The following is a 61,231-nucleotide window of genomic DNA, read 5'->3' as shown; positions in this document are numbered from 1 at the left end:
CATTAGGATGTAATCCCACATCCTCCCGTTCTCCCTCTGCTCCCGTTCCCAACCTGGCTGCTCTGGGTCGGGATTTACTCCATAAATCCTCCAAGAGATCCCTCCCCTGGCCATGGAAAAGGTGTTTTCTGCCTCAAAATCCTGCTAACAAATCCATCCATCCGGGGTTCACAAGTCCTTATGGATGTGGATTGGGGGGGTGACCATGGAAGGACACCGCTGGCACTGGGGATGGGGTGATGCAGGGATGGGGTGATGCAGGGATGGGGTGATGCAGGGATGGGGTGATGCAGGGATGGAGTGATGCAGGGATGGGGTGATGCAGGGATGGGGTGATGCAGGGATGGGATGATGCAGGGATGGGGTGATGCAGGGATGGGGTGATGCAGGGATGGGATGATGCAGGGATGGGGTGATGCAGGGATGGGGTGATGCAGGGATGGGATGATGCAGGGATGGGGTGATGCAGGGATGGGGTGATGCAGGGATGGGGTGATGCAAGGATGGGGTGATGCAGGGATGGATGATGCAGGGATGGGGTGATGCAGGGATGGGGTGATGCAGGGATGGGTGATGCACGGATGGGTGATGCAGGGATGACAAACAGGATGGATGATGCAGGGATGGGGTGATGCAGGGATGGGGTGATGCAGGGATGGCGTGATGCAGGGATGGGGTGATGCATGGATGGGGTGATGCAGGGATGGGGTGATGCAGGGATGGATGATGGAGGGACGGGGTGATGCATGGATGGGATGATGCAGGGATGGGGTGATGCAGGGATGGGGTGATGCAGGGATGGGGTGATCACGGATGGGGTGATGCACGGATGGGGTGATGCAGGGATGGGGTGATGCAGGGATGGGGTGATGCAGGGATGGGGTGATGCAGGGATGGGGTGATGCAAGGATGGGGTGATGCAGGGATGGGATGATGCAGGGATGGGGTGATGCAAGGATGGGGTGATGCAGGGATGGGATGATGCAGGGATGGGGTGATGCAGGGATGGGGTGATGCAGGGATGGGGTGATGCAGGGATGGGGTGATGCAGGGATGGGGTGATGCAGGATGGGGTGATGCAGGGATGGGGTGATGCAGGGATGGGGTGATGCAGGGATGGGGTGATGCATGGATGGGGTGATGCAGGGATGGGGTGATGCAGGGATGGGATGATGCAGGGATGGGGTGATGCAGGGATGGGATGATGGAGGGACGGGGTGATGCATGGATGGGATGATGCAGGGATGGGGTGATGCAGGGATGGGGTGATGCAGGGATGGGATGATGCATGGATGGGGTGATGCTGGGGATGGGGTGATGCAGGGATGGGGTGATGCAGGGATGGGGTGATGCAGGGATGGGGTGATGCAGGGATGGGGTGATGCATGGATGGGGTGATGCAGGGATGGGGTGATGCAGGGATGGGATGATGGAGGGACGGGGTGATGCATGGATGGGATGATGCAGGGATGGGGTGATGCAGGGATGGGGTGATGCAGGGATGGGGTGATGCACGGATGGGATGATGCAGGGATGCTGTGAGCTTTGTCCCAGTGCTGCCTCCTTATTGCTGGTCCCAATTGATCTGTGGGGCAGGATGTTCACCCCTACCCATGGAAGGGAGGTGGAACTGGGTGACCTTAAGGTCCTTTCCAACCCACCCCATTCCATCACCCTATGATGGATGTCCTGCATCCCTCCTGTTGGTACCCTGTGCCTGGGGGATGGAGCATCCTGCTGTCCCCAGCATCCCCATGTTCCTGGATGCTCAGCACACAGCGGGGTGCTCGGTGTCACCACCAGCTCTGGGGGTCACCCCCCTCCACCCCAAAACCACCATGGGGCACGTGGAGCTTTGGGAGCCTTGGCACTGAAACACTTCTGAGTGCTCTGAATGGGGGAGCACAGGAGGAGGAGGATGCTGGGGCTGCCCCATCCCTGCAGTGCTCAAGGGCAGGTTGGACACAGGGGCTTGGAGCAAGCTGCTCTATGGAAGGGGTCCCTGCCCTATGGAAACGGATCCGTTCCCGTTCCCGTTCCCGTTCCGGTCCCAGGCTGCTTTTGTCTGCAGCGAGGAGCGGACCGGGGCTGAGCCCTGGTGCTGCCCGGAGCCTCCATGGGGCTCAGCGGTGTCCCCAGCAGCCATGTACCCCGTATCGCTGCCATCAGTGCCCAAATCTGCCCCTTCCTGCCCCTTCCTGCTCCCTCCTGCCCCTTCGTGCCCCTTCCTGCCCGTTCCTGCCCCTTCCTGCCCCCTCCTGCCCCTTCCTGCCCCCTCCTGCCCCTTCCTGCCCCCTCCTGCCCCCTCCTGCCCCTTCCTGCCCCCTCCTGCCCCCTCCTGCCCCTTCCTGCCCCCTCCTGCCCGCTCCTGCCCCTTCCTGCCCCTTCCTGCCCCCTCCTGCCCCTTCCTGCCTGCTCCTGCCCCGTTCCTGCCCCTTCCTGCCCGCTCCTGCCCGCTCCTGCCCCCTCCTGACCCCTCCTGCCCCCTCCTGCCCCTTCCTGCCCCCTCCTGCCCCTTCCTGCCCCCTCCTGCCCCTTCCTGCCCCCTCCTGCCCCTCCTGCCCCCTCCTGCCCCTTCCCTGCCCCTTCCTGCCCCTCCCTGCCTGCCCCTTCCTGCCCGCCCTGCCCCCTCCTGCCCCTCCCGCCCCTCCTGCCCCTCTGCCTCCTGCCCGCTCCTGCCCCTTCCTGCCCCTTCCTGCCCCTTCCTGCCCCCTCCTGCCCTCTCCTGCCCCTTCCTGCCCCCTCCTGCCCCCTTCCTTCCCCTTCCTGCCCGCTCCTGCCCGCTCCTGCCCCTGTGCGATGCTGGAGCACCCCCACAGCTCCCGGTCCCGCTGCCCCCCCCCCAGTGATGCTCCCCCGGGCTGCAGGGGGGGGTTCAGCTCCCGGGGGTGCTGAGCACGGCCCTGCCCCAGGGGGCGGAGGAGCCGGAGGCGCTGCTCTGGGGATGGACCCGGGCTGGGACCGGCTCCGGGGGGGCACGGACCCTGCCCGGGGGGGGGGGTGCGCCATGGCCGGGACAGCCACTTCCGCTGTTCCGTCAGCTGCACACCGGGGGGGGACGGGGCACGGAGCCCTTCACTTGCTGCGGAAGCGCTCGCTCTGTGTCCCCTCAACCAATCACAGACCCCGGCCCCATTGCTCAGGACCCAAGGATAGCCCCCCCCTTGCTTTAACCCCCCCCATTGCTCAGCATCCCCCATTGCTCAGGACCCCCAGGATAGCCCCCCCTTGCTTTAACCCCCCCATTGCTCAGCATCCCGCATTGCTCAGGAGCCCCAGGATAGCCCCCCCTTGCTTTAACCCCCCCCATTGCTCAGCATCCCCCATTGCTCAGGACCCCCAGGATAGCCCCCCCTTGCTTTAACCCCCCCATTGCTCAGCATCCCCCATTGCTCAGGACCCCCAGGATAACCCCCCCTTGCTTTAACCCCCCCCATTGCTCAGCATCCCCCATTGCTCAGGACCCCCAGGATAGCCCCCCCTTGCTTTAACCCCCCCATTGCTCAGCATCCCGCATTGCTCAGGAGCCCCAGGATAGCCCCCCCTTGCTTTAACCCCCCCCATTGCTCAGCATCCCCCATTGCTCAGGACCCCCAGGATAGCCCCCCCTTGCTTTAACCCCCCCCATTGCTCAGCATCCCCCATTGCTCAGGAGCCCCAGGATAGCCCCCCCTTGCTCTCAACCCCCCATTGCTCAGCATCCCGCATTGCTCAGGAGCCCCAGGATAGCCCCCCCTTGCTTTAACCCCCCCCATTGCTCAGCATCCCCCATTGCTCAGGACCCCAGGATAGCCCCCCCTTGCTTTAACCCCCCCATTGCTCAGCATCCCCCATTGCTCAGGACCCAAGGATAACCCCCCCCTTGCTTTAACCCCCCCCATTGCTCAGCATCCCCCATTGCTCAGGACCCCCAGGATAGCCCCCCCTTGCTTTAACCCCCCCCATTGCTCAGCATCCCCCATTGCTGACACCCCCCCATTGCTCTAACCCCCACAGACCCCCATTGCTCAGCATCCCCCATTGCTCAGTATCCCCCCCATTGCTCAGTATCCCCCCCATTGCTCTAATCCCCACAGACACCCATTGCTCAGCATGCTTCATTGCTCAGGAGCCCCCCATTGCTCAGGACCCCCCCATTGCTCAGCATCCCCCATTGCTCAGTATCCCCCCCATTGCTCAGTATCCCCCATTGCTCAGGATCCCCACCATTGCTCTAATCCCCACAGACACCCATTGCTCAGCATCCTTCATTGCTCAGGAGCCCCCCATTGCTCAGCATCCCCCATTGCTCAGTATCCCCCCATTGCTCAGCATCCCCCGTTGCTCAGTATCCCCCCCATTGCTCAGTATCCCCCCCATTGCTCTAATCCCCACAGACACCCATTGCTCAGCATCCTTCATTGCTCAGGAGCCCCCCATTGCTCAGGACCCCCCCATTGCTCAGCATCCCCCATTGCTGACACCCCCCCATTGCTGACACCCCCCCCATTGCTCTAATCCCCACAGACCCCCATTGCTCAGGACCCCCCCATTGCTCAGCATCCCCCATTGCTGACACCCCCCCATTGCTCTAACCCCCACAGACCCCCATTGCTCAGGACCCCCCCATTGCTCAGCATCCCCCCCATTGCCCAGCAACCCCCATTGCTCAGGACCACCCCATTGCTCAGCATCCCCCATTGCTCAGGACCCCCAGGACCCCCCCATTGCTCAAACCCCCCCCATCGCAAAGCCCCCCCCATTGCTCCCCCCCCCCCCATCATTTCCCCCCCTTCCCCGAAGACGCCGTTGCCAGGCGACGCCCGACGCTCCCGGCATGCCCCGCGCGGCTGTTGCCATGGCAACGGGACGCGGCGAAGATGGCGGCGGCGGGGGTCCCGCAGCGCTGTACGCGTGGTTGGACTCGGTGCCGCTGTCCCGGCCCCGCAGGAACCTGGCCCGGGACTTCAGCGACGGCGGTGGGGGGGGAACGGGACCGGACGGGACCGGGCGGGGGAGCGGGGCACGGGGCACGGGGGGCCGGGTACGGGAGGGCCGCAGCCCCGCAGGCCCCGCAGGCCCCGGAGGCCCCGCAGGCCCCGGAGGCCCCGTAGGCCCCGTAGGCCCCGCAGGCCCCGTAGGCCCCGGAGGCCCCGCAGTGCTGAGCCCCGCCCGTGGCCCCGCAGTGCTGGCGGCAGAGCTGGTCCGGTTCTTCCTGCCCGGCCTGGTGCAGCTGCACAGCTACGTCCCCGCCTGCGCCACCCCGCAGAAGCTCGCCAACTGGGCACACCTCAACCGGTAACCGCAGGCCCGCACTGCCCCTGCCCCACAGGGACCCTGCCCCACAGCATCCCCCTGCCCCACAGGGACCCTGCCCCACAGTGGCCCTGCCCCATTGCACCTCTCCTGCCCCACAGTGACCCTGACCCACTGCACCTCCCCTGCCCCACAGCATCCCTCTGCCCCTCAGGGACCCTGCCCCACAGTGACCCTGCCCCGTTGCACCTCCCCTACCCCACTGGGACCATGCCCCACTGGGACCGTGCCCCACAGGGACTCTGCCCCACAGGGACCCTGCCCCACAGGGACCCTGCCCCACAGGGACTCTGCCCCATTGCACCTCCCCTGCCCCACAGGGACCCTGCCCCACAGCATCCCCCTGCCCCACAGGGACCCTGCCCCACACGGACCCTGCCCCACAGGGACCCTGCCCCATTGCACCTCCCCTGCCCCACAGGGACCCTGCCCCACTGCCCCACAGCATCCCTCTGCCCCTCAGGGACCCTGCCCCACAGGGACCCTGCCCCACAGCATCCCCCTGCCTCCCAGTGACCCCTGCCCCCCAGTGACCCCTGCTCCCCAGTGACCCCTGCCCCATTTCACATCCCCCCTGCCCCACAGCAACCTCAACCCCACAGCACCTCCCCTGCCCCACATTATCCCCCTGCCCCACAGTGTCCCTCTGTCCCCCACTGTGTCCCTGCCCCACAGCACCCTCAGTGCCCCACAGCACCCCCTGCCCCACAGCGCCCCCTGGTCCACAGCATCCCCTTACCCTCCCGTGTCCCTGTGTGCCTGAATGGAGCATCCACAACCTCCCTGGGCACCCATTCCAGTGCCTCACCACCCTCCCAGTAAAGAACCTCCTTATCTCCAATCTAAACATCCCCTGTTCCAGTCTGAACCCATCACCCCTTGCCCCCAATGAACCCTCCCTCCCCACCATCCCTACACCCCCTTCAGTGCTCTATGGGGCAGAGGCTGCCCCCTTCTCCTCCCGTTGTCCCCCTTGCAGGAAGGTGCTGAGCAAGCTCAACTGCTGCCTGCCTCCCGCAGCCCTGCTGCAGCTGGCGCAGGCCCGGCCGGGTGCAGCGGAGCGGCTCCTGCTGCTGCTGCGGAGCCGCATCCAGGAGAGGCTGCAGCAGGGCCGGGTGGGTGCGGGCTGCAATGGGACCTCAATGGGCCCCTTCCATAGAGCGGCTTCCATAGGGCCCCTGTGTCCAACGTGGCCTTTAATGGGGTAGCCCCATCCCCATGCCCCACTGCCCTCATAGGGAAGAGCATCCCCTCCTCACCCCATCCCTGCATCCCTTGTCCCCAGCCCCTCTCCACCTTCCCTCTGCTATAAAACCCCACATTGGCCATGGTCTGGTTTAGTCCTTAGCAAAGCTTTTGGCACATTCAAGCAGTTCAATTCCCCCTTAAAGCCTTTGATTAGGAAGGGTTATTCCTTCTTCCCTTTCATCATCGTATCCACAGGAGCATCCATCCCAATCTGATTGTCCCCATACATCCCACCCATGATTCCCCATGCCACCCCAATGATGACAAGGTTGCTCATTCCTATCTCCCTCACACCTCCAGGCCCTCGAGATGCTCTGAGCTCCCTATGGGATTCAGGCAGCCACAGCCCCTCCAACCCACCTGCACCCCCCCATCCCAGCCTCCCTGTCCCCCATATGCTCCCTTCCCATTGTCCACCCCACATCCATCCATGGGGTGACCCCTATCTCGTATCCAGGCCTTATGGATCTTTCCCTGCTCTCTCTATACAGGATCCGGGTGTCCCGGCAGCAGTGGGGGAGCGCAGCTACATGGAGACGGGTACAGCATCCCTGTATCCCATTGGGGCACACACCCCAATAGCGACCCTAGGAGGGGGTCAGCTCCTGCTCTAACTCCTCTGTGATCCAGGGCACCCCAAGGCAGGAGGAGGCAGCAGCCAGGAGTCTCCCAATGCTGCTGGGTAAGGGCAGGGATGCTCCATAGGGATGCTCCATAGGGATGCTCCATAGGGATGCTGGAGCGGTGCTGGGATGCCAGCAGCACCCATGGCCTATGCAGGTCCATGAGTGATGCTCGGGTGGGGGGGTCAATGGTTATCCCAGTGTTCCCATTCCCAATCCAGGGCTGTGAACCAGCACACAGAACAGGAGAAGGCGCTGCTCCTGGCACAGGAAACCATCCAGGTGAGTGCCCCATTCCTTATCCCAGCTCCCCTTTACCTCCCACCCATCCCATGCCACATTCCTTGGCTGCATCCCGCTCTGGAGGCACCCTTGGATGTGGGATGCATCAATCCATGATTCCCAAAGGATGCTCATCCTTTGTGCCCGGTGATGAGGGTGACACAGAACGGGTTCTGTGCCTAAAAGCGAGGTTTTTCCCATTGGAAAACATAGTTTAAGGTGTAAAATTCCCGGTGCTGGGAATGCTGGGCTTGGGGTTTAAGGTCCTTTGCAATAGGGACCCCAAATGCAACCCCACAAGATCCCTTCCTGCCTCAGCCTCCCCCTATGAATGGATGCTCTGGGATGAGGCTGCTCCCAGGCCCCCATCCCGGAGCTGCAGGCCCCGATCCCATTGGGAATGCCGCAGATCCTGCAGCTGAAGGTGCGCAGGTTGGAGGAGCTGCTGCGCCTCAAGGACGTGCGCATCGACGACCTGAGCCGCCTGCTGCGGGAGGCCCAGCGCCGCTGAGCCCCCTGCTTCCCAGTGCTTCCCAGTGCTCCCAGTGACACCATTCCAGTGGGAATGCGGTGACCAACTCAGCGCACGGCTCTGATTCATCCCATCCTTCTCACACCACTGATAATGGGAATTAAATATCCCTGTTGTTGTTTGGAGGCTGTGATAGGGTCCCGGGGGGGCATTTCCCAGTGGATCCGGTTGGGATCTGTGGGGTTTGGATGTCACTTGGCCCGATGCTGGGATTTAATCCCATTCCCGAAGCTGTTTGGTTCTGTTATCCTTAGGGAAATCCATGCCTGGGTTGTTCAGCCTAGGATAGGATGGGATGGGAACGTTGCTGGGAATGGGATTCCATTCCATTCCATTCCATTCCTCCCTGGTGACATTCCCAACCCTGGGGACATGGGCACATCCCATGGCATTCCCTGCTGTGCCCAGGGCACCTTTAGGGTCAATCCCACTTGGGTTTTCCCATATGAGGATGTGATGTATCCCATTCCAGGCTGAGCCATGTTCAAGGACACGCGTCATCACGTGTTATCACATGTTATCACGTGTTATCACATGTTATCCCGTGTTGTCCCGTGTTGTCCCCATCACTTTAAGCTCTCTGGCAGCTGTCGGCTCCGAAGGGAACGTTGTCCCCATGGGAACACGCTCCGGCTGCTTTTCCCAGCCTCGATTCCCCCGCAGCTGCCGGATCCCCGCATCCCTTGGGATCCGCGGCCCTTTCCCGTGCTCCGGTTCATGGGGAGACGTGATGGGAGCTGCAGGAGGTGGGAGGGGATTGGGATAGGAGGGGTTTGGATGGGATAGGACGGGTTTGAATGGGATAGGATGGGTTTGAGTGGGATGGGGTGGGATATGGGATGGGGTGGAATGAGCTGGGATGGGATGGGATGAGATGAGGTGGGATGGGGAGGGAATGAGGTGGGATGCAACAGGATGGGATGGGGTGAGATATTGGGTGGGATAAGATGGGGTGGGATGGGATGAGATTGGGATGGGATGAGATATGATGGGATGAGATGGGATGGGTTGGGATGGGATGAGATTGGGATGGGTTGGGATGGGATGAGATGGGATGGGATGAGATGGGATGGGGTGGGTTGGGAGGGGATGAGATGGGATGGGATGAGATAGGATGGGATGAGATGGGATGGGATGAGATGGGTTGGGATGGGATGAGATTGGGATGGGTTGGGATGGGATGGGATGGGATGGGATGGGATGAGATGGGATGGGATGAGATGGGATGGGATGAGATTTGATGGGATGAGATAGGATGGGATGGGATGCAATATGGGATGGGATACGGGATACAGGATATGCAGTGGGATGGGCTGGGCCATCCCTGCCCAGCTGCCCTGCCTGGGCCCCAGCTCGGTTCCCAGCACCCTCCAGTATCCCCCATGGGGCCAGGATGAGCCGAGGGCAGACAGGGGCAGGAGGGACCCGGCTCCTGCCGCTTCCACCTTCCCTTAAGGGCCCGAGGGCTTCGGCTCCAGCACCGGGGCTGCCCCCCTGCTGCCCCACACGGCCCCGAGCCCTCAGTGCCGCCTTTTGCCTGTTTTAACTTGAATTAACCCCAAACCGGGGGGTTCATCCTGGGAGGTTCCCACCCGTTCCCACCCCTTCGATGGCTCCGGCCTGTCGCGACACATCGTCTGGCCTGTCGCGACATGTCGTCGCGCTGCCGCGATCGGGGCCTGGACGGTAACAATGATCACGTGTTGCCATGGCAACCGCATCACTCGATAAAGGGGGTACCCCCAACTCACCCCTACCCTCGCTGCTCGCTACCCATTGGCTAAACCAGCCCTTGGCCACGCCCCTTAGCGACAGTTCCGCCCCTTGGCGACGACCCGGTGGGCGTGGTTTGGCGGGCTCCCCCGCCAAAGGTGTGAACGAATGGGAAAGCGCGGAGAGTGTGTCGGGGCCAATGGGAAGGGAGGGGGCGGGTCCCGGTAGTGGGAAGCGGGGAGCCGGGAGCGCGGCGGCGGCGGCGACCGGGACGCACCGGGCGGGGTGAGCCATGGAGGGGGGGAACGGGAACGGGAACGGGAACGGGAACGGGAACGGGAACGACCCCCGGGGCGGTGACACCGAGAAAGGGGGGTCCCGGTGCCGCGGTCCCGATGGGGCTCGCCCGGACGGGTCGTTACCCCATGGCCGTGAATGGGACCACCGGGGGGGGGCCCGGGATGCGGCACTGACCCCCGCAAGGGCAACGGGAGCCCGCGGGTGCGTTCGGGTGTTCCCGTTGGATCTCGGGTGTTCCCGGCGGGGTTTGAGCCTCAGCTTTGGGGTGCCTGGCCCCGAGGAGGCGGGGGGTGAGTCCCGGTGTCCGCCGGTCTCGAGGGGTGCCGGTGGGGACCCCCGTTATCGGCGTGGGGGGGGGGCACAGTCATTGGCCAGGCCGGAGAGAGCAGTGATTCCCATGGGAAACCCCAAGGAAAGGGATGGGACCGGGGGGGGTCCGTGATGGGGTCTGCGCTGTTCCCACTCGGTTCGGCTCCCGGAGCCTCCGTGCGGAGCGGGAATGGGGAAACTGAGGCACGGGGTGGGTTTGGGTGCGAATCCCCCTTTTCCAGGCTCTCCGGTCCCGGTCCCACCTCGGGCTCCTCCTGCTGCTCCTTGCCCATCCCTGCCCCTTCCCTCCCCAGCTCCCGCGATCCCAAAGGATGGCCCCGTCCTGCCCCTGCCTTTGAAGTGCGGAGCGAGCCCCATCGCTGCGGGGCCTCATGGCCACGGCCCGCAAGGGTGAGTCCCGCATCCCTGCCCCTTGTCTCCATATCCCTTCCCTGCCCTGGTCCGTGTCTGATGCTCTTCTTCCTGCTCCGTATCAGAGGCTACTGAATCCCAAGGGAATGCTGCCACCCTCTTCCCACCACACGCGAGCATCCCCCGAGGTGCTTATGGCAGGGGGGGTCCGTTGGGTACCACGAGCATCCCCCAAGGTGCTTATGGCAGGGGGGGTCTGTTGGGTACCACGAGCATCCCCCGAGGTGCTTATAGCAGGGGGGTCCGTTGGGTACCACGAGCATCCCCCAAGGTGCTTATGGCAGGGGGGGGTCCGTTGGGTACCACGAGCATCCCCCGAGGCGCTTATGGCGGGGGGGTCCCTTGGGTACCACGAGCATCCCCCAAGGTGCTTATGGCAGGGGGGGTCAGTTGGGTACCACGAGCATCCCCCAAGGTGCTTATGGCAGGGGGGTCCGTTGGACCACACATCCCCCGAGGCGTTATGGCGGGGGGGTCCTTGGGACCACGGCATCCCCCAGGTGCTATAACAGGGGGTCGTTGGCCAGCATCCCCAGTGCTATCAGGGGGGTCGTTGTACCACACTGGGGGGGTCGTGGAAGACATCCCCGAGGCGCTTATAACAGGGGGGGTCCATTGGGTACCACGAGCATCCCCTGAGGTGCTTATGGCAGCGGGGGTCCGTTGGGTACCACGAGCATCCCCCGAGGTGCTTATGGCAGGGGGGGTCCGTTGGGTACCACGAGCATCCCCTGAGGTGCTTATAACGGGGGGGGTCCGTTGGGTACCACGAGCATCCCCCAAGGCGCTTATGGCAGGGGGGGTCCGTTGGGTACCACGAGCATCCCCCAAGGTGCTTATGGCAGGGGGGTTCCGTTGGGTACCACGAGCATCCCCCGAGGTGCTTATAGCAGGGGGGGTCCGTTGGGTACCACGAGCATCCCCTGAGGTGCTTATCACGGGGGGGGTCCGTTGGGTACCACGAGCATCCCCCAAGGCGCTTATGGCAGGGGGGTCCATTGGGTACCACGAGCATCCCCCGAGGTGCTTATGGCAGGGGGGGTCCGTTGGGTACCACGAGCATCCCCCGAGGCGCTTATGGCAGGGGGGGTCCTTGGCACCAGCATCCCCCAGGTGCTTATGGCGGGGGGGTCCGTTGAAAACATACCACACACCCCCACACACCACAACACCCCCACACACCACCACACCCCACCACCCACCACACACCCCACACACACCACACACCCCCACACACCACCACAACCACACACACCACACACCCCCACACCCACACCCACACCCGCGTACCACGAGCATCCCCCGAGGCGCTTATAACGGGGGGGTCCGTTGGGTACCACGAGCATCCCCCGAGGTGCTTATAACAGGGGGGGTCCGTTGGGTACCACGAGCATCCCCTGAGGTGCTTATAACAGGGGGGGTCCGTTGGGTACCACGAGCATCCCCCGAGGCGCTTATAACGGGGGGGTCCCTTGGGTACCACGAGCATCCCCCGAGGTGCTTATAACAGGGGGGGTCCGTTGGGTACCACGAGCATCCTTCAGCCGCGGTCCCCCGCACAGCAGCGCTGCCATGGGATGTGATGGGTACCAGGTGCTCCCACTATCTCCCAGCTTAAAGGGCTCTGGATACTGGGAACGGGGAGACAGGACCCCAAAGTGCTCTGATCGAGGTGCCCCATGTGGCAGCCCCAAGACAAAGAGCGAAGAGGCTCTTTGTGATGCACAGTTCCAGCTCCTTTGTGTGCTCCGGCATCCCTGGCTGCATCCCATGGGATTCCCTCCTCATCCATCCTTCCCAGCGGGATGAGGGCCGGGCGAGTGCCCCATTGGTGGCGATGGGAAAGGCCATCAGGTTGCCTTGCACTGGGAATCTTGCTCCCAGTAGCATTGGGAAAGAGTCCCTGAGTGCTTCCCAGTTCTTCCCTGGGAACACTGGGACCTGAGGACTCTCATTCCCTGGTGGAACCCACTTCCAAGGCTTGTGATTCCTATTGGCACGTGTGATACAGGGGTCAGACCCCCCCAAAGCCATGGCTGCGGTGGTACCCATGGTTTCCAGGCAATCCCAGTTATCCCCTTGTGGTCACTGGGATGCGGGCACTGATCCGGTTCCCTATGGATCCCACTGCTGCCTTCCCAGGCTGGATTCCCTTGGGATACCCCATCCCGGGCACCCCTCCAAGCACTGTGTGACAGAGCCTCATGGTTGGGCTTTTCCCTGCCTTAATTCCTAGCAGGAATTAGGGTTTGGCTGCTCCCTGCCCTATGGGATCCATGGGCTCACCCTGGTCCCTCTGTGTCCCGTTCCCCATGGCCAGTATCCGGGTCTCCCAGTCTATCCCTGGGGATGGCTGCTCCCGGGTCATTAAATCCCAGCCATTCCCAGCACAAAGAGCCTGTTCTTTAGGGAGAAGGCAATCTGCTCCCAGCTGCTTCCAGATGGATGCTGGAGGCCGGATAAGGGGGGGCATTGGGATGTGCTGTGGGGCAGGATTTCCCTTGGGAGCTGATCCCATTGCAGGGGAGCCCATGGGGACCTCGCACAGGGATGATGCGGGTTTGGGTTTTCCCATGGGATTTGGTACCCTGGAGAGCCCTGGGGTGTGCGGGATCCCTTCCCTGGGGATGCTGCCCTTGTCCCGTCCATGTCCCCCTTCCTGTGTATGCGCTCATCCCAGTCCCCTGTGCTGACTGAGCAAATGGTGCTGGGCATGGGGGTTGATGGACCCCATGCTTCTGGGCATCGCTGGTCCAGATCCAGGATGTGGATGTGGAGCTGGGGACATGGGGATGGGGATGGAGCTGGGGATGTGGGGATGGAGGTGGAGCTGGGGACATAGGGATGTGGGGATGGGGACATGGGGATATGGGGATGGGACATGGGGATGTGGGGATGGGGATGGAGGTGAAGCTGTGGATATGGAGCTGGGGATGTGGGGATGGAGGTGGAACTGGGGACATAGGGATGTGGAGCTGGGGATGGAGGTGAAGCTGTGGATATGGAGATGGGGATGTGGGGATGGAGCTGGGGATGTGGGGATGGGGATGTGGGGATGGAGGTGGAACTGGGGACATGGGGGTGTGGAGCTGGGGATGGGGATGTGGGGATGGAGCTGGGGATGGGGATGTGGGGATGGAGGTGGGGATGTGGAGATGGGGATGTGGAGCTGGGGATGGAGCTGGGGATGGAGCTGGGGATGTGGGGATGGAGGTGGAACTGGGGACATAGGGATGTGGAGCTGGGGATGGAGGTGAAGCTGTGGATATGGAGCTGGGGATGTGGGGATGGAGCTGGGGATGTGGGGATGGGGATGTGGGGATGGAGGTGGAACTGGGGACATGGGGATGTGGAGCTGGGGATGGAGGTGAAGCCGTGGATATGGAGATGGGGATGTGGGGATGGAGCTGGGGACATGGGGATGTGGGCCTGGGGAGATGGGGATGTGGGGATGGAGGAGATGGGGATGTGGGGATGGAGGAGATGGGGATGTGGGGATGGAGGTGGAACTGGGGACATGGGGGTGTGGAGCTGGGGATGAAGCTGGAACTGGGGACATGGGGCTGTGGATAGAGCTGGGGATGGAGCTGGGGATGTGGGGATGGAGCTGGGGATGTGGGGATGGAGGTGGAACTGGGGACATGGGGGTGTGGATAGAGATGGGGCTGTGGGGCTGGAGCTGGGGCTGTGGGGATGGGGACATAGGGATGTGGATGTGGGGCTGTGGCTGTGGGGCTGTGGATGTGGGGCTGTGGATGTGGGGCTGTGGATGTGGGGCTGTGGATGTGGGGCTGTGGATGTGGGGCTGGGGCTGTGGGGCTGGAGCTGGGGCTGTGGAGCTGTCACTGCTGCCATGGGCGCTGCTGGGGCTCCGTGCCCTCAGGGGTGACCCCGTCCTCCTCTCCCCCCCCCCCCCACGCAGGCAGCAAGGCCAAGGGGGGCTCCGTGCGCTTCGCCCCCGCGCAGCCCCCCGAGGGCTCCCACGGCCACGTCCGCTTCGAGGAGCAGCTCCACGACTCCGCCGTGACCGTGACGCAGGAGGGGGATGGGAGCTTCCTGGTGAAGGTGGGGGGGGGGCGCTCCCAGCTCCGCCTCCATCCCCTTTCCAGTCTGGGAACGGCCCCGGCCCCGTTGCAGCGCTGGGAACGGCCCCGTTATCCCCCTGGTTTAGGCAGGGAGAGCCGGGAGCATCCCGATCCATCCCTGCAGGCGGCTGTTCAGCGCTCCCAGTGCTCCCAGTTAACTCCCAGTTTGCTGCTTTCCCAGCAATGGGGCAGGTTTGGGGGGGTCCCCATCACTGATGGGGCAAACTGGGGGGGCTCCTGGTCCTGCTGCACTCAGGGGGGGATGCGGCACCATCGCCTGTGCCCTGGTGTGGGGACAGGGCTGAGCTGTGGGTGCTTCCATGCCACGGATGGGGAGCATGGGCCCAGGGCTGGGGGCTCCATCCCTCAGGTCCTCATCCCTCATCTCCTCCATCCCTCATCTCCTCATCCCTCATCTCCTCCATCCCTCATCTCCTCATCTCCTCATCTCCTCATCCCTCATCTCCTCATCCCTCATCTCCTCATCCCTCATCTCCTCATCCCTCATCTCCTCATCCCTCATCTCCTCATCCCTCATCTCCTCCATCCCTCATCTCCTCATCCCTCATCTCCTCCATCCCTCATCTCCTCCATCCCTCATCTCCTCCATCCCTCATCTCCTCCATCCCTCATCTCCTCATCCCTCATCTCCTCATCCCTCATCTCCTCCATCCCTCATCTCCTCATCCCTCATCTCCTCATCCCTCATCTCCTCCATCCCTCATCTCCTCCATCCCTCATCTCCTCCATCCCTCATCTCCATCCCTCATCTCCTCCATCCCTCATCTCCTCCATCCCTCATCTCCTCCATCCCTCATCTCCTCACCCCTCATCTCCTCACCCCTCATCTCCTCCATCCCTCATCTCCTCCATCCCTCATCTCCTCATCCCTCATCTCCTCATCCCTCATCTCCTCCATCCCTCATCTCCTCATCCCTCATCTCCTCATCCCTCATCTCCTCATCCCTCATCTCCTCCATCCCTCATCTCCTCATCCCTCATCTCCTCATCCCTCATCTCCTCCATCCCTCATCTCCTCCATCCCTCATCTCCTCATCCCTCATCTCCTCATCCCTCATCTCCTCATCCCTCATCTCCTCCATCCCTCATCTCCTCATCCCTCATCTCCTCCATCCCTCATCTCCATCCCTCATCTCCTCATCCCTCATCTCCTCCATCCCTCATCTCCTCCATCCCTCATCTCTGCATCCCTCATCTCCTCCATCCCTCATCTCCTCATCCCTCATCTCCTCCATCCCTCATCTCCTCCATCCCTCATCTCCTCATCCCTCATCTCCTCCATCCCTCATCTCCTCATCCCTCATCTCCTCCATCCCTCATCTCCTCATCCCTCATCTCCTCATCCCTCATCTCCTCCATCCCTCATCTCCTCATCCCTCATCTCCTCCATCCCTCATCTCCTCATCCCTCATCTCCTCCATCCCTCATCTCCTCATCCCTCATCTCCTCCATCCCTCATCTCCTCATCCCTCATCTCCTCATCCCTCATCTCCTCATCCCTCATCTCCTCCATCCCTCATCTCCTCCATCCCTCATCTCCTCCATCCCTCATCTCCTCCATCCCTCATCTCCTCATCCCTCATCTCCTCCATCCCTCATCTCCTCCATCCCTCATCTCCTCATCCCTCATCTCCTCATCCCTCATCTCCTCCATCCCTCATCTCCTCATCCCTCATCTCCTCCATCCCTCATCTCCTCATCCCTCATCTCCTCCATCCCTCCTCTCCTCATCCCTCATCTCCTCCATCCCTCATCTCCTCCATCCCTCATCTCCTCATCCCTCATCTCCTCATCCCTCATCTCCTCCATCCCTCATCTCCTCATCCCTCATCTCCTCCATCCCTCATCTCCTCATCCCTCATCTCCTCCATCCCTCATCTCCTCCATCCCTCATCTCCTCCATCCCTCATCTCCTCCATCCCTCATCTCCTCCATCCCTCATCTCCTCCATCCCTCAGCTCCTCCATCCCTCATCTCCTCATCCCTCATCTCCTCCATCCCTCATCTCCTCCATCCCTCATCTCCTCATCCCTCATCTCCTCCATCCCTCATCTCCTCATCCCTCATCTCCTCATCCCTCATCTCCTCCATCCCTCATCTCCTCCATCCCTCATCTCCTCCATCCCTCATCTCCTCATCCCATCTCCTCCATCCCTCATCTCCTCCATCCCTCATCTCCTCCATCCCTCATCTCCTCCATCCCTCATCTCCTCCATCCCTCATCTCCTCCATCCCTCATCTCCTCCATCCCTCATCTCCTCATCCCTCATCTCCTCCATCCCTCATCTCCTCCATCCCTCATCTCCTCATCCCTCATCTCTGCATCCCTCATCTCCTCATCCCTCATCTCCTCATCCCTCATCTCCTCCATCCCTCATCTCCTCCATCCCTCATCTCCTCATCCCTCATCTCCTCATCCCCTCATCTCCTCATCCCTCATCTCCTCATCCCTCATCTCCTCATCCCTCATCTCTCATCCCTCATCTCCTCATCCCTCATCTCCTCATCCCTCATCTCCTCATCCCTCATCTCCTCCATCCCTCATCTCCTCATCCCTCATCTCCTCCATCCCTCATCTCCTCCATCCCTCATCTCCTCATCCCTCATCTCTGCATCCCTCATCTCCTCATCCCTCATCTCGTCATCCCTCATCTCCTCTCCATCCCTCATCTCCTCATCCCTCATCTCCTCATCCCTCATCTCCTCCATCCCTCATCTCCACATCCCTCATCTCCTCCATCCCTCATCTCCTCCATCCCTCATCTCCACATCCCTGAGCTCCTCACCCACTGCAAGCTGGAGCAGAGGGAATGGGGCCGGAGCACCACGGGGCCTTGTGCCAATGGCTGTGATGGGCACCTGGAGCCGCTTCACCACATCCATCCCTGGCAGTGCCCAGGGCCAGGCTGGAGCATCCTGGTCCAGCAGAATCTGTCCCTACCCCTGGAACAGGATCTAATCCCCCTTCAACCCAACCCATTCCATGACTCCATCCCCTGCATCCCACCCTCTGCCTGTGGAGCTCCCCCAGCTCTGAGTCAGCGCCTGCTCTCGGGTGGGTGATGGGATGGATCCCTCCCTCGATCCCGCACGGAATTGCTTAGCAATCACCAGCCTGTGGGTGGGATGCTCTTGTTTTCCCCCTGTGCCGTGTACCGGCACGTGCTGGGAATGGTGGTGGTGATGGTGGTGGGGGGGGGCTGCAGCTCTTCCCTATGGATAGGTTCTGGGATGCACCCCCCCATCGTGTTCCCTATGGGGGATTTGGTGCAGTGGGTACCCCTCATCCTCATCCCAGCCCTGCCATAGGGTGGGTTTGCATCCGGAGCGCTGTGCTCCTTCATCCCAACCATGGCTTTGTATGGAGCTGGATGGGGCTCAGAGGGATGACAGGGGGGGAGCATCCTGCCTTGGGGAGACCAGGAGCAGCGGTGGAGCTCATGGATGATGCGCTGTTATCCCAGTTAGCCATGGAACACCCCCCCCACTGCATCCCATGGATGCGGGAATGGGATCAGGCATCACAGGACCTCTTCCCATGGGAAACCCAGCCCGGCCCCATTGCGTGGCCCCCATTCCAGGTGGGATTCCTGAAGATCCTGCACAAATACGAGATCACCTTCGTGCTGCCATCGCTGTGGGGCACGGGGGGGGAGCTGTGCCCCGTGCCCCTGCCCAGCCTCAACCTGCGCCTCACCGGCATCACCGCCCTGCCTGAAGGTAAAGCCTGGACCAGTCCCTTGGAGAGGGGTTTGGGATGAGGGATGCAGGGACAGGGCAATGGGAATGGCTTGAAGCTACCCAGGGGGTGATGGATGGGATACAGGGAATGGGGGGGGGATTGAATGGAGGAGATGTGGCTGCCCCATCCCTGCAGTGCTCAAGGGCAGGTTGGACACAGGGGGTTGGAGCATGGAAGGGGTTGGAGCTGGATGGATTGAAGCTCCCTTCATCCCAACCCATTCCATGGCTCCATCTCCATGGGTGAGGGACCCCCCCAGAGCACTTCCCAGTCCCAGCCTCATCCTATCCCGGCTGCTTTAACCCCAATCCTCATTGTTCCCATTGCACATCCCAGGATGCTCCCTCCCATCCCTGTGTGCTTCAGGAGCGGCTTTTGTGGCATCCAAGCACAGAAGAGCATGGATACAGGGGCAGGTTTAGCTCCTTTGCCTGCACCAAGGGGCTGCTGCAGGAGCCAGGGCTCACCTCTGGCATCATGGAATGGGTTGGGATGAAGGGACCTTAAAGCTCATCCAGCCCCAAGGACCCCTTCCATTGGAGCAGCTTGCTCCAAGCCCCTATATCCAACCTGTTCCTCTGCATCCTCCTTCCTCCCCATCCTTCCTCATTCCCATCCCATCCCATCCCCTGCATCCCCACGTCTCCCCATTACTCATCACCTGCAGCTGGGAGCCTGGAAGCTCTTTTATCCCCGATAGGCATCAATCACCTGCGCCTTGTTGTGGGGTCGGATCCCTTTGGGATGTGGGAGGGCACCAGCGGATGTGGGTTGGTGACGCAGAGCCCACGGGCTCTGGGGATGGGGATGAGGATGGGGTTTGATCCAGGAGGCCCCAGCCTGGCTCTGGGTTGGGGTCCCCTCATCATCAGCGTTCCCATAGGAGCAGGGATGTGCCATGGAGGCACCCGAGCATCCCCCTGGGCTCTGTGGCTGGGAACACCTCAGCTGGTCCCATGCCAACCGCTCCCATTGATGCATCCCATGGGAGCTGCTTCCCGCATCCCTGGCCCCATCCCAGCCCTTACAGCTCCCTTTGGAGCTTCCCACCTTGGAGCCAGGGATGCTGCAGGGAAAGGAGCCCATTGGGAGCCAGGAGCAGCTCCAGTTTGATGTGGTCCCCCCATGGTGCCTGTCCTCAGTGTCCTGGTGATGGGGACAAAGGGGTTTTGGAGGTGCCATTGGGGGATGCTCAGTGGTACCCTCAGCCTGGCACTGGGAAGAGCAGCATCCCCAACACCCCCCCTGCATCTCTGTGATGCTTCAGCCCATGTCAGCATCCTTGTGCCTGCCTCATGGGTGGGGAAACTGAGGCACGGGGATGGGGATGGGGATGGAGCCGGGCATGGAAAGGGATGCAGGGAAGATGCAGGCAGCTCTGAGGCCCTTGCTTGTGCCCCAGGTTACAGCATCAAGTGCGAGTACACAGCGCACAAGGAGGGGGTCCTGAAGGAGGAGATGGTCCTGGCCAGCGCAGCCGGTGATGGAGCCACCATCAGGGTCGTGGTCCAAGCCCGTGTCATGGGTAAGGGGCTGATGGGGTTGGGTTTGGGGTGGGGATTCCTCCCTGGAGCAGCTGGGAGCAGGGATTGCTCATAGGCTTGGCCAGAGCCCTGCTGCCTTGTGCTGGGCTGGGGAGCCAGGGATGCTCCCTGCATCCCATGAGCCTGCCCCATGCTCCATCCTTCCCAACCCAGTTCAGCCCCCACAGCCACTTCCCACTGGAGGAACTGCTTAAACTGGATGGTTTCACCCCAAAATCCCCATCCCTGGGGGAATTCACCCCCAGAATCCCCATCCCAAGGGCTGAGGCTGTGGAGTCTCCCTGGTGAAGGGGGACAGGGAGCAGGGCTGCAGAGGGTGGCTTGGGGGCATCCCTTGTGCCCCCCCATCCCCACTGGTGTCACCCCCCCATCCATCCACAGCTCTCATTAGGCAGCAGAGTCATTAATGATTATCCTTTCCCCCCCTCTTTGCTGCCTGATGCTTGGTTGATCAGAGCCACGTTTCACAGCTCTGCCCCCCCTGCATTGGGTGACACCGTGGCTGCTTCCACCAGCATCTTCAGTGGGGCTGGGTTTGGGGTCCCCATGCTGGGTAGGGCTGAGGGGTTCACTCATTGTGTCCCCAGCACCTTGTTGCACACCGGGGCTGAGCATCATTGCCATGCAGCTGCAGTGTGCAGCATCCCTGCATCCCTATCCCCTTGGGTACCAGCATCCCCTTGGGTATCAGCATCCCCTTGGGTACCAGCATCCCCTTGGGTATCAGCATCCCCTTGGGTACCAGCATCCCCTTGGGTACCAGCATCCCCTTGGGTACCAGCATCTCTTGGGTACCAGCATCCCCTTGGGTACCAGCATCCCCTTCTGTACCAGCATCTCTTGGGTACCAGCATCCCCTTGGGTATCAGCATCCGCTTGGCTACCAGGATCTCCTTGGGTACCAGCATCCCCATGGGTACCAGCATCCCTGCATCCCCATCCCCTTGGGTACCAGCATTCCCTTGGGTATCAGCATCCCCTTGTGTACCAGCATCCCCTTGGATATCAGCATCCGCTTGGCTAGCAGCATCTCCTTGGGTACCAGCATCCCCATAGGTACTAGCATCCCCTTGGATATTAGCATCCCCTTGTGTACAAGCATCCCCTTGGGTATCAGGATCCCCTTGTGTACCAGCATCTCTTGGCTACCAGCATCCCCTTGGCTACCAGCGTCCCCTTGGGTACCAGTATTCTGGGGTATCAGCATCCCCTTGGATATCAGCATCCCCTTGTGTACAAGCATCCCGTTGGGTACCAGCATCCCCTTGTGTACCAGCATCTCTTGGCTACCAGCATCCCCTTGGGTACCAGCATCCCTTGGGTACCAGCATCCCTTGTATAGTGATGGTGGGAGGGGGAACAACCACCTATGGGCCTCAAACCACCCCCAGAGGGTGAAGCACTCCCCATAGGCCAGCATGGGGGTGCTGTGGCTGTCCCCCAGCTGTGTCCCTGTGCCCTCCCTCCCACAGACCGGCACCATGGCACCCCAATGCTGCTGGATGGGGTGCGCTGCATCGGCGCGGAGCTGGAGTACGACTCGGAGCAGAGCGACTGGCACGGCTTCGACTAGACCCTGCTTCCCTTGCCATAAGGATGGAGCCCATAGGGAATCAGGGACAAATCCCACCCCAAACCCCCCCTGTGTCAATGGGGTCACCGGGAGCTGGGGGTGAAGGGACCCGCTCGCTGCCTCTGCCTCTCTTGCTGCTTTCCCCCCGCTTGCACCCCAGGAAAGGGGCGTTTGGGGGTGCTGGAGCCCCTCAGGGTGAGGCTTTGCCTCTTGGGGTGCGGAGCAGAGCTGGAGCAGGGCAGGGTCCGGCAGTGGAAGGGGTCAGGTCCCCAGGGGTGCCCTGGGATGGAGCCTGTCCGGGTCCTCGTGTTGCAGCCATCGCCTTGGTCTTAGTCCTGTTCCCCTTTCCCTTCCAGTTCCCTTTCCCCTCCAGTTCCCCTTTCCCCTCCAGTTCCCTTTCCCCTCCAGTCCCCTTTCCCCTCCAGTTCCCCTTTCCCCTCCAGTTCCGTTTCCCCTCCAGTTCCCTTTCACCTCCAGTTCCCTTTCCCCTCCAGTTCCCTTTCCCCTCCAGTTCCCCTTTCCCCTCCATTCCTTTCCCCTCCAGTTCCCTTTCCCCTCCAGTTCCCTTTCCCCTCCAGTTCCCTCACCTCCAGTTCCCTTTCACCTCCAGTTCCCTTCCCTCCAGTTTCCCCTCCAGTTCCCTTTCCCTCCATTCCCTCAGTTCCCCTTCCCTCCAGTTCCCTTTCCCTTCCAGTTCCCCTTTCCCCTCCAGTTCCCTTTCCCCTCCAGTTCCCTTTCCCCTCCAGTTCCCTTTCCCCTCCAGTTCCCCTTTCCCCTCCAGTTCCCTTTCCCCTCCAGTTCCCCTTTCCCCTCCAGTTCCCCCTTTCCCCTCCAGTTCCCCTTTCCCCTCCAGTTCCCTTTCCCCTCCAGTTCCCCTTTCCCCTCCAGTTCCCTTTCCCCTCCAGTTCCCTTTCCCCTCCAGTTCCCCTTTCCCCTCCAGTTCCCCTTTCCCCTCCAGTTCCCTTTCCCCTCCAGTTCCCCTTTCCCCTCCAGTTCCCCTTTCCCCTCCAGTTCCCTTTCCCCTCCAGTTCCCTTTCCCCTCCAGTTCCCCTTTCCCCTCCAGTTCCCTTTCCCCTCCAGTTCCCTTTCCCCTCCAGTTCCCTTTCCCCTCCAGTTCCCCTTTCCCCTCCAGTTCCCTTTCCCTTCCATTTCCCTTTCCCCTCCAGTTCCCTTTCCCCTCCAGTTCCCCTTTCCCCTCCAGTTCCCCTTTCCCCTCCAGTTCCCTTCCCCTCCAGTTCCCCTTTCCCCTCCAGTTCCCTTTCCCCTCCAGTTCCCCTTTCCCCTCCAGTTCCCTTTCCCCTCCCGTTCCCTTTCCCCTCCAGTTCCCCTTTCCCCTTCAGTTCCCTTTCACCTCCAGTTCCCTTTCCCCTTCAGTTCCCTTTCACCTCCAGTTCCCCTTTCCCCTCCAGTTCCCTTTCCCCTCCAGTTCCCTTTCCCCTCCAGTTCCCCTTTCCCCGCCAGTTCCCTTTCCCCTCCAGTTCCCCTTTCCCCTCCAGTTCCCTTTCCCCCTCCAGTTCCCCTTTCCCCTCCAGTTCCCTTTCCCCTCCAGTTCCCCTTTCCCCTCTAGTTCCCCTTTCCCCTCCAGTTCCCCTTCCCCTCCAGTTCCCTTTCCCCTCCAGTTCCCTTTCCCCTCCAGTTCCCTTTCCCCCTCCATTCCCTTTCCCCCCTCCAGTTCCCTTTTCCCCCTCCAGTTTCCTTTCCCCTCCAGTTCCCCTTTCCCCTCCAGTTCCCTTTCCCCTCCAGTTCCCCTTTCCCCTCCACTTTCCCCTCCAGTTCCCTTTCCCCTCCAGTTCCCCTTTCCCCTCCAGTTCCCTTTCCCCTCCACTTTCCCTTTCCCCCTCCAGTTTCCCTTTTCCCTTCCATTTCCAGTTCCCTTTCCCCCATTTCCATGTTTCCCCCCAGTAAGCCCCATGGTACCCGGACCAGGAGCAGTGGCTCAGTTCTGACAGCAACAGGAGGCTTCATGTGCCTATATATATAGATATAAATATATAGAGATATATATATACATATACATGGATGTGGGGGGGTTAAGTACAAACCTATAGGGTAAAGAATAAACTGGAGCTTGGGGGCGGGGGGGCTGGAGCCCACTTCACCCCATTGAACACCCTGGGAGCGCTGGGGCTGGTGCTGCAACCCCATTAAACGCTATGGAGGACACTGGTGGAGGATGACAAGGGGCACCCCCTAAGGGTACAAGGGGCTGCAGGATCCCTGTGTGGGGATGGGGATGGGGATGGGGATGGGGATGGGATGGGGATGGGGATGGGATGGGATGGGAATGGGATGGGGATGGGATGGGGATGGGATGGGGATGGGGTTGGGATGGGGATGGGATGGGGATGGGGTTGGGATGGGATGGGAATGGGATGGGGATGGGATGGGGATGGGATTGGGATGGGGATGGGATGGGGATGGGGATGGGATGGGGATGGTTCCAGGTGGTTCTGGATGGGATGAGGGACTTTGTGCCCGTGGTCCATTTCCTAACAGTCAAATCCCAACCCATTGCTATGGGAGGTGCCAGCACTGGCTCCAAGGGGAGCAGCTTTGGGGTGTCCCTGCACCCATGGGTGTCCCATGGGGTGTCTCGGAGCACCCATAAGTGCCCTGAAGTACCTGGGGGGGTCCCCAGCACACAAATGGGGGTCTCAAAACACGAATGAGCATCCCCAAAGCATCCGTGGGTGTCCCAAAATAGGAATGGGTGTCCTAAAACAGGAATGGGTGTCCTAAAACAAGGGGCTGTCCAGAGCACCCATGGGTGTCCCAGAGCACTCATGGGGTGTCCCAAAGAACCAGTGGGTGTCCCAAAGGACCTGTGGGATGTCCCAGAGCACTAATGGGTGTCCCAAAGGACCAATGGGGTGTCCTAAAGGACCAATGGGGTGTCCCAAAGGACCAATGGGGTGTCCCAAAGGACCAATGGGGTGTCTGAAATGACCAATGGGGTGCCTCAAAGGACCCATGGAGTGTCCCAAAGAACCAATGGGGTGTCCCAAAGCACCCATGGGTGTCCCAAACGACCAATGGTGTGCCTCAAATGACCAATGGGGTGTCCCAAACGACCAATGGTGTGCCTCAGAGGACCAATGGGGTGTCCCAAACGACCAATGGGGTGCCTCAGAGAGCCAATGGGGTGTCCCAAATGACCAATGGTGTGCCTCAAAGGACCAATGGGGTGTCCCAAACAACCAATGGGGTGTCCCAAAGCACCCATGGGTGTCCCAAATGACCAATGGTGTGCCTCAAAGGACCCATGGGGTGTCCCAAAGGACCAATGGGGTGTCTCAAAGAACCAATGGGGTGTCCCAAACGACCAATGGGGTGCCTCAAAGAACCAATGGGGTGTCCCAAACGACCAATGGTGTGCCTCAAAGAACCAATGGGGTGACCCAAACGACCAATGGGGTGCCTCAAAGAACCAATGGGGTGCCTCAAAGAACCAATGGGGTGTCCCAAACGACCAATGGTGTGCCTCAAATGAGCAATGGGGTGCCTCAAAGGACCCATGGAGTGTCCCAAAGAACCAATGGGGTGTCCCAAAGCACCCATGGGTGTCCCAAACGACCAATGGGGTGTCCCAAACGACCAATGGGGTGTCCCAAACGACCAATGGTGTGCCTCAAAGCACCCATGGGTGCCCCAAAGCACCCACGGGTGCCACCAGTGCTCAGTTGGAGAGGAAGTCAATGGTGGCCCGCACGCTCTTGGCGGTGCTGATGTCCATGGCGGTCACCTTGATCTCGGTGTCTCCAAACTGCATGGAGGCTCGGATCTCCCTACGGGCACCAGCACCACCACCATGACCCAGTTCATCCAGCTCCAGGCTGACGGTGCCGCACTTGCGCACACCGGGGTCGGTGATGTAGAGCGCGTCATCGGAGGCGCTGCAGTAGACGTTGATGATGGTCCTGCGTTGACCGGGCCGTGCCGGGCAGTAACTGCGCTGCACCACTTCACCCAGTGCCACCGACTGGTCCACGGCCACGAAGCGCTCAAAGACATCGGTGCACCAAGCTCGGCCGCCCTTTACCAACAGCTTCTCCCGTGGGTGCTTGCCCTCAATGAACTTATTGAGGACCCCAACGCCGTAGGAAAGGGGTGAGCGGCGAACGCGCACGATGGTGGGGTCGAGGCCGAAGAGCACGGCGCCCTTGAGGATGGTGAGCCCCACGTCCTGTGGTACCAGGACCCGTAACGCCGAGCCCAGTGCCGACTGCACCGCGCTCTGTAGCATGGGTGACTCGGCGAAGCCCCCCACCAGGAATAGGAACTTGATGCCTTGGACCTCGGGTTTCTTGAGGAGGTTGTCTGGGGAGGGACAAGGGGAGAGTGGGGGGGGTTATGGGGGGGAATGGGGTGGGAAAGACCTTGAAGGTCATCGAGTTCAAACATTAAGGTCAAGTCTGACCATTGAAATCAAGCCCGACCATTGAGATCAAGTCCAACCACTGAGATCAACCCCAACCATTGACATCAAATCCAACCACTGAGATCAAATCCAACCGTTGAGATCAAGTCCAACCATTGAGATCAAGTCCAACCATTGAGATCAAGTCCAACCATTTAGGCCAAGTCCAACCCTTGAGATCAAGTCCAACCATTTAGGCCAAGTCCAACCATTAAGATCAAGTCCAACCATTGAGATCAAGCCCAACCACTGAGGTCAAGTCCAACCATTGAGATCAAGTCCAACCATTGAGATCAAGTCAGCCATTGAGATCAAGTCCAACCATTGAGATCAAGCCCAACCACTGAGATCAAGGCCAACCATTGAGATCAAGTCAGCCATTGAGATCAAGTCCACCCATTAAGATCAAGCCCAACCATTGGGATCAAGCCCAACCACTGAGGTCAAGTCCAACCATTAAGATCAAGTCCAACCATTGAGGTCAAGTCCAACCACTGAGATCAAGTCCAACCACTGAGATCAAGTCCAACCATTGAGATCAAGTCAGCCATTGAAATCAAGTCCAACCATTGAAATCAAGTCCAACCACTGAGGTCAAGTCCAACCACTGAGGTCAAGTCCAACCATTGAGATCAAGTCCAACCATTGAGATCAAGCCCAACCACTGAGATCAAGGCCAACCATTGAGATCAAGTCAGCCATTGAGATCAAGTCCACCCATTAAGATCAAGCCCAACCATTGGGATCAAGCCCAACCACTGAGGTCAAGTCCAACCATTGAGATCAAGTCCAACCATTGAGATCAAGTCAGCCATTGAAATCAAGTCCAACCATTGAAATCAAGTCCAACCACTGAGGTCAAGTCCAACCACTGAGGTCAAGTCCAACCATTGAGATCAAGTCCAACCATTGAGATCAAGCCCAACCACTGAGATCAAGGCCAACCATTGAGATCAAGTCAGCCATTGAGATCAAGTCCACCCATTAAGATCAAGCCCAACCATTGGGATCAAGCCCAACCACTGAGGTCAAGTCCAACCATTGAGATCAAGTCCAACCATTGAGATCAAGTCAGCCATTGAAATCAAGTCCAACCATTGAAATCAAGTCCAACCACTGAGGTCAAGTCCAACCACTGAGGTCAAGTCCAACCATTGAGATCAAGTCCAACCATTGAGATCAATTCAGCCATTGAGATCAAGTCCAACCATTGAGATCAAGTCCAACCATTAAATTAAGTCCAACCACTGAGATCACCAAGTCCAACCATTGAGATCAAGCCCAACCATTGAGGTCAAGTCCAACCACTGAGATCAAGCCCAACCATTGAGATCAAGTCCAACCATTAAGGTCAAGCCCAACCATTGAGATCAAGCCCAACCATTGAGATCAAGCCCAACCATTGAGATCAAGTCCAACCATTGAGATCAAGTCCAACCACTGAGATTACCAAGTCCAACCATTGAGGTCAAGTCCAATCACTGAGGTCAAGTCCAACCATTGATTTCAAGTCCAACCATTGAGATCAAGCCCAACCGTTGAGATCAAGCCCAGCCGTTGAGATCAACCCCAACCATTGAGATCAAGTCCAACCATTGAGATGAAGTCCAACCATTGAGGTCATCAAGTCCAACCATTAAATTAAGTCCAACCATTGAAGTCAAGTCCAACCACTGAGGTCACCAAGTCCAACCTCTGAGATCATCAAGTCCAACCATTAAATTAAGTCCAACCATTGAGATCACCAAGTCCAACCATTGTGACCAAGCCCAACCACTGAGATCAAGTCCAACCATTGAGGTCAAGTCCAACCATTGAGGTCAAGTCCAACCATTGAGGTCATCAAGTCCAACCTCTGAGATCAACTCCAACCATTGAGATCAAGTCCAATCATTAAGGTCAAGTCCAATCATTAAGGTCAAGTCCAACCATTTGAGATCAAGCCCAACCATTGAGATCAACTCCAACCGTTAAGATCAAGTCCAACCATTGAGATCATCAAGTCCAACCGTTAAATTAAGTCCAACCACTGAGGTCACCAAGTCCAACCTCTGAGATCAAGTCCAACCATTTAGATCATCAAGTCCAACCATTGAGATCAAATCCAACCATTGAGATCATCAACTCCAGCTATTAAGATCATGTCCACCCATTAAGATCAAGTCCAACCATTGAGATCAGCAAGCCCAACCTTTGCCCCTACCTCAGTGATGGTGGGAGGGTGTCAGGATCCCAGGGCACAAGGGGCCCCCCTTTGCAATGCCTGCTCCCACCCCTCAACCCACCCAGTGTGAGGAGGCCCTGCCCATGGCCACTGCATCAGCAGCAGGTACAAGAAGATGCCCAACAAGAAGAGCCCCATCCCTGGCAGTGCCCAAGGCCAGGTTGGACACAGGGGTTGGAGCAAGCTGCTCCAGTGGAAGGGGTTGGGGTTGGAGCTGGAGGAGCTTTGAGGTCCCTTGAACCCAAACCATGCTGTGATTCCATGAGTGTTCCTTCCCAACCCATCCCATTCCCTGCTTCCATGGAGCCCTACCGATGTGTTTGATGATCTGGCTGATGGTGGGCTGGAAGAGCTCGCTCATGGCCTCCGGGGACATCCGCAGCATCCCTTGGGACGACCACTTCACAAAGTTAACACTGGGGAAGGAGAGAACCATAGAACCATGGAATGGTTCGGGTTGGAAAGGAGCTTGGGATCATCCAGTTCCATGGGCAGGGACACCTCACACTAACCCATGGCACCCAAGGCTCTGTCCAACCTGGCCTTGAACACTGCCAGGGATGGAGCATTCACAACCTCTCTGGGCACCCATTCCAGTGCCTCAGCACCCTCATAGTGAAGAATTCCCTCCTTAGATCCAATCTAAACTCCCCCTGTTCCAGTTTGACCCCATTACCCCTTGTCCTATCACTGCAGTCCCTAATGAAGAGTCCATCCCCAGCATCCCTATTGCCCCCTTCACACACTAGAACCTGCTCTAAGACCCAGCGCTGCCCTCCCCAAAGCCTCCCCCATCCCATCAGCAGAGCCCCCCACTTCAGACCACCCCAAACCCCATTCCCCGCACCCCAGCCCCTCACTTGCTCCTCCTCAGCGCCGCCTCCACGTTGTGCCCGCGGTGCTTGCGGTAGAAGTCGATGAAGGAGAAGGGCAGGGAGACGTTGAGGGCGGTGGCGCGGGCCGGGGCCGCCGCTCGCTTCCGCGCCTCGAAGGCGATGCCGAGGTCCACCCAGGCCGCCGGGCGCTTGGCCTTGAAGGTGGAGATGAAATCCGGCCCGAAGATGTGGCACAGGAGCTGCTCGAAGGCCAGGTCCACCCCCACGGCTCCATAGGGACCCCCTGCGGAGACAGAGGGGTGCATGGGGCACGGTACCCGTGGGAAACGCGTCCCCGTGTGCCCCATCCCCATTCCCCCATCCCCATGATCCCCATCCCCATTCCCCCATCCCCATTCCTCCATCCCCATTACTCCATCCCCATTACTCCATCCCCATGATCTCCATCCTCACTACTCCATCCCCATATCTCCCATCCCCATATCCCCCATCCCCATATGCCCCATCCCCATACCCCCATCCCCATGTCCTCCATCCCAAGTCCCACATCCCCATTACTCCATCCCCATGTCCCCCATCCCCATTACTCCATCCCCATTACTCCATCCCCATATCTCCCATCCCCATATCCCCCATCCCCATGTCCTCCATCCCAAGTCCCCCATCCCCATTACTCCATCCCCATGTCCTCCATCCCCATTACTCCATCCCCATGTCCCCCATCCCCATATCCCCCATCCCCATTCCCCCATCCCCATATCCCCCATCCCCATTCCCCCATCCCCATATCCCCCATCCCCATATCCCCCATCCCCATTACTCCATCCCCATATCCCCCATCCCCATATCCCCCATCCCAGCATCACCCGGTGCTGCCCCAGTTGCCACATGTGGACACCGGTGGGTCCATGGCCCCAGGTTGGGTGCTCTGGGCCTCAGCTCCTGCCCTCATCCTCCCCTGCAGCACCCCCTGTCCCACCAGCACCCCTGTCCCACCCTGTCCCCCTCCTACCCAGCACTCCTGTCCCTGCCTGCCCCATCCCAGCATCCCTGTCCCACCTGAACCCCCACATCCCAACACCCATCCCATTGTCACCCCAGCCCAGCATCCCTGTCCCACCTTGTACCCCCATAACCCAACACCCATCCCATTGTCACTCCCATCCCAGCATCCCTGTCCCACCTTGTCCCCCATCCAGCATCCCTGTCTCACCTTGTACCCCATATCCCAATACCCATCCCATTGTCACCCCATCCCAGCATCCCTGTCCCACCTTGTACCCCATCCAGCATCCCTGTCCCACCTTGTACCCCATATCCCAACACCCATCCCATTGTCACTCCCATCCCAGCATCCCTGTCCCACCTTGTCCCCCATCCAGCATCCCTGTCCCACCTTGTACCCCATATCCCAACACCCATCCCATTGTCACCCCATCCCAGCATCCCTGTCCCACCTTGTACCCCATATCCCAACACCCATCCCATTGTCACCCCCATCCCAGCATCCCTGTCCCACCTTGTACCCCATATCCCAACCCTCATCCCATTGTCACTCCCATCCCAGCATCCCTGTCCCACCTTGTACCCCCATAACCCAACACCCATCCCACTGTCACCCCCATCCCAACATCCTTGTCCTACTTTGTATCCCCATCCCAGCATCCCTGTCCCACCTGAACCCCCCATCCAACACCCCTGTCCTGCCTTGTACCCCATAACCCAACACCCATCCCATTGTCACCCCCACCCCAGCATCCTTGTCCCACCTTGTACCCCATATCCCAACACCCATCCCATTGTCACCCCCATCCCAGCATCCCTGTCCCATGTTGTACCCCATATCCCAACACCCATCCCATTGTCACCCCCATCCTAGCATCCCTGTCCCACCTTTTACCCCATATCCCACCCCCCATCCCATTGTCACCCCCATCCCATCATCCCTCTCCCTTGTCCCTGCATCCAGCATCCGTCCCCCCTCCCTGCCCTTCTCCTCTCTGTCACCAGGTGGCGCCACGACCCCACCGCTGCCACCGAGGGGACCCCCCCCCCACCCAAGCCCCTTATGATGGGGTCCCCCCTTTTGGGGTGTCCCCCTCACCCGAGGCTTTGTAGAGCTCCTTCAGCGTCCCCTGGGGCTTCTCGATCTGATGCACGGTGAGGTCCACGGTGCCCCCCCCGCAGTCAGCCACGATGTACCTGTCACCTATGGGCAGTGCCAGGGGCTGAGGGGGGGGGGTCCTGGGTGCCCCCCATCCCATAGCCCATCACCCTGCATCAGGCCTGATCCCCCTGGGATACCCACCCCATGGTCCTGGGTGCCGCCCATCCCATAGCCCATCACCGTGCATCAGGCCTGATCCCCCTGGTGTACCCACCCCATGGTTCTGGGTGCCCCCCACCCCATAGCCCATCACCCTGCATCAGGCCTGATCCCCCTGGGGTACCCACCCCATTGTCCTGGGTGCCCCCCACCCCATAGCCCATCACCCTGCATCAGGCCTGGTCCCCTGGGGTACCCACCCCATGGTCCTGGGTGCCCCCCACCCCATAGCCCATCACCCTGCATCAGGCCTGATCCCCCTGGGATACCCACCCCATGGTCCTGGGTGCCCCCCACCCCATAGCCCATCACCCTGCATCAGGCCTGATCCCCCTGGGATACCCACCCCATGGTCCTGGGTGCCCCCCATCCCATAGCCCATCACCCTGCATCAGGCCTGATCCCCCTGGGATACCCACCCCATGGTCCTGGGTGCCCCCCATCCCATAGCCCATCACCCTGCATCAGGCCTGATCCCAAGGGATACCCACCCCATGGTCCTGGGTGCCCCCCACCCCATAGCCCATCACCCTGCATCAGGCCTGGTCCCCTGGGGTACATCCCACTGCTCCCAGCACATGGAATGGGTGTCCCAATGGATCCAATGTGGATTTGGGAGGGGGAAATAGGGATGCTGCATCTTAGCATCAACCCGATGATGATGTGGTGGCAACAGAGCTCAACAGCATCACCCCCATGCAGGAAATCCCACCCCTATTCCCATCCCAGTGTGATCCCAGTTGTGCCCTTCCATGGACCCCATCCCCTTTCCTACCTGCCTGCATCTCCGACCAGAGCTCCCCCATTCCCGATTCCACCAGGAACGTGCGGCTGTGGCGGGATCGCCGGAGCTGTTCCCGAGCTGTGGAATGGGACAGCAGCATCAGGAGTGAAGGGGAGCATGACTGGGAATGCCATGGTGGGATGCACTGGGAGCACTGGTTATCCGCTTCCTCCCAATCCCAACGTAGCACAGCCATGCGGCTGCTCTTCCCATTATCCCACAGGATCCTATGGGACCCCACCTCAATGCCCTTTTCCCTCTTCCCGGGTGGAGTTTCCTCTGTTCCCCCCCATCACCAAAGCACCCGGAAGGGCAGGAACTCTTTGGGAAGGTGGGGTTATCCCGGCCTGTTTTCACCATACTGGGATGCAGATGCAGCACCAGTATCCATCACCCTCTGCACCGGGATGCAGCTCCATCCATCCATCGGGATGCAGCTCCATCAATCAGGATGCAGCTCCATCCATCGGGATGCAGCTCCATCCATCCATTGGGATGCAGCTCCATCCATCTGGATGCAGCTCCATCCATCCGGATGCAGCTCCATCCATCCATTGGGATGCAGCTCCATCCATCTGGATGCAGCTCCATCCATCCGGATGCAGCTCCATCCATCGGGATGCAGCTCCATCCATCGGGATGCAGCTCCATCCATTGGGATGCAGCTCCATCCATCGGGATGCAGCTCCATCCATCCATTGGGATGCAGCTCCATCCATCTGGATGCAGCTCCATCCATCCGGATGCAGCTCCATCCATCCATTGGGATGCAGCTCCATCCATCTGGATGCAGCTCCATCCATCCGGATGCAGCTCCATCCATCGGGATGCAGCTCCATCCATCGGGATGCAGCTCCATCCATTGGGATGCAGCTCCATCCATCCATCGGGATGCAGCTCCATCCATCCGGATGCAGCTCCATCCATCGGGATGCAGCTCCATCCATCCATCCGGATGCAGCTCCATCCATCGGGATGCAGCTCCATGCATCCGGATGCAGCTCCATCCATCCGGATGCAGCTCCATCCATCGGGATGCAGCTCCATCCATCCATCCGGATGCAGCTCCATGCATCCATCCGGATGCATCTCCATCCATTGGGATGCAGCTCCATCCATCCGGATGCAGCTCCATCCATCAGGATGCAGCTCCATGCATCCGGATGCGGTCCCAGCCAAGACAAAGGCAGGAGCCACCGGATGATCCCAGCTCTGGACCACACATGGGGTGCGGGGGGAGCATTCCCAGAGGGGATCCTCTCCCCATCCCAATGTTATGGCATCAACCAGGATGGGATTGGGATCCCAAGGCCTCGGCCCCTATTGAGGGCCAAGAGGAGCTGCTGGGATTGAGGAATGCAGCGCGATTCCAGCTGAGGCAGCAGAAATGGGAATGCCGGGAAAGGGAAAGGGGATCAAGGGGAGGTTGGGCTGATAACAGGGGATAAACCCATAGGGGGTGCACGGCTTGGATGGGCTTGGAAAGGGGGGAAAGTGGGGAGCAGAGTCCATGGGCTCTCGTTTGCCCCCTTGGCACTCATCCCTGCCTCAGTTTCCCCATGGGTTGGTGATGATGGGGATCCCTGTGGTGCTCCCCAGCTCTTCCCAGTCCCTGCACTGAGGCTTTTCCTTGGATCAGCCCCATAGGGAAAGGGGATGGGGGAATGGAAAAGGGTCCGGAGCCGGGATGGAGCCATCGCTGCTTCCCCCACTGTGGCTCTGCTCCATCCCTGATGCCAAGTCCATAACTCAGACAAGGTCCTTGCCATGGGAGCTCACTGGGATGCTCATCCCTGTGGGAATGCCCCCACTGGAATAGCAGGACCCATCCCTTGTGCTATGGGACCATCGGGATCAGTGCATTCCCACTGTGCTCATGCAGGGACCCCGCTGTCCGCAGCCCCATTGCACCCCTGGACCTGGGGATGCGCTGCAGTACCCGAGCCCTTCTCCCGCTGTCCCAGTGCCGCTCACCCTGCCGGAAGCTGGAGTCAATGGGATGCTCCGGAGCCAGCCCCGTGCCCCCCCCCTTGCAGCTCAGGTCGATCAATTGATGGAGCCGGAGCTTCCTGCAGTAAATGGAGGCGGCCTCGGGTTCCAGTGCGATCAGGAGCTGCTCCGGGCTCTCCGGGGACACCAGCCCGGCCTGGAGGGGTAACGGGATGTGGGGATGGAGACGGGCACATCCCATCACTGAGCATCCCATCCCTGAGCATCCCATCCCTGAGCATCCCATCCCTGAGCATCCATCCCTGAGCATCCAATCCCTGCGCATCCCATCCCTGAGCATCCCATCCCTGAGCATCCCATCACTGAGCATCCCATCCCTGAGCACCCATCCCTGAGCATCCCATCCCTGAGCACCCATCCCTGAGCATCCCATCCCTGAGCATCCCATCCCTGAGCATCCCATCCCTGAGCATCCCATCCCTGAGCATCCCATCCCTGAGCATCCCATCCCTGAGCACCCATCCCTGAGCATCCCATCCCTGAGCATCCATCCCTGAAGCATCCCATCACTGAGCATCCCATCACTGAGCATCCCATCCCTGGCATCCCATCCCTGAGCACCCATCCCTGAGCATCCATCCCTGAGCATCCCATCCCTGCGCATCCCATCCCTGAGCATCCCATCCCTGAGCATCCCATCCCTGATCATCCCATCCCTGAGCATCCCATCCCTGAGCATCCCATCATTGAGCATCCCATCCCTGAGCATCCCATCCCTGCGCATCCCATCCCTGAGCATCCCATCCCTGAGCACCCATCCCTGAGCATCCCATCCCTGAGCATCCCATCCCTGAGCATCCCATCCCTGAGCATCCCATCCCTGAGCATCCCATCCCTGAGCATCCATCCCTGAGCATCCCATCCCTGCGCATCCCATCCCTGAGCACCCATCCCTGAGCATCCCATCCCTGCGCATCCCATCCCTGAGCATCCCATCCCTGCGCATCCCATCCCTGAGCATCCCATCCCTGAGCATCCCATCCCTGAGCATCCCATCCCTGAGCATCCCATCCCTGAGCATCCCATCCCTGAGCATCCCATCCCTGAGCATCCCATCCCTGCGCATCCCATCCCTGAGCATCCCATCCCTGCGCATCCCATCCCTGAGCACCATCCCTAGCACCCATCCCTGCATCCCATCCCTGAGCATCCCATCCCTGAGCATCCCATCCTGCCCATCCCTGAGCATCCCATCCCTGAGCATCCCATCCCTGAGCATCCCATCCCTGAGCATCCCATCCCTGAGCATCCCATCACTGAGCATCCCATCCCTGAGCATCCCATCCCTGAGCATCCCATCCCTGCGCATCCCATCCCTGAGCATCCCATCCCTGCGCATCCCATCCCTGCTCATCCCATCCCTGAGCATCCCATCCCTGAGCACCCATCCCTGAGCATCCCATCCCTGAGCATCCCATCACTGAGCATCCCATCACTGAGCATCCATCCCTGAGCATCCCATCCCTGCGCATCCCATCACTGAGCATCCCATCCCTGCGCATCCCATCCCTGCTCATCCCATCCCTGAGCATCCCATCCCTGAGCACCCATCCCTGAGCATCCCATCCCTGAGCATCCCATCACTGAGCATCCCATCACTGAGCATCCATCCCTGAGCATCCCATCCCTGCGCATCCCATCACTGAGCATCCCATCCCTGCGCATCCCATCCCTGCTCATCCCATCCCTGAGCATCCCATCCCTGAGCACCCATCCCTGAGCATCCCATCCCTGAGCATCCCATCACTGAGCATCCCATCACTGAGCATCCATCCCTGAGCATCCCATCCCTGCGCATCCCATCACTGAGCATCCCATCCCTGCGCATCCCATCCCTGCTCATCCCATCCCTGAGCATCCCATCCCTGAGCACCCATCCCTGAGCATCCCATCCCTGAGCATCCCATCACTGAGCATCCCATCACTGAGCATCCATCCCTGAGCATCCCATCCCTGCGCATCCCATCACTGAGCATCCCATCCCTGCGCATCCCATCCCTGCTCATCCCATCCCTGAGCATCCCATCCCTGAGCACCCATCCCTGAGCATCCCATCCCTGAGCATCCCATCCCTGAGCATCCCATCACTGAGCATCCCATCCCTGAGCATCCCATCCCTGAGCATCCCATCCCTGAGCATCCCATCCCTGCGCATCCCATCCCTGCGCATCCCATCCCTGAGCATCCCATCCCTGAGCATCCCATCCCTGAGCATCCCATCCCTGAGCATCCCATCCCTGAGCACCCATCCCTGCGCATCCCATCCCTGAGCATCCCATCCCTGAGCATCCCATCCCTGAGCACCCATCCCTGAGCATCCCATCCCTGAGCATCCCATCCCTGAGCACCCATCCCTGAGCATCCCATCCCTGAGCATCCCATCCCTGCGCATCCCATCCCTGCGCATCCCATCCCTGAGCATCCCATCCCTGAGCATCCCATCCCTGCGCATCCCATCCCTGCGCATCCCATCCCTGAGCATCCCATCCCTGAGCACCCATCCCTGAGCATCCCATCCCTGAGCATCCCATCCCTGAGCACCCATCCCTGAGCATCCCATCCCTGAGCATCCCATCCCTGCGCATCCCATCCCTGCGCATCCCATCCCTGAGCATCCCATCCCTGAGCACCCATCCCTGCACATCCCATCCCTGAGCATCCCATCCCTGAGCATCCCATCCCTGAGTACCCATCCCTGAGCATCCCATCCCTGAGCATCCCATCCCTGAGCACCCATCCCTGCCCATCACATCCCTGCCCATCCCATCCCTCTTCACCCCATCCCATCCCATCCCATCCCATCCCATCCCACCCTCACCCTGTAGGCCGCCTCCCTCATGAACTGCTTGGCCGGCTGCTTCCATATGGCCGGCACGGTGAGGACCCAGCGGATCGCATCCCGCTCCGGCAGCGCCGGGCACTGCTCCTTCAGCTCCTGGTGGGTGGGAAGCAAGGGATGGAGCCTCATGGACGGGAGGTGGGGAGCAGCGCCCTGGGGCAGTGGTACCCATGGGGTACCATTGAGCAGCGATGGGGCCATGGCCCCTACCTGCACCGCGTGCTCCTTGAAGAACCGGAGCGCGTGGGCAAACACCTCCAGTGCCTGCATCTTCTTCCCATTGACGGCCTCCAGCTCCGTGCTCATGGTGAGGTCCTATGGGGAGGGCAGTGACAGCAAATGGGGTGTCCAGGGCTCCCAGAGCAACTGGGGCTGCCCCATCCCTGCAGTGCTCAAGGCCAGGTTGGACACAGGGGCTTGGATGCTCCAGTGGAAGGGGTCCCTGCCTGTGGCAGGGGTTGGAGATGGAGGAGCTTCAAGGTCCCTTTACCCCGGTGTCCATGGGGTCTCCTCACCCCTCAGAGCATCCCCGTCTCCCCTCTGTTGGGTTAAAGCCATTCCCCGTGTCCTGTGCCCAGTCCCTGATGGAATCCCCCATCCCATCATCCCTCATCCCATCGTCCTCCATCCCCCATCCCTCCATTCCCCATCCCACCATCCCATCATCCCCCATCCCTCCATCCCATCATCCCTAATCCCACCATCCCTCATCCCATCATCCCTCATCTCATCATCCCATCATCCCATCACCCTCTATCCCATCGTCCCTCACCCCATCACCCCCCATCCCACCATCCCTCCCTTTCCCTTGCAGCCGCCGGCAAGAGGAGCCCACCATGGCGATGCTCCTGGAGCCCGGGATGCAGAACCTGCGCTTGGGTAAGGCTGGGCCCCAAGAGCTGGTGGGGGGCCCTGTCCCCATCACCCCCCATTGCCCCTGTGACACCGGGGGCCCTCTCCCTTCTCCCCCCCACCGCAGTCCCCATCCCATGGGGAGCCCCCAGTGCTGCTCCCGCACGGGGGTAACCAGAACCGTCTGCATTGAGGAACCCTGACCCTGCCAGCGCCAGCCTGAGCATGGAGGGGATGGCAGGAACGGGCTCCATGGGGGACCCCCAAATCACTGTTAGCCCAGAGCCCACCCCTTGGTGCTGGCTCTGGACCCATGGAAGGATGCTCCGATACGGATGGGTCTCCGGAGCCTCACGCTGCAAGCCTTCCACCCAACCCATTCCATGCTCCATGCTCCAAGCTCCATTCTCCATGCTCCATTCTCCATGCTCCATTCTCCATGCCCCAAGCTCCATGCCCCATGCTCTATTCTCCATGCCCCATTCTCCATGCCCCATGCTCCATTCTCCATTCTCCATTCTCCATTCTCCATGCCCCGTTCTCCATGCCCCGTTCTCCATGCCCCATTCTCCATTCTCCATTCTCCATGTCCCATTCCCCATTCTCCATTCTCCATTCTCCATTCCCCATTCTCCATTCTCCATGCCCCATTCTCCATGCCCCATTCTCCATTCTCCATTCTCCATGCCCCATTCCCCATTCTCCATTCTCCATGCCCCATTCTCCATGCCCCATTCTCCATTCTCCATTCTCCATGCCCCATTCTCCATGCCCCATTCTCCATGCCCCATTCTCCATTCTCCATTCCCCATGCCCCATTTTCCATGCCCCATTCTCCATGCTCCATTCTCCATGCTCCATGCCCCATTCTCCATGTCCCATTCTCCATGCTCCATGCCCCATTCTCCATTCTCCATTCTCCATGCCCCATTCCCCATGCCCCATTCTCCATGTCCCATTCCCCATTCTCCATTCCCCATTCTCCATTCTCCATTCCCCATGCCCCATTTTCCATGCCCCATTCTCCATGCTCCATTCTCCATGCTCCATGCCCCATTCTCCATGTCCCATTCTCCATGCTCCATGCCCCATTCTCCATTCTCCATTCTCCATGCCCCATTCCCCATGCCCCATTCTCCATGTCCCATTCCCCATTCTCCATTCCCCATTCTCCATTCTCCATTCCCCATGCCCCATTTTCCATGCCCCATTCTCCATGCTCCATTCTCCATGCTCCAAGCTCCATGCCCCATGCCCCATGCCCCATGCACCATTCTCCATGCTCCATTCTCCATGCCCCAAGCTCCATGCCTCATGCTCTATTCTCCATGCCCCATTCTCCATGCTCCATGCCCCATTCTCCATGTCCCATTCTCCATGCTCCAAGCTCCATGCTCCATGCCCCATTCTCCATGCTCCATTCTCCATGCTCCATGTCCCATTCCCCATTCTCCATGCCCCATTCCCTATTCTCCATGCCCCATTCCCCATTCCCCATTCCCCATGCTCCATTCTCCATGCTCCATGTCCCATTCTCCATTCTCCATGCCCCATTCTCCGTGCCCCATTCTCCATGCCCCATTCCCCATTCCCCATACCCCATGGCTTACACTGGTGCTGTGGATCTTCATCTTGAACTTCTCAAAGTAGAGCCACTCGCGGGCCTCCTCAGGGTCCAGGTCATGGTAATAGTCCCTGGCCGTGTACCCGAAGCTATGGAAGGCGCCGTCGGGGGTCAGCAGGAGGCAGGTCGGGGTCTTCTGGTTGGCCACCCCCGGGTCCCCTCCTTCCCATTTCCTGCAAATGGGAACCTGTGAGGCTCAGGGCTGGGAACGGCCCCGGTCCCGCTCTGTTCATCCAATGGCACCGGAGTAAGAGCCCTGCTGAGGCCGTGCATGGAGGTTGTGATGCTCCCTTGGGGCTCCTCTGCACCCACCCCGCTCCCTGATGAGGAGACCCCCATGGATGAAGCAGGGAGCATCCCTTGGGCTCCCTCCATCCCACAGCGGGGTCCCGCTACCCGGTCCCGGCTCCATCCCTGCCTCCCAGTGAGGCCACCTCCATCCATGAGCCCACACTGTGCCCTTATGGCCAAGAGGGCCAATGGCATCCTGGGGTGGATTAGAACGGGGTGGTTAGTAGGTCGAGAGAGGTCCTCCTTCCCCTCTACTCTGCCCTGGTGAGACCCCATATGGAATACTGGGTCCAGTTTAAGGACAGGGACCTGCTGGAGAGAGTCCAGCGCAGGGCAACTGGGATGATGAAGGGAGTGGAGCATCTCCCTTATGAGGAGAGACTGAGGGAGCTGGGGCTCTATGGAGAAGAGGAGATTGAGGGGTGACCTTATTAGTGTATATCAATATATAAAGGGGGAGCATCACGAGGATGGAGCCAGGCTCTTCTCAGTGGCAAACAATGATAGGACAAGGGGCAATGGGTACAAACTGGAACACAAGAGGTTCCACTTCAACTCCTTCCCAGTGATGGTGACAGACACTGGACCAGGCTGCCCAGGGAGGTTGTGGGGTCTCCTTCTATGGAGCCATTCAAACCCCATTCCTGTGTAACCTTATCTGGGTGTTCCTGCTCTGCAGCGGGATTGGTCCCTTCCAGTCTCTAACATACTGGGATACTGGGATCCCCAGCGGGCTCTGGGTGCTCCTCACCTCATCATGTGGATGGCCTCGGGGTCGCTGGAGAAGCTGAAGGCGTACCCGCTCGATGTGGTCCCAAAGTCGATGGCCACCACCACGGCGAAGGATGCGGGTTGCTGGGAGCGAGCCTCGCTCCTCTGGAACACAAGGGGAGCCCTAAGGGATGGGATCTACCCCAAGGGCAGGCACCCAAACAGGGATGGATGCTGCCCGAAACCTGGGAAGGGGTTAACCCCCCCCTGGACCAAAGCAGGGGATGCTCTGATGCCAACAGCATGGGGCAATTCCTCTTGCACAGCTCTGGATCATGGAGCAATGGCTCCATGGGGATGCTGTGATTGATCCTAAAGCTCCATGGGATGCGGGATTTGGATGGGGCTTGGAGGCAGCAGGCTCCATGGGGATGCTGTGATTGATCCTAAAGCTCTGTGGGATACGGGATTTGGATGGGGCTTGGAGGCAGCAGGCTCCATGGGGATGCTGTGATTGATCCTAAAGCTCCGTGGGATGCGGGATTTGGATGGGGCTTGGAGGCAGCAGGCTCCATGGGGATGCTGTGATTGATCCTAAAGCTCCATGGGATGCGGGATTTGGATGGGGCTTGGAGGCAGCAGGCTCCATGGGGATGCTGTGGTTGATCCTAAAGCTCTGTGGGATACGGGATTTGGATGGGGCTTGGAGGCAGCAGGCTCCATGGGGATGCTGTGGTTGATCCTAAAGCTCTGTGGGATACGGGATTTGGATGGGGCTTGGAGGCAGCAGGCTCCATGGGGATGCTGTGATTGATCCTAAAGCTCCATGGGATACGGGGTTTGGATGGGGCTTGGAGGCAGCAGGCTCCATGGGGATGCTGTGATTGTTCCTAAAGCTCCATGGGATGCGGGATTTGGATGGGGTTTGGAGCAAGGTACCCTAATGGAAGGGATCCCTGCCCATAGCAGGGCTTGGAGCTGGAGCTTTAAGGTCCCATCAACCCAACCCATTCCATGATTCCATGACTGCATTTCCAGCTGCTCCCAATCTCTATTCAAGAAGCCCCATCCCACCCCATGGATCCCCCAACCCAACCCCTTCCTGCCCCAAACGCCTCTGTGGGGTCGGTTCTTTCTCCTGCTTCCTTCATGTGATGCTTTCCTGCTCCCCATCCCTTGCCTCCCATCTGGTGCTGATGGATGGAGGCACCAAGGGGACCGTGGAGTCACGGTGATCCCCGTATCCATGCCGGAGGCTCCCGAGCGTGCGGGATGGACACGGGAAGCTAAAAGCCCTCATTAACTTTTAACACATCCCGCTCAGGAGGCAGTGGGGCGTGAGGAGAGCGGCAGGAACACGGGTGAGGAGCTTGTCTTGGACACGGCCATGCTCAGGAGCTGGCTCTGGTATGGTCCCTGCCTCCATTCCCCCTATGGGATGTCCATGGGAGCGAGCTGAGGATGGAGCCTCCCAATGGCTTCAACTGATAACGGATGCTGCTGCTCCTCCGGCCCCATTGCTGCCACCTCCATCCCATCAATCCCATGCCTAAAGGATGCCCTGGGGTCAGCCTGACCCATCCTTGGGGATGGAAACCGGGATGGGGGGTGACCACTGATGAGGGGAAGACCCAAACGGGGGGCAATGCGATGAGAACAGACCCAAGGACCCCCCCCTCTGCTCCTTACCGGTGACTGGGAGGGCGTCAATGGGGCGATGCTGCAGCTATCGTGGGGTGTCCCCGGGGAGCCAGGGGGGGACGGAGTGGGGCAGCGCTCGCCATTGGCACCTGTGGGCACAGAGGGATAGGGATGGGGATGGAGCAGGACCTGGATCCTCCTTGAGACCCTTCCCTTAGGGGATGGCAGCGCACGGCATCCCCTCGCTGCGATGGAGACATCCCGATGGGTCAATGGTCCCAATGGGATCCATACAGGGCAGGTGTGGGGATGATGGGGTTCAACCAGGTGTAAGGATGGAGCTAACCAGGGCTGGTTAAACAGCAAATGAGGAGGCCTTGGAGGTGTCAGGAGGTGCAGGAACCAGTTACACTTGGTGATAGCACTGGGGAGCTCATGGGCATCCCTCTTGCTGCCTATGGGGGGGGATAAGGGCTCCGGGAATGGGGATCTCCTCCTCTTCTGTGACTTGGGGACATCAGCGCTTGCCCAATGGGAAGATGCAGTGCTCAAGGCCAGGTTGGACACAGGGGTTTGGATGCTCCAGTGGAAAAGGTCCCCATAGCAGGGGTTGGGACTGGAGGAGCTTTAACCTCCCTTCATCCCACCCCATTCCATGGGTCAGGGTGGCCTGGTTGTGGTTTCGGTTGGGGGGTTCCATGCATCGCTGTGGGTGGGATCTGGTGATGAGGAATGGGCTCAACGTCCCCTCCATCACCACAGAGGAAGCAGCACAGGGAGCCAAGGCCCTGCCAGCCCCATTGCCCCCCAGTGTCTCTGTGGATGGAGATGCTTCCCCTGCTGACGGGGGATGGATCCTGCCCCATGCCTTGGAATGGGACCAGGGGAGGGAGCAGTGGGGCTGATTCCTTGGAGCTGGCAATGGAAGTGGGGCCTGGAAGCCCATAATGGGGCTGCAGCAGTGAGGGACACGGGGGCCTCCTCCCATCAAGGGGCTCATTCAGCTTAGCAAGGGCTGCGATGGATAACAGCTTGGATCCAATGGGAATGGGGGCAAAACTTGGGATGAGAGGTGCTGGGGGGGGGGGCACTGACCCCCAACCACCTCCATGCCTCCTCCGTGACCCCACCAGCTCCAGGCCCTTGGTTATTCCCAGTTATTCCCAGTTATTCCCAGTGTGCCGGCCCCATTGAGCCGCCTCCGCTCCTCCTCCCACATGGTTCCAATTAGCAGAGGGGGATTAATCACCATGGACGGGCTCCAGATGCTCCAAGAGGGGGGCCCCCTTTCCCAGTGGTTATGGATACCCCTGTGGGGTCCAGGCAGTGGTACAGGGGCATCCCCATGGTTACCATGGAGCCGTTTTGGGCTCGTGTCCCAGCTGGGATGCTCTGTGTTGGGATGCGGGCGATAGGAGCAGGGATAAGCAGGACTCTGGGGAGGTTTGGGGCTCCATCCTTCCTCATGGAAGCATAAAGCTCCAGCTCCCCTTTGCCAGTGGGTGTCCGGGTGAATCCCCCCCAGCTCCCAATGCAACCACTTTGCACTAAAGGAGCATCCCTATTTAGCTCCTTAAATCCCTCTGGCAGCACCAGAGCCCCAGAGCCTGCACTGGGGATGCTCTGGGAGCAGGAGCCATGGGGCTGGGACTGGACTCAATGCCCCCATCCTGGTGCTGGGGTCCCAGCTCACCCCAGTGCTTCCTCCCCTTGCCCAGCATCACTTGGCCCATCCCAGTGCCAGGATCCTGCTTTGTCCCATGCCCCCCCCTTGGCTCCCTCCTGCTCCCCACCAGGATGCGCCTCCGGTCCCTCCATGTTCCATAAGTGCCTTTTGCTGTATCCGTGTCCGTGCCATGAATATTTGATCCCTGACAAAGAGGGGTGTCCCTGGGGATGTCTCTATGTGCCAGCAGCAAGGGGAGGCCGGACCCCCCCTTTGTGTGTGGGGGGGGAAAGCATCACCCAGGTCAGGCAGGCTTGGAGTGCAGGGCTATGGAAACCCATCCGTATCAGAGCATCCTTCCATGGGTCCGGAGCCAGCACCAAGGGGTGGGCTCTGGGCTAACAGTGATTTGGGGGTCCCCCATGGAGCCCGTTCCTGCCATCCCCTCCATGCTCAGGCTGGCGCTGGCAGGGTCAGGGTTCCTCAATGCAGATGGTTCTGGTTACCCCCGTGCGGGAGCAGCACTGGGGGCTCCCCATGGGATGGGGACTGCGGTGGGGGGGGAGAAGGGAGAGGGCCCCGGGTGTCACAGGGGCAATGGGGGGTGATGGGGACAGGGCTCCCCCCCACCAGCTCTTGGGGCCCAGCCTTACCCAAGCGCAGGTTCTGCATCCCGGGCTCCAGGAGCATCGCCATGGTGGGCTCCTCTTGCCGGCGGCTGCAAGGGAAAGGGAGGGATGATGGGATGGGGGGTGATGGGGTGAGGGATGGAGGGATGAGGGATGATGGGATGAGGGATGGTGGGATGAGGGATGATGGGATGAGGGATGGAGGGATGGGGGATGATGGGATGAGTGATTCCATCAGTGACTGGGCACAGGACATGGGGAATAGCTTTAACCCAACAGAGGGGAGACAGGGATGATCTGAGGGGTGAGGAGACCCCATGGACACGTGGGTAAAGGGACCTTGAAGCTCCTCCAGCTCCAACCCCTGCCACAAGCAGGGACCCCTTCCACTGGAGCAGCTTGCTCCAAGCCCCTGTGTCCAACCTGGCCTTGAGCACTGCAGGGATGGGGCAGCCACAGCTTCACCCCATTCCCATGTCCCACCACCCTCATAGGGAAGAACTTCCCTGTATCCCACCCAACTCTTCCCTCTTCCAGCCTGGATCCCAAACTCCTCATCCCATCCCTGCATCCCTTGTCCCAAGCCCCTCTCCAGCTTCCCTGCAGCCCCTTTAGGCACTGGAGCTGCTCTAAGGTCTCCCCTTCAGGAGCCTTCTCTCCTCCAGGCTGCCCCAGCCCAGCTCTCAGCCGGTCCCCACTCCCTGACCAAGGGCACCCCAGGGGCAGGAGACCCTTTACAGCCCCCTCCCTGCCCGGCTCCGGCTGCTCCCTTCCTGCGGAGCCACGGGCTCAGGCCCAGGCTGAGCTCATCGGGAGCGGCCCCGGCCAAGCCAAGCGAAGCCCCGCTCCCGCTGCCGGCCCTGGGGCTGGGTCCTGCCCTCGGCACCTCCCCGCTGTGCTATGGATGGGGCTTCCCCTCCCTATGTGATGCTGCGGTTCCACGGCCCCAATCCGGGCTTCCCAAGGGGTCCTGCGAGGGGCTCTCCCCTCCAGCGCTGGGAATTTGGGTCTCCTCCAACGGGAGCCCTGCCCAGCGCTGAGCTTGCGTTCCTGGTGTCCGTTTGTCCTGCGCACCCCTTGTGCTGCCCCTGCTGTGCAGGGATGCCCTTTAGCATCCCCATCCCTGGGGGCTGAGCTCCCAGCGGAGCCTTCCTGCATCCCGCTGCTGCATGGAGTGAAGGCAGAAGCAAGCCCTTGGGCTGTGGTGTGCCAATGGCTTCATTCCTGCCCCTCCAAGGCTATGGGAAGGTCCGGGCAGGCATCCCAGGGCCCATGCAGCCCACCAGGATCCAGGTCTCATTGTGGGGTTGGCTCTTGGTTGCTTCCATCCCTGAGCCACCCAGCCCCTACTGGGGGTCCCATGGGGAATATGGGCAGCCTCAGCCCACTCTGGTGGTGGTGGCAGCAGAACAAGGGACCCCCCACAAAGGGGATTCATCCCCCCCCCTCTGGAGACCCAGCCCCAGCACCCAGGGCCAGGGCACTCCTGAGATCTAGGGGCACCCCATGAGCCCGGGATCCCATAATCCCTGCTGGAGGACTCCAGTGGGTCCCTCCGTTCCCATCGGCTGCATCAGTGGAGCCCTGGTGTCCTGCAGCCCCATCCCTGGGCAGTGACCACGCTGCCTGCATATGGGGCTGCCTGACCCCCAGTTCTGGGGAAGGATCCCAGTGGATCCCAGTGCTCACTCCAGCAGCGTTTTTGAGGACTTTCCACCATTTCTACCTCTGCAGGGGCTCATGGAAACAGGGGAAGGAAACAAGTTTGGGACGGACTCCGTGCGGCAGAGCCAGGCAAGGGACAGGAGCTGGGGGCTCGGAGTTGATGTCGGGATCCTTTGTGGGATTCATCCCATCGCACGGGCAGCCCTAACCCTGTTCCTCAATGTGCTACCCCCGTCGGGACCCCACGATGGGGAACACGGGGCCCTGCGGGGCTTATGGGGTCCCAACGCCCCCCCCCTCGGGGGACCATTCCATGCCCTCCCCCCCTCCGCTTTCCACACTGGGGGGGGCCTGGACCCCATCCTCGGGGCGCTGCTCCCCGCTCACCTCTGCATGGGACGGCTCGGGGGTGCCGAACGGCTCCGGCTCCAGCTCCGGCTCCGGCTCCCGCTGCCTCCCCCCCCGGCTCCCTCCTCCCTCCGCTTCCCCCGCTCCTTCCTGCCGCAGATGCGAGCGGGAGGAGCCGCGAAACCCGAGCCCCGCGGCCCGAAGGGGGGAAAGGGACCCCCGGCATCCCCGGCTGCGCTGCGGGCGGAGCAGCGGCGCCTCCACCCCCGTCCGCCCAACCCGGCCGCTTCTGTTTGTACCCCCCATTCCCTTCCCACCCCCCCAGGGCTGGCTCTGGATGTGCTGGGGGGGTCCCCCTGCGGCTCCCAAAGGGCCCCAGGCCGAGGAGGAACCTTCCAGGGAGGGCTCAGAGTCACAAAGAGGTAAATGAGAGCGTTTGGATCGCTGAGATTGTTGGGGTTATTGGGATCATCGAGATCCGTTGGGTTATTGAGGGCGTTTGGGTCATTGTCCTGGGCTGCATCCAAAGGAGCGTGACCAGCAGGGTGAAGGAGGGGATGCTGCCCCTTTAATCTGCTCTCATGGGACCCCCCCTGGAGCATTGGGTGCAGTTCTGGGGTCCTCAGCATTAAAAGGGCATGGAGCTGATGGGACAAGGCCAGAGGAGGCCATGAGGATGCTCAGGGGAATGGAGCAGCTCCTGTATGGGGATAGGCTGAGAACACTGGGGCTGTTCAGCCTGGAGAAGAGAAGCTGGTGGAGACCTCAGAGCAGCTTCCAGTGTGTGAAGGGGGCTATAGGGATGCTGGGGATGGACTCTTCATTAGGGACTGCAGTGACAGGACAAGGGGTAATGGGTTCAAACTGGAACAGGGGAAGTTTAGATTGGATCTAAGGAGGAAATTCTTCCCTGTGAGGGTGCTGAGGCACTGGAATGGGTGCCCAGGGAGGTTGTGAATGCTCCATCCCTGGCAGTGTTCAAGGCCAGGTTGGACAGAGCCTTGGGTGCCATGGTTTAGTGTGAGGGGTCCCTGCCCATGGCAGGGGGTTGGAACTGGATGATCTTAAGGTCCTTTCCAACCAGAACTATTCTATGGTTCTATGATTGGGATCAGTTGGGTTATTGAGGACATTTGGGGCATTGAGATCAGTTGGGTCATTGAGATCAGTTGGATTATTGAGGACATTTGGGTCATTAAGATCAGTTGGGTCATTGAGGGCATTTAGGTCATTGAGATCAGTTGGGTCATTGAGGACATTTGGGGCATTGAGATCAGTTGGGTCATTGAGGACATTTGGGGTCATTGAGATCAGTTGGATTATTGAGGACATTGGGGTCATTGAGATCAGTTGGGTCATTGAGATCAGTTGGGTCATTGAGATCAGCTGGGTCATTGAGGGCATTTGGGTCATTGAGATCAGTTGGGTCATTGAGATCAGTTGGGTCATTGAGATCAGTTGGGTCATTGAGATCAGTTGGGTCATTGAGGGCATTTGGGGCATTGAGATCAGTTGGGTCATTGAGGTCATTGGGATCAAGATCATTGGGATCACTGACATCATTGGGATCACTGAGATTACTAGGATCATTTGGATCACTGAAATGACCGGGATCATGAAGATTGTTGGGATCATCAAGATCACCAAAATCATTGGGATAATCGTTGAGATCAATGGGATGGTCACTGAGATCAATGGGATGGTCATTGAGATCAATGGGATGGTCATTGACATCAATGGGATGGTCATTGAGATCAATGGGATGGTCATTGACATCAATGGGATGGTCATGGAGATCAATGGGATCACACCTATGGACCACACACGTGTCTGTCCTGCTCACCGCATCCCTGCTGTCCATGCCCACACACTTACCTGCCTGCTCCTTCCTCCTCTTGCCGTGTCCTGAGTCCCTGATCCCAGTTTGGGACTGGGAAGAGCCTGGATGTGTGCTGGGCTCACTGCAGGAGGGATGGGGCTGTGGGTGGTCAGCAGCTCTGTGTGCACATGTACATGTGTGATCACGCATGGCCATGGCATGTACATACACACACATGTGCATGCTGCACCCTGGGCCGGCTAGACAGAACAGGTCCGGGCAGGCAGGGCTGCAAGTGCCCAGTTGTACTGGGGCTGTACTGGAACTGTACTGGGGTTGTATTGGGGTTGCAGTAGGGCTTTACTTTGGCTGTACTGGGCTGAACTGGGTTGTACTGGGGTTTTGCTGGCACTGGACTGGGACTTTACGAGGGCTGTACTGGAGCTGGACTGGGGCTTTACTGGAGCTGTACAGGGCCTACACTGGCAGTACCGTGGCTTTACCTGGGTCTGTAATGGGGTTTTACTGGGTCTGTACCAGGGTCTGTACTGGGGCTTTACTAGGTCTGTACCAGGGTCTGTACTGGGGCAGAACTGGGACTGTACCGGGGCTGTACTGGGGCTTTACTGGGTCTGTAGTGAGGTTTTACTGGGTCTGTACCAGGGTCTGTACTGGGCCAGAAATGGGACTGTACCGGGGCTGTACTGGGGCTTTACTGGGTCTGTACAATGGTCTGTACTGGGGCTTTACCGGGTCTGTACAAGGATTTGTACTGGGACAGAACTGGGTCTGTACAAGGATCTGTACTGGGGCTTTACTGGGTCTGTACAAGGATCTGTACTGGGGCAGTACTGGGTCTGTACCAGGGTCTGTACTGGGGCTTTACCGGGTCTGTACAAGGTTCTGTACTGGGGCAGAACTGGGTCTGTACAGGGGCTGTACCGGGAACGTACTGGGCAGTACCAGGGTTATACTGGGTCTGTACTGGGGCAGTACTGGGACTGTACCAGGGTCTGTACTGGGGTAGTACTGGGTCTGTACCAGGGCTGTACCTGGGCTGTACTGGGGCAGTACTGGGACTGTACCAGGGCTGTACCTGGGCTGTATTGGAGCAGATCTGGATCTGTAACGGGGTCTGTAGTGGGGCAGTACTGGGACTGTACTAGGGTCTGTATTGAGACAGTACTGGGTCTTTACCAGGGTCTGTACTGGGGCAGTACTGGGTCTGTACCAGGGTCTGTACTGGGGCTTTACTGGGTCTGTACCAGGGTCTGTATTGGGACAGTACTGGGTCTGTACCAGGGTCTGTATTGGGGCTTTACTGGGTCTGTACTAGGGTCTGTATTGGGACAGTACTGGGTCTGTACCAGGGTCTGTATTGGGGCTTTACTGGGTCTGTACCAGGGTCTGTATTGGGACAGTACTGGGTCTGTACCAGGGTCTGTACTGGGGCTTTACTGGGTCTGTACCAGGGTCTGTATTGGGACAGTACTGGGTCTGTACCAGGGTCTGTACTGGGGCTTTACTGGGTCTGTACAAGGCTCTGTATTGGGACAGTACTGGGTCTGTACTGGGGCAGTACTGGGTCTGTATCAGGATCTGTACTGGGGCTTTACTGGGTCTGTACCAGGGTCTGTACTGGGGCAGTACTGGGTCTGTACTGGGGCCCTGCTGGGTCTGTACTAGGTCTGTACTGGGTCTGTACTGGGGCCCTGCTGGGTCTGTACTGGGGCAGTACTGGGTCTGTACTGGGGCAGTACTGGGTCTGTACCGGGTCTGTACTGGGTCTGTACTGGGGCCCTGCTGGGTCTGTACTGGGTCTGTACTGGGTCTGTACTGGGTCTGTACTGGGGCCCTGCTGGGTCTGTACTGGGGCCCTGCTGGGTCTGTACTGGGTCTGTACTGGGGCAGTACTGGGTCTGTACTGGGTCTGTACTGGGGCCCTGCTGGGTCTGTACTGGGGCCCTGCTGGGTCTGTACTGGGTCTGTACTGGGGCAGTATTGGGTCTGTACTGGGTCTGTACTGGGGCCCTGCTGGGTTTGTACCGGGGCAGTACTGGGGCAGTACTGGGTCTGTACTGGGTCTGTACTGGGGCCCTGCTGGGTCTGTACTGGGGCAGTACTGGGTCTGTACCGGGTCTGTACTGGGTCTGTACTGGGGCCCTGCTGGGTCTGTACTGGGGCAGTACTGGGTCTGTACTGGGGCCCTGCTGGGTCTGTACTGGGGCAGCAGCGGCGGGGTCGAGGTGCGGGGCAGGCACCGGGAGGCCTCAGCCGCGGAGCCGGGGAAGGTTCTGGAGCAGAGCGGGAGCGGGAGGAGGAAGGGGGGGGGCTCCGGCTGCGCTCGGCTCCTGGCTCCGGGACAGGGGTGAGGCAGCCGCTTTCCGGGAATTGAGGCCGGGCCCTGGCGGTGCTGCGGGCGGCAGGAAACGGGGAGCGGAGCGGTCCGGAGCGGAGCCGGAGCTGGAGCCGAGCGGAGCCGGAGCGGAGCGGAGCCGGAGCCGGAGCCGGAGCCGAGCGGAGCCGGAGCGGAGCGGAGCAGGAGCCGGAGCTGGAGCCGGAGCGGAGCCGGAGCGGAGCGGAGCCGGAGCCGGAGCCGGAGCTGGAGCCGGAGCGGAGCCAGAGCGGAGCGGAGCCGGAGCCGGAGCCGAGCGGAGCCGGAGCCGGAGCTGGAGCCGGAGCTGGAGCCGGAGCCGGAGCCGGAGCTGGAGCGGAGCGGAGCCGGAGCCGGAGCCGAGCGGAGCCGGAGCCCGGGGATGGGAATGGGGCAGAACCGAGCCGGGACTGGTGGATGCCCAGCGGTGGTGCCCGGGGCCAGCAGTGGTGTTCCCATGGATGGGAATGGGGCAGGGGTGTTCCCATCACTGGGAATGGGGCAGGGGTGTTCCCATCACTGAGAATGGGCGGTGGTGCTCTCATTACTGGGAATGGGGCAGGGGTGTTCCCATCACCGAGAATGGGGCAGCGGTGTTCCCATCACTGCGAATGGGGCAGGGGTGTTCCCATCACTGGGAATGGGGCAGGGGTGTTCCCATCACTGAGAATGGGCGGTGGTGCTCTCATTACTGGGAATGGGGCAGGGGTGCTTTCATCACTGGGAATGGGGCAGCCACCACCAGGCAGAGCAATCCCTCCTCCCACTTCACCCAGTTTGCCCCTCCAAAGGCATCATCCCTTGGGATGAGCAGGGACCTTGTCCCTCCTGTGCCGAGGCCTTCAATCTCCACCTTCACCACCATCACCTCCCATCAGCAGGCGTCCCAGTGTAGGGCTGGAAAAGCGGGATGGGACCGGGGCAAACAGGGCTGAAGGAAGGTACCACAAGGAGGAGGTCTTTGAGACCTCGCTGCCAATGGATCCCATGGGAAAGGGGATGCTGGCACACTGGGAGCGGGAGGGAGCACACCCAGGCTGGGAAGGGCCGGGCGCTTCCTCCATGCAGCACAGCCCGTGCCTGTGGCCAATGGGGATGGCTCCGGCCAAATTCCCAGTTTCCCATCCATTGGTGGCCATCCCACTGTTCCCCACTGTTCCCACTGCTCCTTTGGGATGCTTTTGGTCCCTCTGTGGTGCCAGGGATGCACTGGGGTTGTACTGGGGCAGTACCAGGGTTATACTGGGTCTGTGCTGGGGCTTTAGAGGGCCTGTAGCAGAGCCGCACTGAGGCAGCACTGGTGTTGTACTGGGTCTGTACTGGGGCAGTACCGGGGTTATACTGGAGCTTTAGTGGGGCTGTAGCAGAGCCGCACTGAGGCAGCACTGGTGTTGTACTGGGTCTGTACTGGGGCAGTACCGGGGTTATACTGGGTCTGTACTGGGGCTTTAGTGGGCCTGTATCAGAGCTGCACTGAGGCAGCACTGGTGTTGTACTGGGTCTGTACTGGGGCAGTACCGGGGTTATACTGGGGCTTTAGTGGGGCTGTAGCAGAGCCGCACTGAGGCAGCACTGGTGTTGTACTGGGTCTGTACTGGGGCAGTACCAGGGTTATACTGGGGCTGTACTGGGGCTTTAGTGGGCCTGTATCAGAGCTGCACTGAGGCAGGACTGGTGTTGTACTGGGTCTGTACTGGGGCAGTACCAGGGTTATACTGGGGCTTTAGTGGGGCTGTAGCAGAGCCGCACTGAGGCAGCACTGGCGTTGTACTGGGTCTGTACTGGGTCCATGCTCAGGCTGGACTGGGGCATCCCTCTTGTTCCCTGCTGAGGAGGGATTTGGGGTGGTGGCTCCTGCTCCAGTTTCCTATGGGAACCAGAGGGTTGGGAAGCACTGGAGCTCAGGGAGCATCTCTGATGGTTTCGGACATGGTTTGGGTCAGGCTGTCAGCAAACCAGTGCCTGTGCCTCAGTTTCCCCATTGAAACCACTGTGCTGGGCAGTGGGGGGGGCAGAGATTCAGTCCTTACCCACTGCACCCCACCAAGCTGCCTGTGGCTCCCCCAGACACCCCATCCTGCCCTCCAATGCTTTGGGGTGCTGGTGGGGATGCGCTGCTGCAGCTCCGGTGTCTCCCTAGGTGATGCCAGCCAATGAGCCCTCACCATGGGGCTGATCCCAGTGTGGGACCATCCCATCCGCTGTCCCACCAGCACATCCCAGTCTCCATGGGGCTGGAACTGGGTGAGCGTTAAGGTCCCTTCCCACCCAAACCATTCCACAGGCTTCCATGATCCACCCGTGCCCCGTGCATGACGGATGGGGGGAGCCCCACACACGCACACATACACAGAGTGACCACAGCCACGCACGCCCTGCACATGTATGTGCACTCACACATGTATGTGCGATCGCACATGTATGTGCACTCACACATGTATGTGCGATCACACATGTATGTGCACTCACACATGTATGTGCGATCACACATGTATGTGCACTCACACATGTATGTGCGATCACACATGTATGTGCACTCACACATGTATGTGCGATCACACATGTATGTGCACTCACACATGTATGTGCACTCACACATGTATGTGCACTCACACATGTATGTGCGATCACACATGTATGTGCACTCACACATGTATGTGCGATCACACATGTATGTGCACTCACACATGTATGTGCACTCACACATGTATGTGCGATCACACATGTATGTGCACTCACACATGTATGTGCACTCACACATGTATGTGCGATCACACATGTATGTGCACTCACACATGTATGTGCACTCACACATGTATGTGCGATCACACATGTATGTGCACTCACACATGTATGTGCACTCACACATGTATGTGCACTCACACATGTATGTGCGATCACACATGTATGTGCACTCACACATGTATGTGCGATCACACATGTATGTGCACTCACACATGTATGTGCACTCACACATGTATGTGCGATCACACACGTATGTGCATGTGCTTCCCCTGCGGTGCTCATCAGAGCCTTCCTCTCCCAAGCCCGGTGCTGTCCCATGGCTTGTGGCCGTGCCAAGCTTCCTTCCCGGCCTCTCCCTTCCCCTGCCTGCACACAAACACCCCATAGGGGTCCTGCCAACCCCAACGGACACCCGGCTCCTCATCCCAGCCCTGGGGCCAGAGAAACGTGGGATGGTTCCGGTTGGAAAGGACCTCAAAGCTCCTCCAGCTCCAACCCCAACCCCTTCCACTGGAGCAGCTTGCTCCAACCCCTGTGTCCGAGCTGCCCTTGAGCACTGCAGGGATGGGGCAGCCCCAGCTCCTCCATTGAACCCCTTCCAATGTCCCCCATGCACTTCCCTGTATCCCCCCCACCTCTTCCCTCTTCCCAAACTCCTCATCCCATCCCTGCATCCCTTGTCCCAAGCCCCTCTCCCGGTTCCCTGCAGCCCCTTCAGGCCCTGGAGCTGCTTTGAGCTCTCCCCATCCCTGCAGCAGCCGCAGCTGGGTCTGGATCCCGTTATCCCGGAGGGGAGCTCCGAGCGCTGCTCCCCACGAGTGCTTCCTGAGCACTGGGAGGGGGGGTCCAGTCCCTGCCTTCAGCTGGGCCCTGCTGCCCTCCTCCATCCCTATCCATCCCCATCCCCATCGAAGGGGCCCTAAATCACTGCTTAGCCCAGAGCCTGCCTCTCCATGGAGCACCCATGGGTGCGCTTCAGCATCACCCGCTCATTGGGACAGGGAGCCCCCAGGCCGCCCCGCACGCCTGGATCCCTTTAAACAGACCAGAGGGGTTTGGGCTGCTTGGGGTTCCTCCAGGATCCCACCCTTGCTGGGATGGGGAATGCATCCTCAGGCACTGGGGAAGGGAAAAGGAGGTGAAAACGGCTTCCCCCCCCTCCCCAGCCTTGTCCTGCTCACACGGATCCATCAGTGCAGCAGGAACGGGGCCGCTCCCGGGGGTTCAGGTGTCAGATCCCGGTATCCACGAGCAGGGAAACGGGGATGAGCCAAATGGCAAAGCGCTGTAACGGCGTTGTCGGCGGGCGGGGGAGCAGGGAGCGGAGCCGGGGGCTCCGCATCCCCATCCCCGGGGGGGCTCTTGGGACCGCGATGCAGGCGAGAGCCGTGTCGGGGACATCGCTGTGACAGCGGCCGCGGGGGGGAGCGGGGATGGGGGGGGGCTGGACCCACACAGAGCCAAGGGGGGGGTCACTGGTTTGGATCCAGCAGTGGGGCTGGAGCTGGTTCTAGGGGGGGGGGGGAAGGTGCGTGGATGTGGGGGTCCCCGTCTCACCGGTGGTGGCAGCCTTGGGGTGTCGGAACCATGGACCTATGGGATGGTTTGGGGTGAAGGGACCTTAAACCCCCCCCGAGCTCCAGCCAAGCCCCTTTGCTGCGCAGAGTGGGATGCTCAGCAGCTCCTGTAAATACGTGGGGCTGGTGGTACCCAGTGTGGCCGTAGGAGCACGGATCAGGATGCCCTCAGAGCATCCCGGGTGCCTGCTGTGCCCATGCACCAAGTGCTGTGAGGGTGCTGAGGCTCTGGTATAGGGTGCCCAGAGAAGCTGTGGCTGCCCCATCCCTGCCAGTGTTGGACACAGGGGCTTGGAGCAAGCTGCTCCAGTGGAAGGCGTTGGGGTTGGAGCTGGAGGAGCTTTAAGGTCCCTTCCAACCAGATCCATTCCATGATTCCATAGAGCATCACTTCAAGTCGGGACGGGGCTGTCCCAACTTCAGCTCTGGGCTCTCCATTCCCTTGGGTGCTGCCTTCAGACAAAGCAAACCCTTGGGTTCAGGCTGAGCTGCCGTGATTGGGGGGCAGTGATGCTGCGGGTCCCCAGCGCATCCCTCCCCAACCGGTCCCCCCCGGCCCAGCCGCGGTGTCACATCCCATTCCATCGGACATCGCTGCTCGCCGCGGCGCAGGAATTATTTAAGGCCGTTTCCCAGCGGAAGGCCCCGTCTCGCTCCGGAGCTAATGAAGCGTTTGGGATCGGTGACTCGAAGCGTTCCAACGTCCCCTTCCCGAAGGAGCTCCCAGTTAGGGCTCAGGTTTGTGCAGCCGGGAGCGGGTTTGCGCTCGGATGCTCCCTGTGAGCGTGTTCGTGTCCTGGAGGCAGGGATCCAGGCCGGGATGGGATCGGGGGAAGCCGCAGCTCGGCCTCAGGGCCTGCTCGCAGCAGCAGGTCCCAGGGTGCTGGGGATGCTCTGCCATGGGCACGGTGCGGGATCGGTCCTGGGGCTCCATTGCGGTGCTGGGCCCTGCAGCCTCCCCTTGTCCTGAGGGGGTCCCCTGCCCCTGCCTGGGCTGAGCCCCCCCTGCCCCTGCCCCTGCCTCTGTCTGAGCCCCGTGGAGCACTGACCTCAGAGCTGCACCGCGCCTGCAGTGCCTGTGGCATCCTCATCCCATCCCCATCCCATCCCATCCTATCCCCATCCCCATCCCCATCCCATCCCCATCCCCATCCCATCCCCATCCCATCCCCATCCCATCCCCATCCCCATCCCATCCCCATCCCATCCCCATCCCCATCCCATCCCATCCTATCCCCATCCCCATCCCCATCCCATCCCCATCCCCATCCATCCCCATCCATCCCCATCCCCATCCCATCCCATCCTATCCCCATCCCCATCCCCATCCATCCCCATCCATCCCCATCCCCCTCCCATCCCCATCCCACCCCATCCCCATCCCATCCCCATCCCATCCCATCCCCATCCCATCCCATCCTATCCCCATCCCATCCCCATCCCATCCCCATCCCCATCCCATCCCCATCCCATCCCCATCCCCATCCCATCCCCATCCCATCCCCATCCCATCCCCATCCCCATCCCATCCCCATCCCATCCCCATCCCATCCCCATCCCAGCCCCTCCTGTCCTGTCCCACTCCATCCCATCCCATCCCATCCCACCATGTCCCATCCCATCCAATCCCACATCCCCATCCCATCCCCATCCCATCCCCTCCTGTCCTGTCCCGTCTCATCCCATCCCATCCCACCACGTCCCATCCCATCCAGTCCCTTTCTGTGACATCCCCATCCCATCCAATCCCATTCTGTGACATCCCCATCCCATCCCGTCCCCTCCTGTCCTGTCCTGTCCCATGCCATACCATCCCATCCTATCCTGTCCCATCCCATCCCATCCCATCCCACCACGTCCCATCCCATCCAATCCCATCCTGTGCCATCCCATCTCATCCCGTCATATCTCATCCCATCCCGTCCCATAACGTCTAATCCCATCACCTCCCATCTCATTCCATCCCATTCCACCCCATCCTGTGCCATCCCATCCTATCCCATCCCATCCTGTCCCATCCCATCCCATCCCATCCCATCCTGTCCTATCCTGTCCCATCCCATCCCATCCTATCCCACCCCATCCTATGCTGTCCTGTCGCATCCTATCTTATTCTACCCTATCCCACCCCCATCCTATCCTATCCTATCCTATCCCAACCCATTCTATCCTATCCCATCCCCATGCCATCCTATCCCATCCTATCCCACACCATCCTATGCTGTCCCATCGCATCCTATCTTATTCTACTCTATCCCATCCTATCCTATCCCCATCCCATCCCATCCTATCCTATCCCACCCCATCCTATGCTGTCCTGTTGCATCCTATCTTATTCTACCCTATCCCATCCCCATCCTATTCTATTCTATCCTATCCTATCCCCATCCCATCCTATCCCACACCATCCTATGCTGTCCCATCGCATCCTATCTTATTCTACCCTATCCCATCCTATCCCCATCCCATCCTGTCCTATCCCACCCCATCCTATGCTGTCCTGTTGCATCCTATCTTATTCTACCCTATCCCATCCCCATCCTATTCTATTCTATCTTATCCTATCCCCATCCCATCCTATCCCACTCCATCCTATGCTGTCCCATCGCATCCTATCTTATCCTATCCTATCCTATCCTATCCTATCCTATCCTATCCTATCCCCATCCTATCCTATCCTATCCTATCCTATCCTATCCTATCCTATCCTATCCTATCCCATCCTATCCCATCCCATCCTATCCTATCCCCCTACCCCATCTGATCCTATCCTATCCTATCCTATCCTATCCTATCCCCATCTGATCCTATCTTATCCTATCCTATCCTATCCTATCCTATCCTAGCCCCATCCTATCCTATCCTATCCTATCTATCTATCCATCCTATCCTATCCTATCCCCATCCTATCCTATCCTATCCCCCATCCTATCCTATCCTATCCTATCCTACCCCATCCCCATCCTATCCTATCTACATCCTATCCCATCCTATCCTATCTAATCCTATCCCCATCCTATCCTATCCTATCCCATCCTATCCTATCCTATCCTATCCTATCCTATCCCCATCCTATCCTATCCCATCCCACCTCTGTATCCTATTTATCTGATCCTATCTGATCTGATCCCCATTCTCTATCCTATCTGATCTGATTGTATCTGATCCTATCCTGATCCTATCCCCATCCTGATCCTATCTGATCCTATCTGATCTGATACCTGTTCCTATCCCATCCCATCCCCATCTGATCCATCCCATCCTATTGTACATCCCCATCTGATCTGATCTGATCTGATCTGATTGTTGATTCTATCCCACTTGATCTGATCGTATCTGGATCCTATCCCCATCTTATCTGATCTGATCTGATCCGATCCTATCTGATCCTATCCCCATCCTGATCATTCTATCTGATCCTATCTGATCCTATCTGATCCTATCTGATCCTACATCCCACATCTGTTCCCATCCTATCCTATCCTATCTGATCCTATCTGATCCTATCCTAGCCCCATCCTGATCTGATCCTATCTGATCCTGATCCTCACCCCACCCCATCCTAACCCTATTGCCATCTGTGCATCCTGATTTATCCTATCCTATCCCCATCCTATCCTATCCTATCCTATCCTATCCTATCCTATCCTATCCTAGCCCCATCCTATCCTATCCTATCCTATCCTATCCTATCCTATCCTATCCTATCCTATCCCCATCCTATCCTATCCTATCCCCATCCTATCCTATCCTATCCTATCCTATCCTATCCCCATCCTATCCTATCCTATCCTATCTGATTCCCCATCCTATCTTATCCTATCCTATCCTATCCTATCCTATCCTATCCCCATCCTATCCTATCCTATCCTATCCTATCCTATCCTATCCTATCCCCATCCTATCCTATCCTATCCTATCCTATCCTATCCTATCCTATCCTAGCCCCATCCTATCCTATCCTATCCTATCCTATCCTATCCTATCCTATCCTACCCTATCACATCCCATCCCATCCCATCCCCATCGTATCCTATCCTACCCTATCCTATCCCATCCCATCCCCACTGTATCCTATCCTATCCCCATTGTATCCTATCCTATCCTATCCTATCCCCATTGTATCCTATCCTATCCTATCCTATCCCCATCCTATCCTATCCTATCCTATCCTATCCTATCCTATCCTATCCTATCCTATCCTATCCTATCCCCATCCTATCCTATCCTATCCTATCCTATCCTATCGTATCCCTATCCTATCCTATCCTATCCTATCCTATCCTATCCTATCCCCATCCTATCCTATCCTATCCTATCCCATCCCATCCCATCCGATTCCCCACCGCATCCCAAGGCCCCCACCCCACTCCCTGCCCTAGGGCTCCCTCCCCTGTGTCCCCTCCTCTCCCCCCTCCCTGCTGAATGCTTACGGTCTCAAAGTGAGATTTACTTTACCCCCTTTTACCCCCCCACCCCCCAGCTGTATTGACTTTTCAGTTGTTCTGTTGTCCTGACACTGCACTTGAGGAAATGCATAGCTATTTAGGCTAGAGTATCATCTAATGAAAACTATAGAAGGGTTAAGCAGACTCACTCTGAACTTTGGGATGACACTGATGGTTGTTTCAATGGGGTGTACCATCCACACTGTGGGCAGAGAGTGAAGATTGAGGGGGACTGAGCTGTTCTGCTTTCTCCTGTTTTCACTTTAACTGCATACGTAAATCCCTAACCAGGATAGAAGCTTCAGATATTAAAGTTCTTTGATAGGTACGCATTTTGAGACATTAAAAATAGCTCTTTACAATTAAACACATAGGTAGCTTTCTGCCACTTTAGCGTGTTTTTATTCAATGCACAAGTTTAGATGGGTTGCTCACATCTCAAATTTTCCCATTAATGTTATCCCCAAACACTTGTTTCTTGCTCAGTCAACACTACCACTGACAGCAGTGCCAGGTAGGGCTGCAGGGCAAAGACCAGTAGCTGAGATCTTAGTACAAGACAAATTCATTAGACAAACTAAATAATTTAGACACATTTGAAAAGCAAATGAATGTAAAGGTGTTCCCTTATGATTATTGCTCACATAGATTTTTCCTTAAGAGGAAAAACATAAATTAATAAAGGCCAGAATGTCTTTAATGACAATATTAGTGGCTGCCCTGTGGCTATTAAGACATGCAGTCATTGTAAACTATATTGATTTTTCCATTGGATAAAATTCTCTGGTTAAAGTGTTATTTGCAGCTATAATCCAGACTGGCTGTGTTGGTCATTATCATTATAAAATGTGGTCAGAAAGTTTTTCATTGAAGCTCTGACCACATATTTTCAGAAAGATCCCTTAACAGCATCAGGGAGAATCAGACGCAATCTACAAGCACAACAGTCGCTGCTTTTACGAAGGTGATGATGCTATTGATTAGTGGAATGAGTTGCAGGTTATTTGTCATAGTATACATATTCTGTGAATCATGCTACATGTGTGCACAACAAAATTAATAACATAACTTTTCAAAACTTATTGTGCTTCTGGATGCCACCATTACCACCACTTACTGTAGAAAGAAAGGGTACTTTAAAGATTGCTTACTGAGAAAATTCCAAACCTTCACAGATTAGGATACCTTTCTAATGGGCAGGGCACATGAATTTAAGGGATTTTCAGAGCACTGAAAGATCATTTCAGAGACTGGTAGCAGCTACTGAATTCCTATCAGTGTGAAACAAACTTGTATGTGTTTGTGGGTTTCAATCAGTGGCTTTCCTTTGTTTCATTAACAAGGAGTAGTCTTGCCCAGCAAGACTCCACCATAAATGATTATTTGCAACATCACATGACCATGCTCACTTTTCAGCTAGTTAAGTCTGGCTTGTTGTACAGTGAATCTTATTTGAAAGCTCTCTCTTCATGCATGTGTTTAACTAAGGGTATAACCACAGCCTGGGAACCTCAGCATTTCCCCAGTCATCCTGAGGCTTTCCTCCGCTTTTGCAAGCTGAAGAATGTGATTGTGGCATTCCTATAAAGAGGCTCTTCCCTGGCCCTCAGATGAAATATTTTATCTTTGGACTACTAGTTCTCTGCCTCATGCACTGTGAGAATTTACTGCATTTGCAAATTAAATGTCTGACCCAGTGAATGTTC

The 61,231-nt window shown here is 59.1% G+C and overlaps 3 protein-coding genes across 3 annotated transcripts; 2 read left to right on the top strand and 1 right to left on the bottom strand.

Moving 5' to 3' along the window:
- Positions 1-4,816: 4,816 nt before the first annotated feature.
- On the top strand, positions 4,817-7,972 carry SPEF1 (sperm flagellar 1). Its single transcript, XM_061366948.1, has 7 exons — positions 4,817-4,958; positions 5,166-5,277; positions 6,275-6,410; positions 7,035-7,083; positions 7,174-7,225; positions 7,388-7,448; positions 7,858-7,972. Exons 1-7 carry the CDS (start codon positions 4,817-4,819, stop codon positions 7,957-7,959), a joined length of 654 nt encoding a protein of 217 aa, XP_061222932.1. The 3' UTR covers positions 7,960-7,972.
- A 2,636-nt stretch (positions 7,973-10,608) lies between these two features.
- Positions 10,609-21,794, top strand: ADISSP (adipose secreted signaling protein). The gene is made up of 5 exons (XM_061366950.1): positions 10,609-10,713; positions 14,657-14,799; positions 18,422-18,560; positions 19,985-20,107; positions 21,599-21,794. Exons 1-5 carry the CDS (start codon positions 10,695-10,697, stop codon positions 21,697-21,699), a joined length of 525 nt encoding a protein of 174 aa, XP_061222934.1. The 5' UTR covers positions 10,609-10,694; the 3' UTR covers positions 21,700-21,794.
- A 2,711-nt stretch (positions 21,795-24,505) lies between these two features.
- HSPA12B (heat shock protein family A (Hsp70) member 12B) lies at positions 24,506-44,634 on the bottom strand. The gene is made up of 13 exons (XM_061366949.1): positions 44,574-44,634; positions 42,303-42,403; positions 40,654-40,778; positions 39,598-39,784; positions 37,346-37,450; positions 37,115-37,231; positions 34,261-34,432; positions 32,278-32,364; positions 31,281-31,385; positions 29,201-29,459; positions 28,653-28,756; positions 25,370-26,016; positions 24,506-24,574 (listed from the first exon to the last, which is right to left on the bottom strand). Exons 1-12 carry the CDS (start codon positions 44,614-44,616, stop codon positions 25,376-25,378), a joined length of 2,046 nt encoding a protein of 681 aa, XP_061222933.1. The 5' UTR covers positions 44,617-44,634; the 3' UTR covers positions 24,506-24,574; positions 25,370-25,375.
- Positions 44,635-61,231: the final 16,597 nt, after the last annotated feature.

This window comes from Neopsephotus bourkii, unplaced genomic scaffold, assembly GCF_033783945.1.
Source record: "Neopsephotus bourkii isolate Nb327-2 ecotype Australia unplaced genomic scaffold, CSIRO-AGI_Nbou_v1 NB_1364, whole genome shotgun sequence".
In the NCBI taxonomy this organism is placed as follows: Eukaryota; Metazoa; Chordata; class Aves; order Psittaciformes; family Psittacidae; genus Neopsephotus; species Neopsephotus bourkii.
Note: the sequence above shows the minus strand (reverse complement) of the source record. Positions and strands in the feature narration are given on the sequence as shown.

What these genes read in the sequence shown, in the direction of transcription:
- SPEF1 (XM_061366948.1), top strand. Translation starts at nt 4,817, where the DNA reads ATGCCCCGCGCGGCTGTTGCCATGGCAACGGGACGCGGCGAAGATGGC. An exon ending in CCGGGACTTCAGCGACGGCG is followed by an intron (nt 4,959 to 5,165) that starts GTGGGGGGGGAA and finishes GTGGCCCCGCAG; the next exon opens with TGCTGGCGGCAGAGCTGGTC. An exon ending in AGAGGCTGCAGCAGGGCCGG is followed by an intron (nt 6,411 to 7,034) that starts GTGGGTGCGGGC and finishes CTCTCTATACAG; the next exon opens with GATCCGGGTGTCCCGGCAGC.
- ADISSP (XM_061366950.1), top strand. An exon ending in CATCACCGCCCTGCCTGAAG is followed by an intron (nt 18,561 to 19,984) that starts GTAAAGCCTGGA and finishes CTTGTGCCCCAG; the next exon opens with GTTACAGCATCAAGTGCGAG. An exon ending in GGTCCAAGCCCGTGTCATGG is followed by an intron (nt 20,108 to 21,598) that starts GTAAGGGGCTGA and finishes TCCCTCCCACAG; the next exon opens with ACCGGCACCATGGCACCCCA.
- HSPA12B (XM_061366949.1), bottom strand. Translation starts at nt 44,616, where the DNA reads ATGGCGATGCTCCTGGAGCCCGGGATGCAGAACCTGCGCTTGG. An exon ending in TGAAGATCCACAGCACCAGT is followed by an intron (nt 37,451 to 39,597) that starts GTAAGCCATGGG and finishes CCCTCCCCATAG; the next exon opens with GACCTCACCATGAGCACGGA. An exon ending in CTGGTCGGAGATGCAGGCAG is followed by an intron (nt 31,386 to 32,277) that starts GTAGGAAAGGGG and finishes CACTGCCCATAG; the next exon opens with GTGACAGGTACATCGTGGCT.